This window comes from Cibotium barometz, chromosome 45, assembly GCF_041138505.1.
Source record: "Cibotium barometz isolate CiBa-2024 chromosome 45, ASM4113850v1, whole genome shotgun sequence".
Lineage (NCBI taxonomy): Eukaryota > Viridiplantae > Streptophyta > Polypodiopsida > Cyatheales > Cibotiaceae > Cibotium > Cibotium barometz.
This window is the reverse complement of record NC_141090.1, coordinates 36,825,279-36,897,367: the sequence shown is the minus strand read 5'-3', so window position 1 is coordinate 36,897,367 and position 72,089 is coordinate 36,825,279. Positions and strand designations below refer to the sequence as shown.

At 45.4% G+C, this 72,089-nt stretch overlaps 1 protein-coding gene and 1 pseudogene across 1 annotated transcript; one reads left to right on the top strand and one right to left on the bottom strand.

Moving 5' to 3' along the window:
• The first annotated feature begins 17,513 nt into the window (after positions 1–17,513).
• LOC147612706 (rhomboid-like protein 20) lies at positions 17,514–59,878 on the top strand. Its single transcript, XM_086783281.1, has 8 exons — positions 17,514–17,717; positions 29,120–29,220; positions 29,347–29,487; positions 29,577–29,643; positions 36,755–36,906; positions 36,995–37,096; positions 59,023–59,151; positions 59,259–59,878. The coding sequence occupies exons 1-8, from the start codon at positions 17,693–17,695 to the stop codon at positions 59,430–59,432; spliced, it is 891 nt and encodes a 296-aa protein (XP_086639407.1). The 5' UTR covers positions 17,514–17,692; the 3' UTR covers positions 59,433–59,878.
• On the bottom strand, positions 31,010–36,005 carry LOC147612707 (uncharacterized; annotated as a pseudogene).
• Positions 59,879–72,089: the final 12,211 nt, after the last annotated feature.

Genomic DNA, 72,089 nt, shown 5'->3' with positions numbered 1-72,089 from the left:
ACTGATGGAGAACGATGGGGAAACCTATAAAGTGTATGAAAAATTATAGTGTAGACTATGAAAATGTTACTTAGCATGAATACAGAAATCAATGATAATGTTGACAATGTTGTTGAAGATGAAATCAAAAAGGTGATGTCAAAGATGAACTCAAAGATGCGATGTCAAAGATGATGACAACACTATCTATTCATGAAATACTATTTGTTGCTGTGTAGAAAACCCAAAATTGAACAAATATTATTGCTCCTGCTAATGATGTTGCTATGCAGAAAACCCAAAATCGAACAAAAATAGTTTGAATTGAAACTCCCACAGGATGTGTGTGGAAACCTTACAATATGCAAACAAGCCTTGAAATGTGCCCAAACGCTCTAGAATAAACAAAAAATTTGTTAACATAGCTTATGTCACACTATATGGTATACCTTCTCCACCTACTAAGAGGATAGCTCAATCTGAGATAATCAAAAGAGCAACTTGAGGAGAAGATGACAAGGGGGTGAGAGCCAAGAGAACTTGCTTTGATACCAATTATTGGAGTGAAAATCAATGTAGCGACACACACATAGATGTGGCTGTGTCTACAATATGCTCCATGGGGTTCTCTTTGTCCTGATTACATCAAAAGATGAAGTGATGAGATGCTATCTCGAGGATTCAACGACCATATCTTTGATATCTTTCAACTTCTCCCACTGAGGTTATAGGTGTTGGAGTATTCTTTGTACAATGCCTCCTCTCAGGTTCTTGAGATGTTGGGTCGCTTCATGAGATCTCCTCAGTGAGAGGATCTTGTGCAAATAGCTTTACATCTCCCAACTCTCGTATCTAAATTCCTCAATGGGAAGGGATCCATGGCCAAATTTTGGCACCTAGTCACAAATGGCAGCCTCAATGGTTCTATAATATATACATAGGTTCTACATGTCAATAGACACATAGGCACTATTCTTTCATGGACTTATGTTGTTCCTGGCCTCCAGGTATATTTTTGGATTGGGGGACCATGGTAAGGGTCAGCCTGGTGCATGGTACCACCCATCGCCTTTCCTCAAATCAATAGGGACCTTCTGTGGCCTCGTCTTTAACCACATCACCCAATAATCCACATTGCCTCTATCCCAAGTGTTGAACAACTCCAAATTCCTCAAGCGCAACATAGGCCACCTAGTCCCATTGCAACTATATGCAACTCCACAGCCATGTTTCAAACAATGTAATAATCTTGACTCCCCAAGAAAAGGGATGTCAAGTAAATGTCAAAAAAAGCAAGGAAGGGCCACCAAATGGAGTCTTTTTGTAAGAGGCCAATTGTTAACCTGATATTGCTAATAGATTGAAGGAGAGGTTTGAGGACATTCCATGCTGCCATAGGGATTTGACCATAGGGGAGACCACTGCTTTGATTGGGTATTTATTAAACAAGACAACATGTAAATCTCTCCACTAGGGGTGATCCTGGAGAGAAAATTTAGTTATATCCCTGAGAAGGAGTATGGACCAGCTCCTTATTATCCATTTTGAGTCAAGCCTATCAACCATATTTGTGATATTAATTATACCCAACCCTCCCTTGTCTTTGGAGAGCACACATATTTCCCATTTAACCTTGGGGGTTTTTCATTTGAAAGGGTCTCCTCCTAAAGGAATTTTCTACAAAGGGCATTCAGCTCATTAATGGCTTTGTTGGAAGGCCTCCAACATGAAAGAAAGAAGGCAGTGGCTAGGATCATAAAGTGGTTAAGGACCATCACTCTGCCTGCCCCATAGATAGTTGGCAATTTCTCCATTTTTCTTTTATCCAAGCCAACATTTGATGTATGGTAGCCCCAAGCCCACATTTACTAAATTTCTCCATTTAATAAATTTGTCCATTTATTAAATTTGTCCATTTATTAAATTTCTCCATTTATTAAATTTGTCTTCCAATTTTTCTTTTATCCAAGCCAACATTTGATGTATAGTAGCCCCAAAACCCATAGGAATCCCCAACTATCTAAAAATATTCCATTAGACAATTTCCTTACAACCCTATTGGATCAACCAATCTGGACGAGGGGAGATAAGGGTTTTAATACATGTTTTGGTTTTGTTGATTTTAAAACCTAAGGCCATGCAAAAGGTGTCCAAGCACTCCCATAATTGTTTTATAGACCTGTCATCGTTCCTAATGAGACCATTTGTGTCATCAGCAAATTGTTGATGAAGACAAAGTTGGCCCTGGCCATTAAGTAGAGAGATCCCTTGTATCTTGCCTAATTGCATCTTATCATGTATCTGCTAGCCCAGACCGTCTAGAGCTATGGCAAAAAGTAGAGGAGCAGGATGACATCCTTGCCTGATGGATCTATTTAGCACACCGTTCACACATACTCTTGCCCTAGCATTGCCAAACAGGGTTGCCACCAGAAAATGTATAAATTTTTGCCCTAGGCCCATATTTTTGAGTGACATCAATATAAAATCCTATTCCAATTTGTCATAAACTTTGTCAAAGACAGTTTTAAAGAAAAAATAATCTTGCATAGATTTTTCTACATATTCTATTTCTTCCCATAAAGCAATAATAGCAACCTAATATGAATCTTCCCTTTTCAAACCCTTTCTATTCCTTCTTGATCCAACTATTAAGGCAAGAGCTTTGGCAAATATTTTATATGTAGAGAAGAGCATGGTAATAGGCCTCTAGTTGGTTAGTTGGTCCTTATCCCCTTTTTTGTGGATCAGCTTGATCACTCCTTCATTTATAACTTTAGGCAATGCCCCATAATGGCATGCTTCTTGCCAGACCTTCAGCAGAAGAACCACCAAGACTGCCTTGAACTTTTTAAAGGATTCAACCGGAAGACCACCAACCCCGGGCTTTTTCTAATTTTGAGGTTGTCAATGGCTTCCACTAACTCTAAAAGGTTGAGATCAGTTTCCAATTGCCATGCTAGCATGGAGGGGCCACCTTGGTTCTAGTTACAGCGATCCTTTTCATGCACTCAACTCTTTAAGCAAGACAGGAGGGTAGGGGGGTAAATATTATAGCAAACTGATGGTGCACAACATCCATATTCTCCAACTAAGAAGTAGTCGGAGATCCATCAACCTTTTTGAGCAAAGGGATAACATCCTTAGCCTGCTTTTTCTTGAGCAAACCAAACATCTCTTTGGAAGGTCTATCAATTTTCCATACCCACCAATCTCTAAAAAATAGCTTTAAATGGCTACACTTGATGTCCTCCTCCCTCCTTAGATTGTCCTTTAACTTGATTATTTAAGCATGGGTAGAGCTATCCCCTGAATTCACTCTACTTTCTAGCTCCTCGAGTCTTTGGTATTTACTATTTCTCCTCTTTTGCCTGATTTGAGTCACCTGCTTCTTGTGAAGCACTTAGAAGGATTGGGTCTCCTTTGCTGCTAGAGACCATTGTCTTGTAGGGTAGCCTCTTTCTGAGAAGTGAGAGGACCAGATTCTTTGAATTTCCCTTTGCACAGAGGAGGGCAACTCGAAAAGTTGCAGGTCTGTGTGAAACCTGAGACTTTAACCTTGTGATCTTCTTTCTCTCAAGGGAAGTTAACAAGGGGTAGTGATCTGACATTGCTACTGATGTGAGAACTGAGCTTTTGGTTTTCAAGAAGCTATTACAAATTGAACTATACACATAACATCTATCCGATCTTATTTTCCTTGACTCCTTTCCTTGTCTCTATTGTTAGAGTAGGTGAAGTTTTTTGAGGTATCAAGATTAAATAAATCATGGAATCCAACTAAGCCCTCCCAACTCCTTCTTTCTCTATCCTGCAGGGTCATCCCCAGGCCTTGAAATCTGTCGGAGGCATGTTCCACCATGCTGAAATCTGTCGGAGGCATGTTCCACCATGCTGAAATCACTAGTTATTATTAGAGGCCCTTGAAGACCTTGAAGGGATTCCCATAAAACGAGTCTAGAAGAGGCTAGGCTTGAGGCATATAATGAGACTAAAGTCATAGGATCCTCACCTCCCAAGGGAACTATGACCCATTTGTTGCACTAGCTGCACACCACTTAGGTAATGTTAGGGACTATATCTTCTTTGATCCCTAAAGCATATTCAGCTCTACTGCTGCTTGGGTGTTGAGAAAAAAACCAAGTATGTGCCTTAAGCCTTTTCAGCAGCTCATTTTCACCTCTTGGAGACATATCACCTCAGGAGAAAGACTAAGATCTTTAAGGCATGATTTGATAATTGCAGCTCTATTAGGGTCTATCAGCCCTTTCACATTATAAGATAATCTTTATTTAGTAATCTTCTTCTTCCCTTTGCCCTTCTTCTTTTTCCCTAGACTCCATGTCTTTTGGTCCTTAGGGAAAGATTCTTCCTCAGCTTGAGAAGACCATACCTTAGATGGAGTACCATCATTTACGTGGGGGGGGGGAGGGGGGGGACTCCTTGATAGTTTCCTCTTTTTGGAGAGCTATTTTATCTACTTTTTCTTCCAAAGGGTCTTGAGAGTGAGGAACATAATCCTCACAGTTTGAGCTCCCAGAATTGTATCTCGAGGATAACTCATATAAGGAGTATTCTGCTTCAGTGGTTCCTAGGCATCCACCAAGTGCAGTAAACATGTTAAGGGATTTAGGGTTTAGCTTTAGGGTAGAGCTTAGGGTTGTTCCTTTCCTTTCTGCTGACCACTACCTTGAACCCATCCTTTTGAAGAGTCACATGATTAGAAGCCAGGCCGACTGGGCTAATTTGGGGGGAAACTTCATAAGACAATCTTTTACAAAATGTCCTTGTGTACCACAATGGAAACAAGCATTAGGCAGATTCTTATATAAGGTGTCTTGACATATTTCTTGACCATAAGATGTCTTGACATATTTCTTGACCACTCGGTTGATGTTTATACACTTGGGTAGGTCCTTATTCAGAACCATTTCAACAAAGATCTAAGGGTGCCATCTAGGGTTAAACTCCAAGGAGGGTCTTTGCCCCAGCACTTTGCCTAGAGGTGCCACTAGTCTCTTAATGAGAGGATACAAGGAGAAGGGGATGTTTGGGAGTTCAACCCATACTAGGAAGAGGTTAGGTTTGGAGCTCATTGGAGAGAAGGAGGGGTACCACACTTAAACAGACACAAAGGGGGGTTTTTGATCATCCATTGTCCAGCCCCTAACGTATTCAACACGATCTACTCATCTTTGAAAAGAGAGATAAAGAAGTTGTTGGGAGATATTGGGTGATACTCACCTCAAACACCCTAGAATTCTAGTACTCCTCTCCCTGATCCATGCCTTGAGGAATTCAATAGGAGGTCTGGGACCAAATACTTTCTCTATCAATGCTCTACCCTGGTAGTCTAATTCTATCTCCTTAACTAGTTCTTCAGGGAGGGGTACAAAGATAGAATTCCCTAAATGTTATTTTCTAATAGGGATTTCTATAGAGGATGAGCCCTTGCTACCTTTGCTCCTAGCTTGGTTGACTGCCTCTTGCTCTTCCTCTTTCTAGACCTTGTCCCTTGCTACACCTGTAGCACCTTCATTACACATGTGATGAGCTTGTGAAGAGGGACCATCATTGTTGGACCACTAGGTATGAAGCACTTGTTGGACCAGTGCTTCATACCAGTCCCCTATCAAAAGGGGGTGTCCCAACTCCCATGCAGATCTTTGCGTATCTTCTTCACCTCGGCCACCACTGGGGACCTCCATTCTTCCCCATCATTTCTGCCCAAACTGGGGAGAAATTTATCATGTCCATTAATTTGCTACAAAGTAACGCCCCCAAAAGTGTCCATCTTTTTCTTTTTCTTCCTAACCAGTGCTTTCCCATATTGGGCAAGGATGTTAACCCCCACCTGCTCTCCCTAGCTAATTCCCTACTCTTGTTATAACCGAGTTGGCGATGACTGTCTTCTACACTGTCAATTGTTGCCTACTCTCTCTCTCTCTCTCTCTCTCTCTCTCTCTCTCTCTCTCTCTCTCTCTCTCTCTCTCTCCATCCTCCAAAAGATCCTATCAACAGCCAAGGTTAGCTGACAAGAACTCCACTTTATTATTAACACAACCTCACCCTGGTCAGTGTTTTTGCCACATGAAGAAGACTCATCTCTTAGCATCATAGGCTGTGAGATTAGGACATACTCTCATGTCTTGCAATGAATATATGGACCGCCATCTACCCATGCAAATTGTTCCATGGCAATCCTTGTGCTTATTCTTCTAATCATAGGGTGCGAACTGCTTCTACCGACTACCTCGTGTTTAAGGTTCCACGTGCCACTTCCATAACCAATGGAGGCCTAGCATGAAGCATCTTTACATCACCTATCACTTTCCATGCCACCTTAACACACTGCCTACAATCAAGGCTTCCCACCACTTTGTTAAAATATAGGAAATCCAAGTATTATAAGTGTAGTGGATTTAATCTTTTTAGCATAAGGTAGAGCAGAGTGTCTAGCACAATGACACATGGTAGGACACATGGCTCACATGCAAGAGCCTCATGTTTGTATATAAGTGTGATTTCTCTTATTGTATGGTGTGAGAGACCACTTGGGTGAGAGTTATCTAGTTTGTTTGGGTGCCACACATTGTGTCTACTCTCTCTCTCTCTCTCTCTCTCTCTCTCTCTCTCTCTCTCTCTCTCTCTCTCTCTCTCTCTCTCTCTCTCTCTCTCTCTCTCTCTCCATTGTTTGGTTCATAACTTTAATTTGTGTGTGTGTGCGTGCGTGGGTGTATGAAAGAGCTTAACAACAAGCTTTATCTCTTACCCAATAGTGGTCTCAACAACCTTACTAGAGCCTTGAGTTTTTGAAGGCTTTCACTTAATCTCTTTCAAGGAGGGAAGAGATAAGGGAACTTGGAACAGTAAAGAGAGAAAACTTGGTTTCAGCAAGGAGAAGCTGAAAAAGAGAGTTTGGAAGCCATTGAGGGAAAGCTCAAAGAATAGCAACCACCTCACTAAGACACAAGAAGACCAGCAAACCTGGGAAGCTCATGAGAAATTGATAATGAGATAAGCGGTAATTCAACAGAGAAGGAAGGTAATTAAGCAGATAAGGAAGGCACCTTATAACAGTGTTAAAAACTCTAGGGAGAGGCGACAATGATAGACGGCCACGCAACAAGAGGTTCAGAGAGACATGGACTCTTTTGAAGAGAGAGAAGCAAAATTTAATTGCTAGTTAAATAAAGAGCTAGATGCTCTCATACTAGCCATCTTTGGGGAGAACATCTGTACAAAGCAGGCGGGGCTTCAAAGGTGGGTGGGTGGGAGACATTGCATATGGATGGAAGAGGCAGCAGCATTGATGGAAGGGGCAACACAACAGCCTCATCATATCGTATAGAGAGAGAGGAGAGGAATCAGTAGCCCTCAACATCTTCAAGCTCATTAAGAAACCAGGAATAGGGAGGGGAGAAATAGTCACTGTGGTGTAAAGAAACCCGTGTAATCCCCCATTCACATGGATGCCCCAAATCCCTTATAAAGACTCATAAATTACAACCATACACATCCTCAAACACAAGTATACACATCCTCAAACACAAGTATAATGCATGCTATACTGCAAATGTACTCACATGGTCTACCCGATTTCAATTCATTAAATGCACATACATGCAGTTATATATGCACACACATACATGCAAATACGTGCAGTTATATATGCACACACATACAGATATAAATTCACATGGATTTGTTTGAGCGAGAAATGTTTGATCATGATACGTTAGATGTTTTTTATGATACTTATGATGCACAAAAGAATAGGATATTAGCCTCTTGCTCCTACCTTATGATGCACAAAAGAATAGGATACTTATGATGCACAAAAGAATAGGATATTAGCCTCTTGCTCCTACCTTTCTTGTGAATTCCCAAGCCACATTACCTATAGTGTGGTGTTTGGTTGTTAAGTCAAAATGGGGGATGTAAGTCACATAGTCCCACAATTTATCTTTATTTTACTTAAGCTCTTGTAGTTGGAGAATTAGCTAGTCCCCCAACCCTACTAGCTAAAACCTTTAGATGAAGATTGGGCAAAGATGGTCCAAGGCCTTTGTGGTGGTTGTAGTAGATCCTTGTACCAATCTCAAGCTATACCTACTAGACACATAAGGAAAGCCCTTTTCATGGTCTCCCTCCTTTATACCAGTGTGCGGATGTCATCGAAATGGTCCTCCATGACCATTGCACAAAGTGGTACACTTTAGGTACTTCACCCATTATCTATGTACTTCTCCATGTGCTTGGTGATGGTAAGGGCCTATCGAGCCATAAATTCTTATTCTTCCAAATTTGTACCCACTCCTAGCTCTTGTTATGCTAAAAAATCAACATTTAAGTGGGATCCTCCAAACAGACCTACACAAAGTTGATTTAGTGAATTCTCTAACAATGTGTTAGCCCTTTATTTCATGCATTTTTTGGTACATTTTTATGGTCTTAATCGACACATTTCTATCATTTTGGTTGTTGGAAATATTTATTTAATGAGCTTTCATTGTAAATCATATGTAAATTGCCATGGAGAATATAGCAAGTCCGCACATTTAAAGCCTTGTCCAATGTGTGTGTTTTTAACTTTTGAAAGGTCAGAGGACACTTTTTGAAGTTCTTTAGTTGCAAAAATTAAAGGTCTTTAGACCTTAGGCTAAAGATGTGCTCATTTTTTTAAATATCAAGAAAAGAAAAGGAGGTGGTTGAGGAAGTTTTGCAGGACTCCTTTCTCATGAAAAGGGAGTTGTGTCTTCTTTCTTTTTCACTCTCATTTTGACATAACACTTTCTCTTCTCTCTTTGTGCTTTCTTGTTCTTGTATCAATGGAAGAAGAGGATGAGAGTGAGGAGATGGTGATGATGATGATATCTCTTTGTGCCATAGTTCTTGTATCAATGGAAGAAGAGGATGAGAGTGAGAATGGTGATGATATCTCTTGTGTGCCATAGTTCTTTTGAAGTGAGGATGGGTTGTTTTCTTGGGAAGAGAGCTTGTTTTACAAGTTTCACGATGAGGGGCTAAGCCCTAAGCATATACTTTGCTGTCTTAGTACCCTGGTTTTATTTTTATGGTGAGAGATGGGTAAGAACTAGTCATTTTGGTTTTGTTGTCGAGATAAGGCTAGCCATAGGATCTGCAAAGAAAGGGGAGAAGGGCTTGTCTAAAGGCTTGTAAGAATGAGGATGAAGGAGAAGAAGTGCTGCTATGAAAGATCTTCATGGACCTGTCTAAAGTGCAAGGAGAAGAAAGGAGTGCATATAATCAAGATCAATTTCAGGAAGAGGTTCTAGCTAGAATTTGGTTTAAAGTGGTAAGATAATCATGAAATAAAGGGAGGCACTTGTGATCAAAGAAAATATTTACTGTTCTCACAAATGAAAGAAAGAAATCTGTAGTGGAGTCTGTTACTTTAGCCATGGAGTTGTTTTACTTGTTATTGGAAGAGGTGGTGGGAATGAATTTGGGGGCCTTGAAAGAGGAAAGAAATGGAGCATGTGGCGACTATGATGCAGCCCAATCCTGCTGCTATGAACAAGAGAATAAGATGAAGATGATGCTGATGGCGGACTTCTCATGGTGACGATGGCCTAGCAAAAGTCTTCTCCTAGCGATGGCGCTGAGCAGACTGGCGGCCACTTCTATGTTTTGCTCGAGCAGTAGCAAAGGGCAATGTTCCCTCTATTGAGAGAGAAGGTTATAAGTATAAAAAATAAAATAAACTTACTTTGCTTATTACAAAAGTTATAGGTATACCAACCAGCGCGTAGTTGAGTTGGTAGAACGGTTGGGTTCCAACGAGAAGACTCGGGTCGATGCCATCAGGGCTATGCGATGTGGGTATATGTGTGTGTTCGAATATATATCAATCTCCCTCACACAAAATTTATAAGTATAATTTAAAAAAAACTTACTTTGCTAATGTTAAAGGGTCCCCTTTAAGCCCTTTTTCCCATGCTCTCTTACTCGAGAAGTCTACCCACATCACTCAGGAACCCATAGCCTGGATTTCTATTATGCATAAATAAAACTCCCTTTCCTTTCAAAAATAAAAAAACAACACATATAATCATGTGTCAGGTGGAGTTCTTCATGCCTAATTTTTCTTGAGGGTGTACTTCATTGTCAAATCCTTATGGGGTTCTATCCATGGTTCTTCCATGGACTTATAAAGCTTCATATGGTAGGTTCCATTTGCTTTATTATGTCAAGGCTTGCAAGATGTTTTCAAAGGCATTGTGAGTGAGGTTTTTGCTTTATCTTCTTTGAAGTAGAGGTGAGGAGTTAGAAGTTAGAGGTCAAAGAGGAGAAGTGTGAAGTGGAGTAGGGAGTTTGTGTGAGGAGTCTGAGAAGTGAATTAAAGTGAAATGTAGAATTTCAAAGGTAAAACTTTGTTCTTTTTTTACCACAAGGACATTTGCAAGTTAAGCGGAGGAGGAATGTTAGCCTCCTATTTCATGCATTTTTTGAGCACATTTTTATAGTCTTCATAGATAAATTTTTAGCATTTTGGCTAATTTGGCATGGAAAATATAGCGAGTTTGCATATTTAAAGCCATGTCCAATGTGTGTGTGTGTGTGTGTGTGTGTGTTGACACTTTTTGAAGTTCTTTAGTTACAAAAATGAAAGATCTTTGGACCTTAGGCAAAGGATGTACTCATTTTTTATAATACAAGAAAAGGAAAAGAAGTGGTTGTGCATGACTCCTTTCTCATGGAAAGGGAGTTGTGTCTTCTTTCTTTTCTCTCTTGGTTTGGGTATAACTCTTGCTCTTTTCTATATGATTTCTTGTCTTTGCAATCATGGAGGATGAGGGAGAGAGTGAGGATGATGATAGCGATGAAATTCTTTGTGTGCCATAGTTTTTATGAGTGTGTGGGCTGGTTTTCTTAGTTATGAGAGAGCACTTTGTAGGTTTTGTGGCTAAGCAAGATTACTTGCAGCCTCTCTTGCCCGATTTTGGTGGTCAATTAAGAGATTGGAAGGTAGTTATAATGAGTCATGGTTGGCCTTAAAGCTATATTCATCTTGTGAGGTGCTTATTGATGGATCTAGATTAACTTTTATACCTTCTAAATCTTTAAGAGTCACACCACACCTTACCTTTATGGATCATAATCAAGGGTTGTTTCCCCTTGATAGCTAAATCTCTCCTTATTATGTGGTAAATTTGGCACACGAGCAACCTTAGTTGTGCAATGGTGTGTAGTCCACTATAACAAAACCAAAATTTTGTTAACTCCATTGCTTGAAGCACACAAATGCCTTTCATGGTGTTTGTGGTCAACTAGACATAGGGGCGGCTACTTTGTTGGACTTGGGCAAGGACTACGATGTTTCATTGGATTTTCTAATTCCTTTCTCTCCTATAACTATACTTAGTAAAGCTTCCATGAGATTTAAGGGAGATGCTAACACCAAGAATATACTTAGCCCTACTTCTATGAGCTCCTTCTAATTCCCATACCTACCCTAACTATCATCCTCTAGTCTTTGGCACAAGTCTTAAATTCTAAGGAGAATCCTAAATCCAAATTTCATAGACTCACTAGCCTCTTGGCTTAACTAGTGTGAACTAATAATGTAGAAGATATGAATGTACACACAAATGCAAAAGTGAGTGTGAAATTGAGTGCAAGTGCAAGTGTGAATGAAGACAAGTGCAAGTGTGAATGAAGACAAGTGCGAGTCGAGATGAGCAAAGACAAGTACAAGTCAAGATGAGTTTGAGCATGAGGACAAGGCAAATGTAGGGTGAGCATCGTGAATTCACTCAAGTTTATGGAGAACAAGGCAAGCCCACTCCATTTTCCTCGCTCCTTCTCCCTTTAGGGCAATGCTTCCTTGTGTCCAAGATTCATAAGAAACAAAGCATTGAGGAAACTCTCTCTCCCAATGGACTCTTAAACATTTAGTCCATGTCCACTCTCCTTCTTCACACCTTCTTCTTCTTCTCTCATATGGCCACTCATCTCTCGAGCTTTATTCACTTCCCAACCTATATTTGCTTCAACCTATTATGAGATTTCAGCCCTCTCAAAGAGTTCACCTACTCAAGAGAGGCACATGGGAGCCTCCCACACTCCACTAGCCTCTACTTTGACTGGTAGTACCATTTCTCTCAAGCATAAATAACACACATAAGAGTACCCTAGAAGCTCCCAAATACAAGAACACATGAGAGGACAAAGAAGTACAAAGAAGCGATATAAATAACACACACGAGAGTAAAGAAGTGGTACATAAGTGGTACATAAGAGTAACCTGGATGTACCAAGAACACATGAGAGTACAAAGAAGTGGTGCAAATAACACACATGAGAGTATAAAGAAGCACAAAATGCAATACTATTGCTCCAATAGCCTCCAATATCCTCTAAGATCCACTTGATCCTGCATAATGCCTCATAAAAGGCTAAGTATGCATCCTTGTACTTGGCCTCTATCAAAGAGAGTCAATCCAATATCCTCTAAGATCCACTTTGATCCTGCATAATGCCTCATAAGAGGCTAAGTATGCATCCTTGTACGTGGCCTCTATCAAAGAGAGTCAATCCAATATCCTCTAAGATCCACTTGATCCTGCATAATGCCTCATAAGAGGCTAAGTATGCATCCTTGTACGTGGCCTCTATCAAAGAGAGTCAATCGAAGAAATAAATTTTGAACTAACTATGAAGCAATAACCTATCACTAAGTATCTCGTGTTCGAATCATTAGCCCAATTTGAGTCATAAAATTCACAAACTATGAAGCAATAACCTATCACTAAAGTATCTAGTGTCTGAATCACCCGCCCAATTTGAATCACAAAACTCACAAACTATGAAGAAATAACCGATCACTAAGTATCTAGTGTCTGAATCACCAGCCCAATTTGAGTCACAAAATTTACACAAAAGAGTTATTTTTATAGTGTAGGTGATGCTATAAGCTACTATCCCATGGACATAGCACATCACCACATCCCTACCTTCATGGTTCTCTCATGTGGCTGGCTAGAGGGCCTACTTAAGACACCAATACCATATTATTTCCTTCTAATGGTTCTCTCATGTGGCTTGCTTGAGGACCTACTTAAGACACCAATACCATATTCGTACCTTCTAATGGTTCTCCTGTGTGGCTGGCTAGAGGACCTACTTAAGACACCAATAGCAAAGCTAGTGTCTAGCTTGGTGTTACACAAGAAAATGAGACTCCTCATAAGTCTCTTATATAATGTCCATAGGTGTCACAATTGCTTTGCCCACAGCCATGCCAAATACCATATTCGTACCTTCTAATGGTTCTCCTGTGTGGCTGGCTAGAGGACCTACTTAAGACACCAATAGCAAAGCTAGTGTCTAGCTTGGTGTTACACAAGAAAATGAGACTCCTCATAAGTCTCTTATATAATGTCCATAGGTGTCACAATTGCTTTGCCCACAGCCATGCCAAATGCCTTCATCTTATTCCACTTCATGTGGGACTGCTTGTTGCCACACAAAGGAAGGCACGAAGGAAGGGGAGTACTCCCCACCGACTAGTGGTGGTGTAGTTGCTTAGATTTGTTTTCCATGTTTGCTAGGTAAAGATGGGGAAGTCTCTTTCTTACTTTTTCAAGACTTCTCCTTACATTAGACTTCTTTGCTCACTTACACTTTCTTGGCTTGAAGGTCAAGAATTGATAGGCTTTTGACTCCATATTATTATTTAAAAAGTGTATTTTTGGCTCTTTGGGTCCTTTTTTTGTTTGACTGAAGGTACATGCATGTACCAGTCATAGCCAAAGACTTTGAAATGAGCAACACAAGGCTCCTTACCCAAATTGTCCTCTCGTGGAGTCATGACATCTACTATCTTTATTGCACTTTAATCGAGAAATATAAACTACGAAGTTTATTTCTTCAGCCCCTTTTTTTGGAAGACCCTTCACTTTGAGCATACTACAAGCCATCTCCATAATTATTTGATTATCGTGCTTTTAGCAACTCCATTTTTCTATGGAGTATGAGTTTTAAGCTATTGCTAACTCCCATGCTCCTTGTAGAAAGCATCAAATTCCTTTGATGTTAAGCCACCTCCCCGATCTGTCCTTAACTTGTTCACTTTCATGCCTAATTGCATTCTTTAAATTTTTCAAAAGATTGTGATTTTTCCTTAATAAAATAAACCTAAACCTTTGGATTATAGTCATTGATCAAAGACAAGAAGTAGAAAGAACCTCCCAAATCCATTGTTTGCATCTTCCCACCACAAAGATATACATGTATGAGCTGTAGACAAAATGTAGACTTAGTATTAAACTCATGGGGGAAGGGCAAGCTTATCGATGTTGCTCACCCATCATACAAGCTTCAAATATTTTTGGTACTTGAGCAAGATTCAACACTATTCCCTTCTTGTACATCTACAAAAGAGATTGATTAAGATGGTTAAAGTGCTCAAACCACAACCTACTAGCTTCCACATTGACTTGGGATATACGAGTGCCAGGGTCTCGTATAGGTTGTTTCTTCTAATACTCTATACCATAAACCCATCTTAACATTCCAAGATGATCGCCTCTTCTTTGATCGGTGATTACAAAAATAGTAGAGCTTTTCATGCTGAGATGTGGGACATAAGAACATCTCATAGATTCTTAGTAGAAATTTTGTACCTATGCCCTTAACATGGCATTTTTTCCACCTTGAATGTCATCTCGCATATGGCAAAGGGGGGGATACTAGCCCTTATGGGTGGTTAAATGATGAGATTCCCCACTAGTGAATTATCTAAGTATCATCATGTGGACGCATGAGTTGCTTCTACCTATATCTCTTCTATGGCAACATGAAGAGCTCAAATTATGTACTAGAGGCAATGTTGACAAAATTATTGCTCTTTTGAGTGTCATTTTTAGCATTGGCCTACGTTTCCCTGGACACTTTAGGTACATGCCCCTTCTTATTGCAATAGTAGCATTTCATAATTTAAAAGAGGGTGTCAAGTCTTTACCTTTTCCTTTTGTGTCGACGATAGAGAAGGTGTAATTTTTGTCATTGTATTCTTAGCTCCTCCTCTAGAAAAATGAAGCTAAATTTCTCAAAAGGGAGAGGTGTGGGTCGAACTTATGTGTATAGGGATGTTACAAAGCTACAAAGTTGTCATACTAAGGGGGTAGCATCCTAACACACCTTTGAGCTAAATTCCTTAAAATTGAGAGGTGTGGGTTGTCGAACTCTTTTGTTCACATAAGTTTTTTAAGTTGTTGTACTTGGGAGGCAACACCCTACTACACCTTTGAGCCAGTCTTCAGTAGTGATAAACATGTCGATTGTTTTGCCACTTGGTATTGAATGTTCTTGATCCTTGTGCAAAAACTACTATGCTATCTCCCCTTCTGCAAGAACTACTACAGTGTCTCCCCTTCTCCTAGCTTCTAAGCTTGAAACTTATTCTAGTTTTAGCTTTCTAGTTGGGTTGGATGTCTCGTTTATGCAAAAGCATCTAAACAAGAGATAGATGTAGTACCATGGTTAGCACGCTATACAAAATGGGTTGGTTGTGTCATAGTAGCTATACAAAAGCATCCAAACAAGAGATAGATGTTGTACCATGGTTAGCACGCTATACAAAATGTCATCAACGAAAGTGCATATAATGAAAGCCTATGCCTCTAAGCCGTTAGAAGAGAAAGTTTGGGTGGTATTGCAATAGCTTCTAGACTAGTTTTAGTTGGCCTTAGGTCAGCTTCTAAAACCATATTTAGCAGGTCACAAGAACCAAGTTTTAATCTCATCTTCACCTTTCAAAGGTTTGTAGTTGGTGTCATATATCTTTGCATCTTAGCCATTGTTAGTGATGGACGGCGATGGGCGGCTAGATGCTTATGAGAGACTCATCTAGGCCCGTCTAGTTAACATTGGATTGTTAGAGATTGTCTGCCAATAGACAAGACCATACATATATGCGATCATAGTCGATGCTACCATCTACAATGTAGACTTGGACCATGAAGGACTACTAGAAATTGCAAAATAGTTTTTTGCCTCCCACAGCCATCTGAACTCATCTTGAGCCTTGTTTGGGCTTGGCAATGTCAAGACAGGGCGTCTAAGAGTATAACTTAATGTCTACTACCTACCTTGATGACTCATTTTTTTCGCTACCTTTCTATAGCCTATCTGGAAGTGTGTCATACCGACCAATACCATTCAACCGCCACCAAAGCCATAATTTGACGTCTAGGCCTATGTGCCAAATTGCTCAACCAACATGGCTTCTCCTCATAATGGAGGCCTTATTAAACATGAGCTAATTGAACCCATATAAAAGAGAGCAAGGATGGACATTGATATCTAACATAGTTGTTATTTGTAAGGCATCCCCATTAAAGGACTTCTTTTCTAGTGATTTGACCATTGAAAGATATCTAGAAAGTCAAGAATCAAAATTTGCAAATGCCTTTTTATAGTGTGATACAAGAGTTTTAGGATTTTTATAAGATTTGACCATTGGAGGATATTAACAAAGTCAGGAATCAAAATTTACAAATACCTTTTGATAGTGTGATACAGGAGTTTTAGGATTTTGATAAGATTTGACCATTGGAGGATATCTAGAAATTCAGAAATCAAATTTGCAAATGCGTTTTGATAGTGCGATACAAGAGTTTTAGGATTTTGATAAGATTTAGGCAATGTATATATCCCTACGAACGATAATGTCAACGTATGTTTTCTTGCCAATAATGTCTTAAACGTGGATGCATTTTCCTCAATTCTACGTAAAGAATTATAATCCTTAGTTCTGCCATTATTGATGGGTATGTGCTCTCTTCCATGCTTTTAATCAACCCTTTGATGCAATCCTCGTTCGTACAGATTGCAGGGTTTGTAAGAAGGTGGTGATGATTATCAAACCAAGTGATCCTCCACCTAATTCATGGAGACGTGTTGATCAACCACTTGGCCAAAACTCTCCTTTTTTATGGACTCCTCTTCTTCGACAATCGTGGCGCCAACAATTGTACTATTGGGGCGGCTTGCACCAAGATAGGAATCTTGTGGCCATACTAGAGCATGAATTTGGAGTTATGTGACACCATGAGATCTTGGTAGTAACTCAAGGTTTGAAGAATAGAAAGAATTAGGGGATGGTTTGTTCTCAAGATCATTGCCCCTTGGAAAATAGGGAGCTTCGTTTCACTGATGACGTGATTTCCTAAAAAAATGGCCGACTTAACCCATTCTTTGATGACATTAAATCAAGCAAATCATTGTCCCTTGTTGGGAAGTTAGCAAATGGCTTTTTGATAGGTCATACGGATTTCGAGGTTTTTGATGTGTATGGATCTCCTTAAACTTCCCTAGAAGAAGACATGTCAATTAAACAATGGAGATTTACAAACCACTGGGTTCACAAGGGCTCATGGAATTACGTAACAAGGGTTTGATCTCCACAGCCGGGCACCTTAGACAGTACTCAGAAGTTGTTGTCCGGGCACGCCACAAGCCTAGTCGGTAAGTAAAATTGCTTACCTTTTAAGGCGCTTCTGATCCTACTACATATACTGCCCATGTGAATTTCCAGCGTTGTGGGCGGTGAGAGAACAACACAGAAAGGAAAGGACGCAAGAGAGATCCATTTCTAGGGCTTCTTGTTGCTGCTGTCTGCAACCTTATCGCCCACAGGCGATGATCAGAAGGGTCAAGTTATAATTAAACCCATTTAATCGCCATGAACGCTGGGCCGTCCGGATTCCGTAAGTCTCTGCAATTCTGTCAGTTATTTCCCCCCTTTTTCCCCCTTTTTTGTTGTGTGTGTGTGTGTGTGTGCCGGGGGGGGGGGGGGGGGGGAGTCGTGAAATGGTATAAGCATTTGCAAACAAGGGCTTCCATGAAGTAGGTCTCCATCATGCTGAAATCCCTTGCATCTCTCCTCGGCTCCAAACTATTGGCATCGCCCTCAGATATGGCTGCAGGCATCTGTTTGCCTGCTGGATGATTCAGAAGAGCGCAATTGGACAAGAGAAATGCCATTGGGTTGGGTTAATACTAGAAACGAGCTACTAGAGAATGGATAATTAGGGAAAAGGTATTTTCATCCTGGAAAGCTGTGAGTAATGGGAGTGGAAAGGCTGATTAAAAGCCTTTCCCTTAGTCAAGGATGGGGCGAGCAGGAGGCGCACCCAATCAGGTAACTGCTTTTGATTCATTTATGCAAATGAATCAATGACACCCCAAGAGACGTACGCTGATGGTGACTCATAATGTCATGATTTCCCGGGATAACGTTGGTTAGATGTATAGTTGGTCATTCAATCCCCTTCTTCTTTGACCTTGTGAGTTCAAAGAAGAATGTTACCAAATGAGAGATTTTAGACGTGACAGTACCTGAAAGGAAACACATTGTAGGAATTTTTACGGAATTTTTACTGTTCTACACCAGTTCCTTCTATGAGGTGTCATTTTTTTATTGGCATCCATGGGTTCACAAAATTGGATGCTTGTTAAGCCCTTGTCAAAATTAAGGGTTGAGCTCTTGTCCAAGAGGAGGTAGCCTCAATGAAGGGTTGAGCCATCATCTGAGAAGAGGGTGCCCTCAACTGACAGGAAGGTGGTGGGTCTGAATGGGGACACCTTTCTGATTTGTCTTTGAGGGCCTTTACACATAGGAATACAATGGCCTTCACACAGAGAAAGACTATGGGCAAACTCCACCATGGACAAGAAAATTGTGTTACATGCATGCGGAAGCGCGCTTGATTTTTCCCTAATTAAATGCTGATTAGGGGTGTTCATGAACATTAATCAAAGAACTCCTCCATGGACAAGAAAATTGTGCTACATGCATATAGAAGCGTGCTTGATAACTAAATACTGATTAGGGATGCTCATGAACGTTAATCAAAGACATAATCCCACAAGCTGCAAATACACGAAAACCGGAGAGAAATTTACCTAATCTACTTTATATTGCAAAAGATGATACAATGCTTCACGTCATTACATCTGGAATTGAGCAGATACCAAGAGTTGGCAAAGTGCCTATGACAGAATGTCTACTAGTTGGGATATTTTTAGAGGTAAAGATTATGGAAGGACCCATCTCTTAGATTGGGACATGTGGCAAGAAAGTGGACCAAAGTGAGACAAGTGGCCTGACACTTGTTAGAAAAAGGATCGAAGTGAGACAAGTGGCCTCACACTTGTCACTTCAGCTATTGTGTGGCTCTCCACTTGTCATCGTAACCTTCTCTTGCCATTTTAGCTCATGGGAGGCCAAAATCTATAAATTGGAGCCCTCTCTCTTCATTTATGGAGGCTCTCTTGCTGCACACTAGCCTCTACCACTGTTGAAGGCTTCCCTAATGATGGCTACTCTCTTTCTCTCTCTCTTGAAGGCTGCCCATGAAGAATACCGGCTGTTGGGGACTGTTTTGGAGGCTTCCATCGCGAAGAAATACTGAAGGCAAGGGTATTTAATCATTTATTATGATTTCTAGCCATTGTACTTGTTGTACCAGCATTTGTACTTGTTGTACTTGTTGTACCAGCCCTTGTACTAACTGTACCAGCTTTTATACTTGTTGTACCACCCATTGTACCGGTTGTACCAGCTTCTGTACTTACTGTACTTGCTGTACCAGCCACTGCACTTGTTGTACCAGCCACTGTACATGTTGTACCAGCATTTGTACTTGCTGTACTCGTTGTACCAGCCACTGTACCGACTGTACCAGCCACCATACATGCTGTATCAGCCACGGTACCGGCTGTACTAGCCACGGTACCGGCTGTACCAGCTGAATGGAGAGTTGTACTTGCTGTACCAACTCTATTGCATGAAGACCCGTGGTTTTTGGGGAAGAATCGGTATATGGATTATATTGTTGGCTCGGCATTTCTACAGCCTATGTTCCGGGCTGGTAGCCTTGTGTTGGACTGTGTTATGGCATTTGTATAGGGATAATCCGGCATGTCCCGTGGGGAGAGTAAGGCCCTCAAAGCTTGTACATGATATTATTCTCCTTGGGTAATAAAATACTCCAAGGGGGGGGTCGGCCCATTCCGGCCTCTATGCGGTGTCACACGTGCAAGCTCCATTTTCAGCATTTGTGGACGTTTTGTCCAGCTTTATGTTTTATGCAAAGTGATGATGGATATGTGTTAAGACTGTGGCCATGTTTAATGTTTTATGGTATCAACAAGTGTGTCAAAGGCCCTAGTCCCTCGGGCGAGTTACATTGGTATCAGAGCATAGGCTTTCTTGGAAGTGGAGGCTTCCTTCTATCAATAAGGAAGAGAAAAGATCTCAAGTGGGGACCACACTTACCATCATTGCTGTTAAGCATGGCCAGCCGCTTCATAGCTTATGAAGCAAGAGCATGAGCAATAGACAGCTTGTTGATCTAAGGATTTATGAATTCATAGAATTTTATTGTGGAAGTGTGGAGTTGGCTTTATGTGCACACATTTAGCACTCTTTCCATATGGATATTTTGGATTATATTATCAAGCTTACAGGCAAGCTTTACGGAGATATCTCTCAGGATATCTTAAGGATATGGTGACGAGATATTTCTTTTGGCTTCATGAGACCAACCTGGCAAAGAAAAGCTAAGTATACTTTGAGTTTGCAAAGTTAGTGCTTTTGCTATGAAGTGTTTTTGATGTACACTAACCCTTGTATAGCCATGCAAGGAGAAAAGTGTTGTTGTTTGCCTTGAGATGGTTTCAGGGAAACATTGTTTATGGCTCCCTTTAGTGGGATGAATTCTTTTCATGGCTTCCTTTATTGGGATGGAATATATCTATGGAGATTTCTTTCTTGGACGAGATTTATATATTGGGCTTAACAGGCAATTTCTATGGACGAATCTGTCCGAGTTTATAGAGAAGAAATCTTTGGATATCTCATGGATATGATGCTTTTATGGACAAAGTCCACCTCTACTCCAAGGTGTGTGGTTAGCACAGAGTGGATGAGGCCTATCTGGAGGCTTTTCAGTTGCAGTCAACTGATTAGAAGCCGGGGGGAATGTCACAAACCCCTATATTCTAGGGACATGCGGATGCGTGTCAGGCCTAGAAACATGCGGATGCATGTATGTATTATACCTGGGCATGTGTATGGATCATATGAGTGGATGCATATGAGTCCAAGGACATGGCAGGACATTTGTGGACTTTCGGGCGGTGCCCGTGTGGATTCCGGCCATGCACACATGGTGTGTTATGATGGCAGGCGGAATATTTTCAAGTACAAGAATGATGATAGGTGGTAAGTGCGTCCACACTCAATTTATAGCTTACTTCATTTACTTGGGACATGGATTATGATATCTGGACTTATGGGACTCTTTTGTCTCGTCCATTTACTTGGGACATGGATTATGATATCCGGACTTATGGGACTGATTTGTCTCGCCCATTTACTTGGGACATGATTATGATATCTCGACTTATGGGATTGTTTTTGTCTCGCCCATTTATCTTGGGACATGATATTGATATTGGTATTATGGAGACTTATTTAGTCTCGCCCATTTCTTTGGGACATGGATTCTTCAGTTATATTGGATTTTTGAGACTGTCTCGTCTCGCCCAATCGATGGCACATGATTATATCTTGAATATATGCCTTGAAGCTTAAAGTTGCGGACAACTTTTAAGAAGATGGGGAGGATGTCACCAGCCTGGACATTTCCCAGTCTGGAAGGGATCTGGTGGACTCCAGGATGCTTAAATATTTGGAAAGTACAAGTTTTGGGAATGGGGGATTATCCTAGAATACAAAGGACCACACTCCTAAAATTTAGGAGAGTTACTATTTTTGGCCCGACTCCGATGGAAATTCTGTTCGCGTCATTACATCTGGAATTGAGCAGATACCAAGAGTTGGCAAAGTGCCTATGACAGAATGTCTACCAGTTGGGATATTTTTAGAAAGTGCCTATGACAGAATGTCTACCAGTTGGGATATTTTTAGAGGTAAAGATTATGGAAGGACCCATCTCTTAGATTAGGACATGTGGCAAGAAAGTGGACCAAAGTGAGACAAGTGGCCTGACACTTGTTAGAAAAAGGATCGAAGTGAGACAAGTGGCCTCACACTTGTCACTTCAGCTATTGTGTGGCTCTCCACTTGTCATCGTAACCTTCTCTTGCCATTTTAGCTCATGGGAGGTCCAAATCTATAAATTGGAGCACACTAGCCTCTACCACCGTTGAAGGCTTCCCTAATGATGGCTACTCTCTTTCTCTCTCTCTTGAAGGCTGCCCATGAAGAATACCGGCTGTTGGGGACTGTTTTGGAGGCTTCCATCGCGAAGAAATACTGAAGGCAAGGGTATTTAATCATTTATTATGATTTCTAGCCATTGTACTTGTTGCACCAGCATTTGTACTTGCTGTATTTGTTGTACCAGCCCTTGTACTAGCTGTACCAGCTTCTGTACTTGTTGTACCACCCATTGTATCGGCTGTACCAGCTTTTGTACTTGCTGTACTAGCCACCGTACTGGCTGTACCAGCCACTGCACTTGTTGTACCAGCCATTGTACCTGCTGTACCAGCCATCGTACTTGTACCAGCCACCGTACTGGCTGTACCAGCCACCGTACCTGCTGTACCAAATGAATGGAGAGTTGTACTTGCTGTACCAACTCTATTGCATGAAGACCCGTGGTTTTTGGGGAAGAATCAGTACCCAAACGGAGGTATATGGATTATATTGTTGGCTCGGTATTTCTACAGCCTATGTTCCGGGCTGGTAGCCTTGTGTTGGGCTGTGTTATGGCATTTGTATAGGGATAATCCGGCATCTCCCGTGGGGAGAGTAAGGCCCTCAAAGCTTGTACATGATATTATTCTCCTTGGGTAATAAAATACTCCAAGGGGGGGTCGGCCCATTCCGGCCTCTATGCGGTGTCACACGTGCAAGCTCCATTTTTAGCATTTGTGGACGTTTTGTCCAGCTTTATGTTTTATGCAAAGTGATGATGGATATGTGTTAAGGCTGTGGCCATGTTTAATGTTTTAATATGCATTGATGGTATCAACAAGTGTGTCAAAGGCCCTAGTCCCTCGGGCGAGTTACAGCTGAAGTGCTCTAGATGCTGAATATTCAATCGTTGATGCTCCTTAGGCTGAAGGCTCCAATGCTTGATGCTTGATTGCTGAATTATGATATGAATGAATGAGAGGATGATATGCTGGGCTATTTATATGGACATGGGTTGTTGGCTGGCTACAGGGTTGGCCGATTGCACTTGTCAAATATATAAATGATGTAAAAAATGCCCAATAAATGTTGAAAAATATGGGAATAATATTGGATAAATACTGATGACTGCTAGATGATATCTGAAGGCTTTTCTAGTGGTCTAGATGGCCTACATGCATATGGAATGAATACAATGCGTAAATGCACACATGTTCTGATGCAAACTCTAAGGCTTCTACTGACTCTACATGCATGAATGCATCTCTTCAAGTGGGTTAAGGGACTTGGATTGATTGACTGACTGTCTAAGGCTGAGAATGACCTACGTAGCTCGTGCTTGACTTATCTTGGATTGAGGGTTACGATGGGGTCACGACGTACGACAATTATCATCCTAAAAGGTACTAATACTATACAATGTTGCAGTGATGATGATGAGCCATCTTGTCACCATGTACTACAGTGCAGAGTGCATGTGACATTTCCTCCTGCTTAGCTTGGCGGCAGATTCATGACTTCCAAGTAGTCCGTCAACAACTGGGGGTACTCTTGAAAGAACTCCTTGTCTAGCCAAACGGCTTCATGGGTACCTTGATCTCGGAACTTCGTATAGAACTGACGTATTCGTCGACCGGAACCATGCTTCCAATGATGAAGAAGGATCTGCTCAGGCTCGATGACTTCTGCTTTGTCTACCACGTCTGGCTGCTGTTCATTTAAAATATCAACAACTTTTGGTCCAACATATGGTTTTAACCAAGAAACATGGAAAATATCATGCATCGTCCCACTGTTAGGTAACTTCAACTTCATGGAGACACGAGAGCGGGAGCGTCGTTTGAGACGTAGCCTTGCTTCGCTCCAGCGCCTTCAGGAGCAGCAGCCTACATGTGAGTGGGTGGCGTCCCAGTTGAGCCAGGCACGCCAGGAGGTTAGAGAGGCAGAGGAGCAGAGACATGAGTTCTACTATCATCGCCAGGCCTCTCAGTGGACGCAGCTTGGCGATAGAGTGACTGGGGAGTTCTTTGAGATTATTGGACCCTGCCATGCTCGAGCAGGAGTACGCCAGCTAAGGAGGCAGGATGGATCGGTAGCCACTGAAGACGTTAATATATCTTTCTTTCTCTGTCTCTCTCTGTCTCTCTCTCTCTCGCGCTGTGTGCTGGTCTCCATGGCGTGACGCCTTTGCTCCTTCGTTGCTCGCGCTGCGCGCTGGTGGTCTCCCTGCTCTCGCGCTGTTCGCCGCTGCCCTGCTTACACTGCGCACCTGTGCTAGCAGCACTGCTGTGCTGACCTGCTCGGGCTGTACACAGGCGGACTTCCACTCACTGCGTGTTCCGCCCTGCGCCCCTGCTTCCGTGTTGTACACAGGCCCCCTTCGACTGCGTGGCCCTTGCTCCCCCTTTTCCCATCTGCCCTTGCTCAGGCCCCCAAGGCAGCAACTAGGGGAAATAACACAACAAACCTACAGGAGCTGGAGGCATACATCAAGATAGTGGAGGACAACACCAAGAAATTACTCAGAGGGTCCTGAACCAACATGAAAAACAGTTGGAAGACCTCCGCAAGGAGATACAAGGAAAGAACAACAGGATTGAAGAACTGACAGCCCAAGTGAACCACCAGGAAGAGGTGATTCAGATGTTGAAAGAGACCCAGCTGCAACAAACAGGAATGCCAGAAGCTGCCCCAAGTTGCGGAGGACCCAACTGCAACAAAGAGGAATGCCAGAAGCTGCCCCAATGATAGGGGAACTCCGGGCAGAAATGGAAGCCCTAAAGGCTACGGTCAAGGACCACACAGTGGAGGAAGGGGAACTGAATATTCAGGAGGGTTTAAGGACTGACTTGGAGCAGTTGAAAGCTGCGAGTGATAAGCTGTGGGAAGAACTGCAGACCACGAAGAAAGATGGGGTGGAGGTGGTGAAGAAGCACAAACCCCCGCAGAGCATCATACATGAGACTCTCGAGGAGGAGAAGCGCAGGAAGGATAGGGCCCTCCATGTGCGAGTACGGGGGCTACAGGCGGGGGCTTCCCCAAAGGAGGATGCCATGACACTTTGCCAGATGCGAGGAGTGGACGGGATCGCCCCCCCCTTTGCAGACACATGGAGGGCAGGAAAGGATATGACACGAGAGCGACCCCTCATCATTAGATTCCTTGATGCCACCAGTAGACAGGCCTTCTTAGACAGGCGGCTGCCCTCAAGGGCACACAGGTGTACATGGGAGATGATCTCACTCCAGCACAGGTGGCACACTGGTGTGAGGCGATGGTGACTGTTCATGAGGCCCGCAGAGCAGGCAAGTGGGCTATCTATAGGGATGGTAGTCATTATCACTGAGCGCCGTCTCAAATAGGTCTATGAGACCAAACACTTGGGGTTGGCAGTATGGAACTGCAATGGCATGCGGAGGCTTGAGCGAGATTCTCACAGGCAGGGATGTCATTTTTTTTACAGAGACTCATCAGAGCGAGCCCTGAGAGGGGCTTACCATACATAGCCGCGTATGAGTGGGAGTCAGCTTTTCGAGGCGAGACCCGCACATCAGGAGGAGTACGTGGCTCGGGGGGGTAGCTGTCCTTTTTAGATCCCATCTCCGACAGATTCTCAGCATCGTCCGGAAGGACGAGGATGCACGATATCTTTGGGTGCGGCTACAGCTTAGCAGTGACAGAGTCATCCACATTGTTGTGTGTTATTTTGCACCATGCCACTGCCCTTACGCTGCACAGCATGGCTAGTCACCGTACTTACCATTATATGAGGATATCATGGAGTTCTCACAGTTGGGGGAAGTCGTCCTACTCGGGGATTTCAACGCCAGGACGGGAAGTCAGCAGGTTCTACTACTCGATCCAGACGACCCTATTAGACTACATGAGCTGGACATCACTGACTCAGGGCAGCAGCGATCATCATAGGACCGTGAGGAGGTCACAGTGTCCTGGAGATATTTCTTAGAGTTGGGAGCTGCACATGGTCTCGTTATCTATAACGGGATGTCCCGATGGCCCTCCTCCGGCGCCCTCACCTCCTTCCCTTGCTCAGGAGGTACTAGCACTGTGGACTACCTTATGGGATCTCTGGCTTTGGTACACCTTATCCCCGACTTCTCCATTCCGCCACCCCCTTTTGAAGCTGACCATGCCTACCTCTCTTTCACTCTTACGTGCACACCACTCGTCCCTCCACCACCTCCCCCCATCTCACATTACACTCAGGTCCTCTTTGATCACGAGCTTGACCTTGTTTACTCCAACCACATCTACCGCCAACTCCAGGATGTGGAACCTACTGTCCCCCTATCCACCCTCACAACACAACTCACCACCATATTCCACACATCCGCCACAGCTTCTTTCATATGCATGCGGCGGTCTACCGCCAAGCCACCTTGCGGTTCCATGCCCCAGAACTGTTGGTATGATGACGGGCCACACGCTCCTGTCTTAAGCAAAAGGTACAGATTGGGCAAATCATGAAGCGCCAAGCAGAACAGATTTCTCAACGGCTCACCCGACGCAAGAAACGGGAGTTCTATGCTCAGAAAGAGGATGAGTTATACCGACTTTTCTTAGGGCCGAACTGCAAAGAGGCATGGAGGAAACTCCGAGAACATCGCCCTCCCACACCTATCACCTGCCTAGACACATGGCACTCCTATGCACGCTCCCTCTATCATATCCCCCATCAGCCATCCCTACCCCTACCCCCACCACTAGACCCCCGCCCCACCACCTCCACCTTCTTCACAAAGGGCATGGTCCTCAAGGCCATTCGTAGACTACGCAATGGGCGAGCCCAAGATCATGAGGGACTCACTGCCGAGTACATCTCGCATGCCCATGATACCCTAGCGCCCCTACTAGCTTACATGTTCAATAGAGCCCTTTGTGAAGGATTTCCACCCTCTTGGTCCACCAACACCATCACCCCCATCCTCAAAGCCGGAGATCCACTTGATCCTAATAACTATAGGACGATCATGATTGGCCACACATTGGCCAAGCTCTATTTATCAGTGCTAGAGGCGGAGCTCAGTTCATTTGCAGAGAGCCAGGGATGCAGAGCCTCAGGACAGGTTGGCTTTCGGAGGAGCTACTCTACCCTTGACGACATCTTCACCCTCCGTGCCATTATTGAGGAGGGTAGAGCACGACACCAGAGGATTTACTGTTGCTTTGTGGATTTCCGCAAAGCTTTTGATACTATACCCCGAGCCCGCCTCTTACACCGTCTACAAGAGATCGGAGTCCCATCTGACATGGTTTGGAGCATCATCGCCCTCTATGAGTCCGTCACCGGACGAGTGAGAGCCCCAGGAGGTACATCACAGGAGATTTCTAGCACCATTGGGGTGAAACGGGCTGCCCTCTATCACCCACTTTTTTCAGCCTCTAATTGACGAGATCTCGAGCTTCATTGATGGATTAGGCGGGGCTGGTCCCACACTGGCAGGCATATTGATCCCCATACTGGTCCCACACTGGTAGGCATCACTCACATGGATCCCCACAGGTACCCGAGGCTTGCCCTGGAGTCCTCCAAAGAGCTAGCACTTGAGGGGCACTCTGGAGTATGGTATGCATTGGTTTCCACTTGGTTCTCAGTATACAGGCTCTGCATGGACCTCCTACCCCCCCTTCAGTATAGTTTGGACTCCCCTTTTTTCCGGCTGTCTCACGAGGACACCAACCGGGTTATCCGGTCAGATCTTCTTAGCCTCTACACACATTGCACATGGATCACACCCCCGGAGCTCCCCACGAAGATGCACTTTTACAGAGACCACTTCCTCACACTCACTAAGGATGGATTCATCTAGCAGCCGGGCTACTTGTGTGTTCACATGTCCCATGCCATGTGGATTGCGATTGGCCAGATACGGGTTTCTTCCCACCGCCTCAGAGTGGAGACAGGTAGAGCTGAGCGCATCTTTAGATCCGGGAAGCTTGTACGGACACCCAGAGAGGAGAGGAACTGCTGACTATGCCACACAGAGGTTGAGATGGAGGAGCATTACATCTGCCGCTGCCCAGTATACTATGAGATCCGCGGGAGGTTTCACTGTCTATTTCGTAAGGGATTCGGTCCACTCTCCAGGATCATTGACTTCCAGGACCAGCGTTGCCTGGGCCTCTTCCTGCTTGAGCTCCGCAGACACAGGGACACCTTCTTGAGACACAAGCCCAACCACCCCGCACCCTCCCTCGGCAGCCAACCATCACCAGTTTCTTCCGGACCCAAGAGGTGGAGGAAACCGACATAGTGGATCTTGTGGACCCTCCACGAGCTACTCTGGACCTACCTCGCCCGAGAGGAGTTACCTCGGACCGAGCCTCTGCATCCAGCATGCCCGACGCCCTCGACCCCCCCCCCCCCCCTTGTCGGCCACGATCACCTCATCAGCTCCAGATCCAGGACATGCTCCACCTGCTACCTTTCCACGTGACATAGCTGAGGGAGACCTCTCGGCCATACTCGTCAACCCCATGCTTGACATTTTGGAGAGTGGTATACCATCTACTCGGAGCTGATGTTGCTCCCATGTTTTTATGTTCTTAGTTTTCCATGACGAGTTTCCATGGACAGTTTTGTATCACCCCAGTGAGATAGCTATATTTATGTTTTCATTCTGTTTTATTTTCCATTCCATGATGAGATATGCCATGGACATTATTGTACCACTTTGGTCTCATAGGCCCATTGGGTCTTTAGTAGACGCTTAATATATCTTTCTTTCTTTCTTTCTCTCTCTCTCTCTCTCTCTCTCTCTCTCTTTCTTAACAATGCATGCTTGCCGCTGGACCAACTAACACGGGACAAGTTTCATGTTTTTTTGAATGCTCCTTTTCATCCATCTATGTAGTTGTGGTTTGTTGTTTTTGAGACACCTTCTTTGCTCATCTCACATATCCATATGGTGGTGGCAGACAATGCCCCTGTGTCAAAGGTGGTGGTGATAGCATGTGGCATCGCCTCGGTATTGGTGGGCACACAAGGAGGGGCCAAGGCTTGCAGCCTTTCTTACCAGGTCATATTTTTTAAATAAAAATATTTCTCTCTTTTTTTGGCAGAGCACTTTTTGCACTTGATAATTGGCCATAACGTGCCATTGCTTGAAACTGAACTTTTTTTTTTTTTGGGGGAAAAAAATCAGGCTATAGTAAAACGATTCCAGTTTTGGCGGGTTCTGACATCAACGTGCATTTTCTCATCAACACCTGAACTAATATTCGGCCTTTATCTTATGTACTTTTTTCGAGTTTTTGAGAGACAAATTGGCTCCAACAAGTATACGGTAGTCCGTCATAAAGTTCTCTTCTCTATAGAGGGTATGCCATTGATTCTTATCAACCATATATTTGAATTGGTTCTTCTTCTTTTTAGGTGTTTTTACTCTTCTCTACTATGGTGACCACGATTCTCAATTTAGCGGCTATCTTGATAGTGAAAGGTACGTATAAGGGCTTACTCTTCTAACTAATTTGGTTGTGCTGAATTTCAACCTTGCTACATCCAAATGTTGTTGCCAAGTTTCTCTGGAGACATGTATGTATGAGAGAGAGAGAGAGAGAGAGAGAGAGAGAGAGAGAGAGAGAGAGAGAAAGATATATTAACGTCTACGAGAGGCCAAAGTCGGCCTATGAGACAAAAAATAATACAACTGTGTTCTTCCGGTCATCGGAAGAAAAGAAACAAAAGAAAAAGTGTGCATGTGTCTGGATACAACTGTGAATCATCATGGATCGGTGGAGCCCATATACAAACAATATAAGGGGGGTGGGGATGTGGATGGAGTGCTAAGGCAAGCATCTCTATATGCTGAAGGGGTAGTACAAGCATGCTATGCAGATCTATGTCTAACTCCATCCAGTGCCATAAGAGGGATATAAGATATCATACATCGCCGATGCTGAGGCTGTGAATGGCATGAACATGTACCCTGAGTCTGAATGAAAGCGAGCTAGCCTCTCCTGTGTCTCCATCTGGTGTCTCATTCGGATAGCTGCTATCTCTCGGTGACGGAGTCGGGGTGCTCTATGTCCAGTCTGTCTAGGTCTCCTCCTGGCTCTCAATTCCTCTGCTCTCTGTGCGGTCACCCCACGTGGTACATCAGCTGGCACTGGCATAGCTCTCTGGAAGAAATCTGTGAGCTGGGACTGTCTCCCACCCCTAGTGGGAGCGGGTGTCTGGAGGAGTCTCTCTCTCGAACTATGAAGCTCTAGTAGTAGTCTGCCAAGCTGTCGTTGGTCCGAGGCCTCCATCAACTGATGTAGTGAAGAGTGCTCCTCAAACAATCCTGCATATCTATCTCTGACCCCCTGGTGGGCTCTACATCTACATACAAAGTGATCCTCAGTCTCCACCTCCTTGCGGCACAATCTGCATATCCGCTCAGCTCTGGGAACCCGTGCCGCTCTCCCAGCCTCTATCTCTAGCTGATGTGATGAGACTCGTAGCTGTCCAATAGCAACGCGAGAGCTGTGTGGCATGTATACATCCATGTACTGCGGTCGATGTATAAAACCATCCCCTGAGATGCTCATAAAGTGGTCTCTGTAATACAGCATCTTCGGTGGTAGTGGGCTCTCTGGTGCTGTCTATGTCTCCTGTATGTAGTGCTGCCATATGTCCTGTCTCATCACTCTGTTCCTCTCATTAGAGAGAGGGAGGGAGGGAGGGGGGGGGTGGGGGGATTTTATTAACGTCTTCCAAAAGACCGAACTTGGCCTATGAGACAAATCAGGTACCTGTGTGGGGTATCTTCTATCATCCCAACAAAATGAAAAAGTACTGAACTAAAAAGCTGAAACTGGGTGTGCAATAAGTACAATGAGTGGGGGGAGGGGATGGAGCTCTACTACTAGGAGAATGCAAAGCTATATGCATGGAGTATACAATCATGATATGCAACCTAGCTAGCTCCATCCTGTACCATATTGGGGGTATAAAATGGTATACATCAATGAAGGGGGTGTCCACAGCTCCCTGAAGAACATGCTTGGGTCTGCTCTGAAGCGAGCCAGTCGCTCCGCACCCTCTTTGTGAAACTGAGCTCTGATCTCTGTCATCTCTCTCTGGTATAGGCGTGGTGTCCGAAAGCCAGGTGTCCTCTCTCCTGTGGGCTCTGAGTGTCTTTGCTCTCTGGAGAGTAATTCCCTGCTGTGTAGGGGCTGGGAGTGGGGTGGATCTCTGAAAAAATGTAGTAATCTGTGTCTGTCGTCCCCCCTCTGGAGCTGTTTGAGCCTGTAATGATGTCTCTCTGTGACGTTGTATGTCTAGAATGAATCTCCCCAGTATGCGCTGGTCTGCTGCCTCAAAGAGCTGGTGTAGGGAATGTGGCTCTCTGAATAAAATGGGATCTCTCTCTTTGATGGCTGTATATGCTCTGCATCTGCATACATAATGCTCCTCACTCTCCACCTCCTCTCTGCACAATCTGCATACCCTCTCCTCTCGGGGGATCCGTGCTGCTCTGCCAGTCTCGATCTCCAATCGATGTGATGAGACTCTAAGCTGACCAATAGCTACTCGGGAGCCATGTGGTAAAAAGCCCTCTATGTATCTAGGCCTCTCTATAAATCCATCATCAGTGATACTCATGAAGTGATACAGCATCTTTGGTGGAAGAGGCTGTGTAGGCGATATCCATGTCTCTCGTGTATAGAGCTGCCATAGGTCCTGTCTCAATACTCTGTTCCTCTCACTATGAGAGACGGATATGTGGTGCATCCCTGTCATACTGGAATGGTGGTAGATGATCCATGTCTAGGCCATGCTGTGAGAACCAATGTGTGACCTGTGCATACCATGATCCTCTGTCTCTTGCCTCAGCCAGCTGTCTTGATGCCTCAAAAGCTCTGTATGACAATCTGTCCTATGGCATCTCTCTGAATCTGTCTAGGAGGCATATAGTCTGGAATATGGCCTCTACCATCATAGGAGGCGCAGCAAACTCTGCTCGGATAATGTCATGAGGTACCGACGGTTTGCTGCGTATCATGCGTGCCATCATGAGGGCCTGTGGTCTCTCTATCTGTTTCCACCAATGGGTAGCAAGGCCTGGCGTCCATACCGCTGCTCCATACATCAGTGCCGGTGTGACTAATGTGTCAAATAGCCACCCCTTCGTCCGGGCTCCTAAAAATGCGCCTGGTGGCATTGTCTCTCTAGCATAGCCAATGCTACGTATCCCCGTGTCAATCTAGCTCTAGTTGCTGAACCCATGGTGAAGCGCGTGGCTGCTGCACAGAAGGTAACCCCTAGGTACACGTATGATGTCACCACCTCCACCTGGCGTCCTGCGAGAGTGAATGTCAGCTGACTCCTGCCGTGTCTCGATGTATGAGAGACCATAACCTTGGTGTTCCCAAGGTTCACAGTAAGACCCCTCTGTGTGCAGAAATCATCGAGTGCATGTAGATGCTGCTGTAGACCTCCTGGAGACTCAGACACTAATACAATATCATCAGCATAAAGCATAATATGTACTGAGGTACTTGCTAGATCAACTCCATCTCCACCTCCTCGTGTAATGAAGTCAGCCACCTCATCAATGTATAACCCAAATAGCGTGGGGAAAGTGGGCATCCTTGCTTCACACCAATGGTGCTAGCAATAGTCTTGGACATACCTCCTGGGCATCTGACTCGCCCAAAAACCTGCTCATATAATGCATAGATGCCCCATGTCATATCTGCTGGTATGCCAAGAGACTGCAGGCGCTGAAAGAGCCTCTCTCATGGTACTGTGTCAAATGCCTTGCGGAAATCCACAAAGCAGCAATAGAGCTTTCTCTTCCTCACTATGGCGTGATCAATCATACATCTCAAAGTGAATACATGGTCAGTGGTAGAGAAAGCTCTCCTGAAGCCTGCCTGCCCTGATGAGCGTAAACCTGCTCGCTCAGCATATAAGCTAAGCTCTTGCTCCAACACTGCACCATAGAGTTTACACGTGGCCAACCATAACCGTCCTGTAGTTGCTCGGATCGAGCATATCCCTGTTTTGTGGATTGGCACAATGGTGTGCATCGTCCACTCCGCAGGCAAACCCTCTGCTAGTGCCCTGTTAAACAGGTGTGCAAGAAAAGGAGCCAAAGAATCTACTGCATATATGAGATGCTCATCCTGTAGGCCCATATGGTCGGCGGCTCGTCCATGCTGTAGGCGGCGAATAGCTTCCTTTACCATCGAGTGGGTGAAGAAGCTAGCTGTGGTAGGTCGAGGCTCCTGTGGCTGAGGTATAGATGGCTGCTGTGGGGCGTGGTATAGGCCCTCTGCATATGTGTGCCATGTGTGTGGGTCTGCAATGGGTGTCGGTGTTCGGGGCTCTCTGAAGTGCCGCCATGAGATAGGGCTATCTCTACTCATGAAGAAATGGAAGATCTCTAGCTCCTGTATCTCTGCGAAGGCCCGCCTTTTGCGGCGAGTAAGTCTCATCTCTCTCCTCAACTCCTGCCCTGTGATGGCTCCCAAGGCTCTCTGTATGCGGAGTCGTGAGTATAGGGCTCTGCACTCGTCATCATACCATCTGTTCTGGGGCATAGTCCCAGATCTCGCAGGCTCTCCTGAGTGGACATGATGTGGGAAGCTCTGTAATGCAGCCGTGTGTAGGAGTGATGCCAGCTGGGCTGTAATGGTATCCATAGGTGCCAGGGCCCAGGGGATCCATGAGTAGGATCCCATCCTCTTCTCTGCCAGTGTGTATGTCTGTCATGTCATGTGTGAAGTAGATGGTAGTGTGTGGCGTCAGTATGTGGGGGCTGGTGATACTGGTGATCCGGCTAGTGAAAATGCCAAGTATGTATGATCTGCCTCAATAGGACGAGGTGGGATGGAGAATGAGGTGACAAGCTGTGATGCCTCCAAAGACCCCATAATGTAGTCTACCACCGTGCCTTCGGTCCGTGTATGACCCCCATGTGGGAAGCATGTCAGCCCTCCTGATCCCGGCCACTGTAGCATCCTGTTATAAATAACGAGATGTTGCCTGGCTCCCAACTCTAGTAAGTGGTCCCCATAATGTCCTCTGTCTGGTCGAGTGTCCTCTGATGCCCGACTAGCCCCTATCTCCTCTGGATCCACAGGGTGGAGGATCTCCATGTCATCATAGTCATACACCTCACACTGTCTGCTCTGTGTGTGGGCATTGAAGTCACCTGTAAGAAATACCTCCCCTAGTGTAGAATAATGCATAATCTCCTCTGACAGACAAGTGTATGGCGAGGCTCCTGTCTCCTCCTCCTGTGGCATGTCCTCTGTAATGACATAGGAGGATCCTGATGGAGGAAAGTAACATAGGGATATGTATATAACCCTGTCCTGTGAGAGCTGTAAGCTGATCCACATGTATATGGCCTCTGGATCCTGTGCTACCACTCTCAGTCTCCCGTGTAGCTCTCGTCTGAATAGAACTGCTACCCCCCCCCCCGACCCTCTCGAGGTACCCTGGCGTGTGGTCCTCTTGTATGCTGACTCCCACTGGAATCCCTCTACTCGAGGTAGCCCTCTCTTTGGGCTTTGATGTGTCTCTGTCAGAAGTATGATGTCTCTCCTCACCATAACATGCTCCAGTCGTCTAGGCTGCACCCATAGTGAACCATTAGAGTTCCATACTGCCATGTGTATCTCTGTCAGTGGCTTGGTCTGTGTCCCATAGGCCCCAAACCGCTAATCCATGGGCCAGCCATCAATGATGAGGTGACCATCTCGATAGAAGGCCTTCTTGCCTTCTCTCCTCGCGTGTAAGACTCGTGGCATGCAAGCTCTCCTATGCTCTAGCTGCATCCTCGTGAGATCATCATCCAAGAAAATAGGAGCTCCCTCTAAGCCTCGTAGTATGACCCTCTTCCTCATGAAGATGGTGCGTGCCTCCACATCCCGAAACTGTATGATGAGAGCTCTCTTCTTTGTCATGTCTTTCCCGGCCCTCCAAGCTTCGAGGAAGGGGAGGGGGGGGGGGTCCGTCATGTGAGTATCCAAGTCGTGTGCATAGTGTCCGCCCATCCCCCTCGGGGGTAGAGTCGGCTACCTCGGGAGTCCTAGTGACTCTCACATTGAGTCTACGAGCATGTTGCATCCGCTCCTCCTCAATGGTGGTGTTGACGATTTGGAGCCCTTCTTTTTGGGCATCCTCTTTCACTTCCTTTTTGATGTTCCTCTTCACCGCTTCTACCCAACCCTCCCTTGTTGCCTCCATCTTACCTTCTAGGCTCTTGGTGATTGCCTTGGTGAGTTCCTCTTTGATGGTCTCTTTGTCAACTTCCACAATCTCCCCCTCCTCCCGTGGTGGTCGGTCCCGTAGAGAGATCACCTCTGCTTTGAGGATGTCGATTTCCTCCTTCATAGTGTCCTGTTCCTTCTTCCATCCCTCTTTCTCCTCTTTCCATGCTTCTTTCTCCTTCTTCCCTCCTTCTTCCCTCCTTCCTTCTCTTTCTCCCTCTCCTTCTCCCAAGTCTCCTTCTCCCTTTTCAAAGCTTCCTTCTCTTTTTGTAAAGCTTCGATCTCCTTCTCGACTTTGGAAAGTCGGTTGATGATGTTGATGATGGCGGAGTCCGCCGTCTTCTTGTTTTCTCTGTTGGAGATGTTCAGCTTATCCTCCATTTTGACTATCTCCTCTTTGCTTGCACCCTTGGCCATGTCGATGTACCTCGGAGAGATAGAACCCTAACACTTATGTTGCTGCCTTTGAGGCCTGAGCAAGGGTGGGTGAGGCAAAGGGTGGCGAACATAACCTGGATTGGGATGGGGCTTCACATGGCGGCAGCAGCAGCAGCACAGGCGGCGACCAAAATGAAGCGACAGGGAGGGGATGCGCAGGCGACGGGGAGAGAGATGCGAAGGCGACGGGAGAGAGAGAGAGAGAGAGAGAGGTGGGCAGCGGGGAGAGAGAGAGGTGGGAGGGGATGCGCAGGTGGGAGAGGGAGAGAGAGAGAGAGAGAGAGAGAGAGAGAGAGAGGGCAGGGGGGCTGGTGGGAGAGAGGGCAGGAGGGGAGGCTGGCGCAGAAGGGGTTGCTGGCGGGAGGGGGGGCAGAGGGGGCTGGCGCAGAGGGGGGCGAGGGGCTGGCGGGATGGGGGCGGAGGGGGCTGGTGGGAGGCAAGCGCAGAGGGGGCAGGCAGGAGGCAGGCGCAGAGGAGGGCAGGCGCAGAGAGAGAGAGAGAGAGAGAGAGAGAGAGAGAGAGAGAGAGAGAGAGAGTGCACGTGTGTGTTCTCTTTAGTGCTAGTATTGGTTGTGGCAGAACCTGCCCTTCACCTTTGGAGAAGTGTGAGAAATTCAGTTCGATGGTTTATTTATGAAGATTTGTCTACTAAGGCGAAAAATTTTCATGCATGAACCGGCACCTATTCTTGGCTGCTAATCACGTGAGTGGAGCTACCATAGCACGTAGTCTATGTTATGCATGTTGGAGTTAATTATTTGAAGCCTTGTGAGTAGACACTCTCGATCGTACTTTGGTTTTTGTAAGTTAGAGAAATAACCTGAACTTTCCATTGGTAAATGCATGTATGTATGTTTGTATTGGTGTCAAGCAATCTAGGCTAACTTGTGATTCGTGGCTCAGATACATCTCCATTGGGATTGTCACCTGGACCTTATGGGCTCGTGTTTGCATCCTTTGTTCAGTTCTATTTTGATATTCCCACCTCCACTCGCTTTCAATTGTTTGGAGCTCGCTTTTCAGACAAGTCCTTTGTCTATCTTGCTGGCCTACAGGTGCACCTGAGTGCTTTCTGTCGTAAAGATCATTTGTCTGGTTTGGTCTTATCAGGAGGTCATCTAATATGCATGAGTGCTTCTCCAGCTTCTACTTTCAGCATGGAAACGATCCTTTATACCTGGTATATGTGGCTTGCTGGCTGGTGTGGCTTATCGCATGAATGTACTAGGGATCCGACGAGTCAAAGTAAGTTTCTATTTGTTTGTTATCTTTCTTTAAATTGTAATGGGTGGTTTGAAATCACAATGAAGGCGGTAGGTAGAGTGTAACACATGTAACACAGTGCAGACTGAGCCTTGGGATTTGATCAGCCATCAACCAGCAGTAAAGCTAGATTAAGTTAGGCAGGGGCAGGTAGGAGTTAATGAGTGGCTGCTCAAACTTCATATAGGATGGCGTGGCAAGTTGGCAGCCTTCTGACTCATTGCCTGCAGAGGCTTTTATCTTGCCCCCATTGCAGCAGCAAGCACCATGTCTATGGCAATCATTGTTGGCAAACTCAGCTTTTTTTTTTTCCCAACTGGCCTTAGGCCCAAGATCCTCTTGTAGTTACCGATTTTGCACCGCCCGTGGGGCGCTTAATTATCCGCCCGTAGGTGATGCCGCCGAGGAAGCACCAAGGGGGGTTTTGAACCCAAGACCTCTTGGTCCTAGGCAAACACCTTCGCCACTTGAGCTATCACCTCATTGGCGGCAAACTCTATTGGAGGTGGCAATTCTCGTAGCTACTCTCGGGTTATCGCATGACTAGAAGTTGTTGTGGATTATCCCATATGCAAGAGCATGGGAAGTTGAAGAGCCATATATATATAGGGTGTGGTGGCACCTTGTCATAGACATCTCCTCCGGCCGGGTTTTTGGGGGGGAGCAACGGCTAGGAGATGGGAGCCCAGCCACCGACGTTGCTCAGTGCCCTAGGGTGGTGTGTGTGCTGCTGCTGCATGATTTGACATGGTATCACAGCCCGACCTGTGTGGTCCTGGGCGGTCCTAACCTCTGTTTATCGAATTGAAGGAGGGTGTTGGAGGGGGCAATTCTCGTAGCTACTCTCAGGTTATCGCATGACTAGAAGTTGTGGTGGATTAAGAGCATGGGAAGTCGAAGAGCCATATATAGGGTGTGGTGGCACCTTGTCATAGACATCTTCTCCAGCCGGGTTTTTGGGGGGGAGCAACGGCTAGGAGATGGGAGTCTAGCCACCGACGTTGCTCAGTGCCCTAGGGTGGTGTGCGTGCTGATGCTGTTGCATGACTTTGACAAACTCATCTATTCAACCAACAAGTCATGGACAATCACCCCTATTGCAAGTAATGAAAACAAGTTGCCCATGCTGCACACCTCTTCTCATGCAGCATCAGCGGATACAAAGCATTTGAGTTGCACCTTGACCTAGAGATGTCTTCAAAGAAGAGATTGCAGAAAAAAAGTCCACTCTTAGTGTTTCTAACGTAGTTCTACACTCACATCGGCAAGACTGTCTGAAGAAACGGGAACAGTCCAAGAAGAGTAGTCAAAGAAGATCAAAGAGCTTAGAGACCTTAAAACATTTGAATTTTCTTCCATTGTTCTAGTCCCAACCAAGCTGGAAGAAGTGGGTGATGGACCAGAAGAATGACATTCTTAGGGATTTTTGGTGTTAGTAGTGACGTTTGTAGTGAACATGGTTCTATCCACCCTGGATTGATTGTTGATGTTTGTGATATACTTTTTTTTATATGGGAAAAAGATCCTTCTATTAGTTAACAAAAACCAGCCACGAAGGGCTAAATACAACCACGAAGGGCTAGATACAAACTCGCCTCCATTTATGGGGCGAGAATCAAAGAATCAAGAGGTGGAGAAAGATGCACGTCTCCTCCGACTGGCCGTTCTATGAGGAGAAGGCTATCTCATACAGGGGGAGGGAGAGGGAATAACCACACAGGTGGTCTGTAGTGCCAAGTGGGCTCACCATCTCTATCTATGAGAAAAGGGCGAGGCTGCCAGAGCCTCGAGAAGGCTTCCCGCCGCTTCCGCATGTGTTCAGAGCCACCTTGCAACTTCCCCCATCGGCCGCGGAGGGTATGAATTATGTCGAGCCATATGCTCTTGATGGACTCCGCAAGCGGAGTCTAGGTGCCTTAGATGGCTTCGCTGCATCAAGCTCTCCAAATGTGCCAGGCTGCAATGCTGCTACAAATCTCCCATCTCTCGGAGTCCAATGGTCAGGAGATGGGGCTAAGACTGGTACTACCAAAATGTGAAGGTGAGAGATCTGAAGGGCTCGCCCCCCCATCTTCCTCCTCATAAGCCATGACAACCTCAGCCTTAGTGGCCCAAGTGATGGTGCCCCATGAAATGATACGGGTTGAGGTCCCGTCCATCGTGAAAATGCGAAGAATCCGTTGCCAAACCTGTTGAGCCTTCGGGCAATCCCGAAGACAATGTCGCTAAGACTCCTGACAGTGGCCGCACCTCGGACAAGTTGTTGGTCGAACGCCAATGGCCAACCACGTGCCAACTGCCAAACTCTTGTGTGCAAGCAACCAAAGAAAGAGGGTGATCTTTCGGGGCCGAAAACTGTCCCAGAGCCTGTTCCAAAAATCTAAGAGAAATCGTTGTGAGAGGCCGTGTGACTGCCAATGTACTGCTGCTGCTAGGGTGCCCTCAACCTCAGGCATCTAAATCCTGCAGCCTAGCTACGCGGTGTATGCGAAGAATGGGGTATCCAGAGTCTCCTCCCGATCAGCTGGATCACGCCAAGTCCACTTCCCCGGGTCCCATTGGAGGCGCATGAGAGGCCGGCTCTCCCAAATCCATAACTGCCAGAGTCTCTCCTTGGCCACCTTGGCTGGTTGGGGGTCTATGTGCCACTCATGTGCCTGAAATCCAATCACCCACACCCTTTGTAAGGTGTAGCGGTTGAAATCATTCAGAGGGGGCTCTGATCTCTCTAATTTGCCATGGGGTGACGGGTCCAATCGAAAAAGAGAGCAAAGCACAGCTCTCATCCGTGCCATGAACTGCCAAGAGAATATAATGCCTAGTAAACATGCCGAGCCATTGTGGGGGTGCAGGTTAGGGATAGGGGCCAGCCACTCCTGAGGAATAGCAGAGTCGATGTCAAAGCTCAGTTTGTCCCTACCTCGGATCCCAGCCAGGCCTCTCTCCTGAGCCTCCGGGGGAAGCTGTCTGAATGCAAGCCAATCTCCAAGGGATCTGGCAGGTCCTATGTTCAATGCTCCCCAGGATACATGTGGCCGGACCCCCAGCATGTGGCCAGTGGGTAAACAGATCGGGGAGCTCCAGATTAGGGGTTGCCGAAGACGGTTCTCCGAGGCTACCGGAGTTGACTGTTGGAGGACCGGCTAAAGGTGATCCCAAACTTGAAGTAGGCTGGCGGCAAATCTGTCCTCAAAAGATGGGCTAAAGCCGTAGACCCGCATCTTTGTGAAGATCCATTTGGTGCTCTGCGGCCGAGGGTCCCCTAGGCTCGGAGTACGGGTTGAGATCCGGACCAAGAGAAAGTCCTTCTAAGGCTCACCACTTGGGAGAAGTCCTCTAACAATCAACTTGCCTAGTAGGGCACGGTTTTGTATGGCGGAGTCAATGATGCCTAGGCCCCCTCGGTGTTGTGGTTGAATGATCACTCTCCAGGCCACCTTGGCCCGGGCAAGCCTCCCATCGCTGTCGGCCCACAGAAAGTTGTAGATCAACCGTTGTACCTGACCAATGCAGGCTCAGGAGAAGGCCCAACAAGAAGTAATGTACCACATGGTGGCAAGAAGGACCTGGTTCGCCACCACCACTCGGCTGGCTAAAGAAAGCCTCGCAGAACTCCAGTACAAAAGCTTCTTCCGAATGCTCATAAGAAGAGGGGCTAGCTACTGCTTTGGGGAGATATCTATGCCCACCTTGCATCCAAGATAGCGGACTGAAGTGCCCCTTGGGATCCACTGGAAAGCCTCAATTGGACGCCAAGTCGGGGCCGGTGGAGAGCCTATCCAAAAACCACATGACTTGTGCTAGTTGATCTGCGCTCTTGATGCGTGACAAAAGATCTCTATCAACTCTATGAATCGTTGGAGATTTCCCACATCTCAGGATAAGCACGTTGCTGTGTCATCTTCAAACTCTGAGTCCAGGAGCTCCTCCTGAGTACGGATGTGAAGACGCAATCCCTCGAGCCCCTGGCCCCGTTTCCTGAGCTGAGAGAAAATTGCTCATGGCCTCGGCAACAAATAGGAAGAGGTATGGTGCTAGTGGACAACCTTGCCGGACCGAGTGAGAAAGGGGGAATCTGTCACCTCGGGCTCCTTGAATGAGAACATGACTGTGAGAGGCCGAGTAGAGGCTTGAAACACCATGGATCCACTCCGTTGGGAACCCCATCCGGTACATCATGCCCTCCAGAAAGCCCCAGTCAACTCTATCATAAGCTTTCTCAAAATCCATAAGGAGCACAATGAGGTCCTGCTGCCGCATCCTAGCTGAAGCTGTCACCTCCCAGAAAGTGAAGACGTCGTCCAAAATGCTCTGATCGTCGTGAACAAAACCTGTTTGAGTGTCATGGATCAAGACGCGGAGGAAAGGCTGGAGTCTCAGGTGGATGGTCTTTTGGCAAAATCTTGTAGGCGGTCCCAAGGAGGGTGATAGGTCTCCACTGTCGAATCTCCAATCTGTCCCCACCCTCCTTAGGAATCAAGTGAACCAGACTCTCTGAGAGCCTCTTTGGCATGCCTGAAGTCATAATCTCATTGAAGGCTGCCCGGAGGCCGCCTTCCTTGAGATCCCAGTGGCGAAGGTCTTTGTGATACCTTTTTTTTTTCCTCTGAGAAAAAGATTCTTCTATTAGTTAACAAATAACCAGCCACGAAGGGCTAAATACAACCATGAAAGGCTAGATACAAACTCGCCTCCATGTATGGGGCGGGGATCAAAGAATCAAAAGGTGGAGAAAGATGCACTTCTCCTCCGACTGGCCGCTCTATGAGGAGAAGGCTATCTCATGGGGGGGTGGAAATAACCACACAGGTGGTGTGTAATGCCAAGTGGGATCACCTCCTCTATCTTTGAGAGAAGGGCCAGGCCGCCAGAGCCTCAAGAAAGCTTCCCGCAGCTTCCACATGCGGTCAGAGCCACCCTGCAACCTCCCCCATTGACCGCGGAGGGTATGAATGATGTCGAGCCAAATGCTCCTGATGGACTCCGCAAGCGGAGTGTGGGTACCCTCGATGGCTTCACTGCATCGAGCTCTCCATATGTGCCAGGTTGCAATGCTACAATAGATCTCCCATCTTTGGCACCAGCCCGGAGTTTAGGGTGATTCAGTCGATGGGGTTGGGACTGGTATTGCCGAAATGCGAAGGTGAGAGACCTGAAGGGCTAGCCCCAACCTCTATGGCCCAAGCGACAGTGCCCCAAGAAATGATACGGGTCGAGGTCCTGACCATCGTGAAGATGCAGAAATCCACTGCCAAACCTGCTAAGCCTTCGGGCAATCCCAAAGACAATGTCGTTTTGAGACTCCAAAAGGGTGCCTGCACCTCGGACAAGCTGTTGGTCGATCGCCGATGGCCAACCACGTGCCAACTGCCAAGCTCGTGTGTGATCTTTTGGGGCCAAAAACTGTCCCAGAGCCTATTCCAAAAATCTAAGAGAAATCGTTGTGAGAGGTTGTGTGACTACCAATGTACTGCTGCTGCTAGGGTGCCCTCAACCTCGGGCATTTGAATCTTGTGGCCTAGCCGCGCAGTGTATGCGAAGAACGGGGTATCCTGAGTCTCCTCCCACTCAGTTGGATTACGTCAACTCCATTCCCCCGGGTCCCACTAGAGGCGCGTGAGGGGTCGGCTCTCCCAAATCCATAACTGCAAGAGTCTCTCCTTGGCCACCTTGGCCGGCGAGGGGTCTATGTGCCACTCATGTGCCTGAAATCCAATCACCCGCACCCTTTGTAAGGTGTAGCCACTGAAATCATCCAGAGGAGGCTTTGATCTCTCTAATCTGCCATGGGGACCAATAGAAAAAGTGAGCAAAGCACAGCTCTCATCGCGCCATGGACTGCCAAGAGAATATCATGCCTAGTAAACACGCTGAGCCATTGCGGGGGGGGGGGGGGGGTCGGGTTTGGGATAGGGGTCAGCCACTCCTAGGAAATAGCAGAGTCGATGTCAAGGCTGAGTCTGTCTCTGGTGCTTTGCGGCTAGGGGCCCCCGAGGCTTGGAGTACGGGCTGAAATCTGGGCCAAGAGGAAGTCTTCCAAGGCTCACCATTTGGAAGAAGTCCTCTAACAACCAATTTTCCCAACAGGGCGTGGCTCTGCATGGCGGGGTCAATGATGCCTAGACCCCCTTTGCATCGCGGTTGAATGATCACTCTCCAGGCCACCTTGGCCCGGGCAGGCCACCCATCACTACCAGCCCACAAGAAGTTCCGGATCAACTGCTGCGCCTGACCGATGCATGCTCACATGGTGGCAAGGAGGAGTTGGTTTGCCACCACCACTCGGCCTGCTAAGGAGAGCCTCGTAGAATTCCAGTACAAAAGCTTCTTCCGAATGCTCATAAGAAGAGGGGTGAGCTACTGCTCCGGGGAGATATTGATGCCCACCTAGTATCCTAGATAGCTGATTGGAGTGTCCCTCGAGATCCACTGGAAAGCCTTAACTAGGGGCCAAGTTGGGGCGGGTGGAGAGCCTACCGAAAAACTGAATGAGTGCACAAAGCAGAAGCAAACAAGCACTAGAGTGTGCTGAGAGAGAGTGCAAGAGAGAGAGAGATATGAAGCAACTATGCTGAATATACTGAAGTGATACAGTCCCAAGCAAGAGACATGAACAGTCTCATAAGTGAGGGAAGCAAAAGGAAGACTAGACTATGGGAAAAGAGGGAGGCAAGCCCACCTATTTATAGGTAAGTAGGGCTGGCCGACTGGGCATGAAGTACCCGGCCTGGGAAAAATGCCAAAAAAATATACAAAAATAGGGTGGCCAGCCCACAACCAAGGGCCATGAAAAGGGATCGAAAGGGGACTCCAATGATGAGCAGAATCTGGGGATGAATGTGCTACCTCCCCCTCTTAGCACCAGATGCTAAATATACACCGAGAAGCCGAAGATGAGGAGCCAAGGAAGCCTGAGAAACCGGCTTGGTGAGCATATTTGCTGCATTCTCCATTGAAGGACAATACTCCAAACGCAAATCTCTAGCAAGAACCTGTTCACGAACATAGTGATACCGTATCTCAATGTGTTTCGTACGAGCATGAAACGCAGGGTTCTTGGTGATGGCGATGCAGCTCTGATTGTCACACCAAAGAAGAGTAGATCTGGTAGGAGGAAAGACAAGCTCCCCCAATAATCTCCGCAACCAAATCGTCTCACATGCAGCATAACAAACTGCACGATACTCCGCCATAGTAGGCTCTATAGAGGAAAGCACCATAGTAGGCTCTTTTTGCTGCTCCATGAAATGGCTCCAAACCCAAGCGAAAAAACACAACCGGTGGTCGAACGCCGGGTATCTGGATCTCCAGCCCAATCTGAATCAGACCATCCAAGAAGAGTGCATCCCTGGCCATAGAAGATGCCAAAGTCCAGAGTACCACGCAAGTACCAAAGAACTCTGAGAGCACACCGCCAATGTTGCTGATGGGGTTTGGATGTGAAAGTTCTCAATAAGGTGACTGCGAAACAAACATCCAATTGGGAGTAGGTCAACCAAACCAAACAACCAACGAGAACCTGATACTGCCCCTGATCAATCCCTGGAGAAGCATCAAGAAGAGAAAGCTTCTCACTATATCCATAGGAGAAGATACTGATCTGCATCTAGTCATCTGAAATCTGTCAAGTATCTCCCGTGTGTACTTCTGGTGAGAGAAGAAAATGCCCTTAGGGGTCTGCTAAATCTCAAAGCCAAGAAAATAATGCAAAAGGGAAAGATCTGTCATCTCAAGCTCTGTCTCCAAAGCATCCATGACTAAACGGATCCTCACAGAATAAGAACCTGTAAAGATGAGGTCATCAACATAGACCACAATGATAACAATCAACCCCCTCTCAAGGAGGATATAAAGGTTCGAATATGCATGAGAACGGGGCAGGCTGAGCTTCTGAAACAACTCATCAATCCGTTGGTACCAAGCCCGCGGAGCTTGCTTTAGACCATATAAAGCTTTCTTTAGCTAGTACACCTGATCTTGTTTGCCTGAAACCACAAATCGCGGTGGCTGATCAACATACACCTCCTGTGTAAGCTCTCCATTCAGGAAAGCTAACTTGACGTCCATCTGGAATACGGGCCATCTATGATGTCCTGCAAGAGCAAGAATGGTGCGAATGGTAGTCATCCGGGCCGTCGGAGCGAAGGTCTCATCGAAGTCAACTCCAGGGTGCTGAGCATAACCATTGGCGCCTTGTGCTTGTCCAAGCTGCCATCAGCTCGGAACTTTGATTTGAAGATCCAATGCACACCAATCACCTTACGATGTAGTGTCCTAGGCACCAAAGTCCAAGTGCCATTCCATTCAATAGCATCCAGCTCTGCCTGCATAGCACGACGCCAAGGCTCATGTGAAAGAGCCTCATCCACAGAAGTGGGATCAGAAGGACCATGAATAATAGAGGACATAAGAGCATAGTTAACAAACATGTTGCCCTCATGAATTTGTTTCCCTGGAACTTCGGAAGATCGCCTGAGAGAACCAGGTGGAGGAGTAGAAGGGAGCTCACGTAACCCAGAATCACGAACTGTTTGAAAATACTATCCAGGCACAGATCTGCTCGAACTTGCTTGAGGAGGAGCAGAGTCATCATCATCTGACTGAGAATCCACGACTGGAGGTGTAACAGAAGTAGAGGGCGGAGGAGGCGGAGGAGGAGGCGACGGCGGAGAAGGAGAAGCTCACCACTCCCCTCTGAAGATGTAGGAGTCTCGTCGAACACCACATCACGGCTCACAATAACTTTGCTGGCCTGCTGATCATATAGACGATATGCCTTGGACACAGTACTGTATCTTAGAAAAGTCATGCATTGAGACTTGGAGTCCAACATGGAGCGATGCTCCTTACGCACATGTACATTTGCCGAACAACCAAATACCCAAAAATGAACAATAGAGGGCTTCTCACCGTGGAAAGTCTCATATGGAGTTTTATCTGGAAGAGCAACAGTAGGAGACCTATTCAGAATGTAGACAGCAGTAGAAGCCGCCTTAGCCCAGAAACGTCGAGGTAATGAAGAATGCTCAAGCATAGCACGGGCCATCTCCATAATGGTCCTATTCTTCCTCTCTACAACTCCATTATGTGATGGAGTATATGCTGTAGTAAGTTGTATCCGAATGCCATGAGCTTTGCAATATTGCTGAAACTCCTGGGATGTAAACTCACCCCCTCTGTCGGTCCTGAGAGCCTTGACCGAAGAACCCGTCTCTTTTTTCACCTCAACCCTCCAATCACAAAAGTGCTGAAAAGCCTCATCCTTGGACTTCAAAAAGAAGACCCAAGTATATCTGGAGAAGTCATCCACCATCACGAGCATGTACAACGCCTTACTCAAAGATGCGGTACTCATAGGACCACATAAGTTTGCATGAACAAGAGCAAGTGATATCGAAGATCTGTGCGTCGCCTCCTTCCGAAAGGCGGCTCGGTGTTGCTTCCCTTGTAAACAAGAGGAAAAAACAGAAGATGGAGCCTTGATGGTCGGTAAACCCTCCACCAACCCATCCTTCGAAGCTCACTGTAGAAGCTGATAGCTCAAATGGCCAAAGTGAGCATGTCAAAGAGCTGAAGAAGAACCAGAAGAAAGCAAAGCGGTCAACTTGTACAAACCACTATCTTGGACTCCCTGAGCCAAGATGCTACCAGTCTCCTTATCACAAATGGTAATCTCATAACGAGAGAAGATCACCTCCGCACCTTGAGCTGCAAGAGCACTCACTGACAAAAGGTTAAATGCCAAATCTGGAATGTACAGTACATCAGAGAAGTACCTCTTGTCCTCGGAGGAGCGGAAGATGGGGATGGTGCCATGTCCATGCAATGGCATGGAAGAAGAATCACCCAAAGTGATCTTGCCTGTCCTGGCAGTGTAGTCCTCGAATCAATCTCGATGGGGTGTCATGTGAGCAGTAGCACCGCTATCCACAATCCACGACCGCAACTGAGAAGTCACAAGAGCAAGTACACAACGAGTACCTGCTAATAGAAGAATACCATCACCCTTCTTGGTCTGAGACACTGCTGTAGAGGAAGAGTTCTTTGCTTCTTCATCCCGCTTCTTCTTGTGACATTGGGGCGATTTATGACCCTTCTTGCCACAATAATGACACTCAATGTCCTTGTTTTTAGAAGATCAGTTTTTGTCTGTCTTTATCCTTGTCGTTATCCTTGGAGTTCTTGTCAGAACCCCCTTTCCCTTTCTTCTGTTGATTCTTCCCTTTATCTCGTGCAGCCAAAGCTCCATCAGAACCACCAGAGGTGCCAGTCGGCTCCTCAAAGCGAGACTCAATCTGCATAATGGAGGGGAGAACTTCCTCCCAAGTAACTGGAACAGGACGAGGAGAAGAAACAAGAGACTGAAAATAAGCATCAAACCTGTCTGGAAGCTTGGAGAGAAGTAGAATAGCCATATCCTCTGTAGAGATATCCTTGCCACAAACAGCAAGCTCGTCCTGGAGGTCTTTCATCTTCGAGATGAAAGCAGATAAAGATGGAAAGGCAGAAACTGACAAGTTCATAAGCTGCTTTCCGAAAGCCAAAATCCATCCCGGAGACTTAAATCTCGTAAAGATCTGCAAATGCCTTCCTAACTTCATGTGCAACGTCTGCTGTACGCACATGAGAGAGAATAGAATCTTGACACTTCAACAGAAAACACGACGATCGTTTGCTTGCCGAATATCAATCTGTGCGTGCCTGAGAGTCACACCACCGGAAGCAAGGGTGGGAGGGGTGGCATTGGCAGGTGTAACAAGCCAATCCGAGAGATCCTCGCCACGCAAGGCTGATTTCACCTTCACCTTCCACAAAGTGTAGTTGGAGCCATCCAATTTTGCAGACTCAGAGAACATATGAAGTGTAGTCAGGGCAGCCATCACAAGAGCTTGGGCTCAATCTCAGAAGGAAAAATGCACAATCTCGCAAGGAGTGTCCACCACAAGTACCAGAAGCCACCAATCCTCAACTCAGAACACCAACAACTGCAAGAACCACTTGTAGAGAAGAAAATGCAGCAAAACAGATGCTGCAGCCCTGAAAAAGGAGCAGCCGAACAGGTGAGAAGGGGGTTCTCAGAGATCAAACCGGTGAAGGAAGACCTGAATCTGCAGTGGAGAGGCGCTGGAAGAAGCCAGCCAACCAGCAGCAGATCTGAGAAGAAAACGCAGATGTGAAGGTGCTGAAAACTGAGGTAGATCTGGGGCAGAAAGGTTAACGCTGACTAGAGCAGCATATTAACACTGAACCGGGAGCAATGATACCATGAATGAGTGCACAAAGCGGAAGCAAACAAGCACTAGAGTGTGCTGAGAGAGAGTGCAAGAGAGAGAGAGAGAGAGAGAGAGAGAGAGAGAGAGAGAGATGAAGCAACTATGCTGAATATACTGAAGTGATACAGTCCCAAGCAAGAGACACGAACAGTCTCATAAGTGAGGGAAGCAAAAGGAAGACTAGACTATGGGAAAAGAGGGAGGCAAGCCCACCTATTTATAGGTAAGTAGGGCTGGCCGACTGGACACCTGAAATTGGCCGATTGGACATGAAGAAGCTGGCCGATTGGGCATGAGGAAGCTGGCCGATTGGAAAAATGCCAAAAAAATATACAGAAATAGGGTGGCCAGCCTACAACCAAGGGCCATGAAAAGGGACCAAAAGGGGACTCCAATGATGAGCAGAATCTGGGGATGAATGTGCTAACAAAAACCACACGACTTGTGCCAGTTGATCTGCGCTTCTGATGCGCGGCAAAAGATCTCATCGCCTTTGCGAATATCTGGAGATTCCCCACATCTTTGGATAGGTATGTTGCTGTGTCATTTGCAAACTTTGAATCTAGTAGCTCCTCTTGAGTATGGATGGGGAGACGCAAGCTCCTGGAGCCTTGTCTCCTGAGCTGAGAGAAAACTGCTCATGGCCTTGGCGACAAAAAGGAAATTTAAGGTGCTAGTGGAAAGCCCTGCTGGACCGAGTGAGAAAGGGGGAATTCGTCACCTCGGGCTCCCTAAATGAGAACCTGACTGTGAGAGGTTGAGTAAAGTCCCAAAACACCACGAATCCACTCCACTGGGAACCCCATCTGGTACATCATGCCCTCTAGAAAGCTCCCGTCAACTCTATCATAAGCTTTCTCAATGTCTAGGAGGAGCACAATGAGATCCCGCTGCGGCATCTTGGTCGAAGTTGCCACCTCCCAGAAAGTGAAGATGATGTCTTGAATGCTTCGATTCTTAACAAAACCTGTGTGAGTGTCATGGATCAAGTCAGGGAGGAGAGGCTAAAGTCTCCGGCTGATGGCCTTGGCGAAAATCTTGTAAGCAGTCCCAAGGAGTGTGATGGGTCTCCACTGCTGGATCTCCAATCTGTCACCACCCTCCTTAGGAATCAAGTGAATCAAACCCTTTGAAAGCCTCTATGGCATGGCCCCTGTGACCATGATCTCATTGAAGGTTGCTCGAAGGACGCCTTACATGAGATCCGAGTGGCGAAGAAAGAAAGAAACTAGAAGCCCGTCCGCCCTCGGGCATTTGTCCCTAGGGAGAGTCGTCAATGCCTCCGCCAGCTCCTTTGCTGTGAAGGGAGTCAATAAGAAGATCCGGAGAGCGGGGGGAACCACCTCTCTCGTGTGCCGTCAGACCCTCTCACGTGTGTCCACCACCTTTGGGGATGATGGGGTGCCCGTGAAGAGAGATCGAAAAAAATCAGTGGCAATGGCTCTCTTGTGGGGGGGGGGGGTAGAAACAAGAGCTCCATCCTGGCCATGCAACCTGCAAATACCATCTCTCTATCTATGGGAGCCTCCAATCTCAAAGAAGTCCTCTACGAGTATCTCTCTAGCCTGGATCCAGAAGGAAGCTATGGCATGGTATCTGTACTCCACCCTCCTATCCTCGATGGATCTGATCTCTGTACGGGCAGCAGCAAGCCAACTCTCTATCCATGGGCTATCGGGGAAACTCTCTTGAAGACAATGTAGAGAAGAAAAACCCCTCCGCAGGCTCCTCTCCTGCTAACAAAATCCCTCCAATCTGCTATGTGCTCCCTCTTGGAAAAATCTGCTGATCTCACCAAGGCCCACATCCAAGGTGCACGCGGTAGAACCTGAGATAAAATCCAATCCCACCCATATCTGCTCTATCTCGTTGCATATCTCGGAGTCTTGTATGAGGATGTCCGGAATCCTAGTGCTCACATGTGTGTCTTTCCTTCAGGGGTCCTCTAAGGACAAAATAACCGGAGCATGATCAAAGAAAGTGGTACCTGCCAAGATGCCAATCATGCCCCCGCGACTGCACCAAGATCTTGGCAGAGCCCTTGCCGGGGAAGCGGTGATGGTCATCTTACCCGCCCCGAGAATCAATGAATCAAACGGCGAACAGAGCTCGCCGTGGCTGCCTCCGCTCTGGGTCAAGCATTGTCGGAGGGCGGTAGGAGTGCTCAAGATAGGTGGAGGGAAGGGGGAGTGCGGGCTTAGAGGAAGAGGACCGGGGGGGGGGGGGTGGGGGGGGCTGCTGCGGGAAGAGTTGGAGGCGAGGAGGTGGAGAAGAGGGAGAGAGGAGTGGCTGGGAGTGATCCATCAGAGAGGGAGGGTATAGGGAAGGGCTCGTCGGGGGTTCAGTTGGGCTAGCTGGCCTCACTAGACCCTAAGAACCGAAGGAGGCGTCTCGGCGGGGTAAAGGCCGCCAAACTGAAGGGGCCGGAGGTGGGACCCTCACAGTGACTGGAGGGGGCCCATCGCCGGTGGGTGGGTGCTGCGATAAATGCTCAAAACGGTTCTCTGGCGGAACTGAATCCTCATGAACTCTGCCAGCCTGGCACGCGCGGCGGCAGCACTTAGCTTTGGTAGTCGGCTGGCGGCCTTGGCGTGGGCCAACAGTCTACCACACTCCGGTAGCAGAGTCGTCCGCGGTTGGGCCTTGGTGCTCGGCTGCCTGAGAGCTTGCCTCTCTCTCTACCCCCTGGTGATGATTTGAGCTTGGGGGGGGGGGTCAGGGGGGACCATCAGGGGGGTTCTCTTGGACTAGCGCCGAGGGCAAGCTCTGGTGAGGTGTCCCATCTGCGTGCAAATGAAGCATTGGCCGGGAAGGCCTGAGTACTCCACTCACTGTAGGATGGGGTCTCCCTGAAGGCTAGGAAGGGATATGACGTGAGGCACTGTCTCCGGTGAGGCAATACAGATGCAAAGCGATGGAATCCCGGCCGCCCATGCGAGGGATGAAGCGGCAGTGTGGGTGATTCCATCACTCTCCCAATGGCTCCACCAATCACCTAGAGAAGAGGAAGGTATTCAGAAAGCTTGAAACGCTAGCCATTGGGTCGGATGCGGGTCGAAGCCGTGCTGCCACCTCGCAAAGAAGGCCTGGGCGGTACGCAATGCTGGGGGGTGGCAGCAGTGTGAATGGGAGAGAGTTAGGGTTAGAGTTCATGTGTGGGAGACATACACAGAGAAGCAAGGGAGAGAGAGAGAGAGTTGTGGGGATAAGTCAACTCATCAAGATGTGAGTGTGTGACTCCCCTATCACACATGTATATTGCACTAGTACACAGTGTGCACTTAGTACATTAAAAGTACTAAGTGTACTATGTACTATAACTTATGGGCTTGTACACACTATAAGGGTGGGCATAGTGCCTTTACCCCAACAACCTCCCACTTAAAGGCAAAGTGCCCTTAAGTAAAGGAAAAGAAAAAATCAGCATGTACATGATAATATACAAGGCCATATCAAGGCTGAAACTGGCCTCATCCAATGCCCATCAAGTGTCTGCAATGAGCAAACCGCTCCGGAGGCAAACTCTTTGTCAACAGATCAGCCGGGTTGTCATCCGTATGAATCTTAACAAGCTGAATTTGCTTGTTCTCTATCACCTCTCTGATGAAGTGATACTTCACATCCACATGCTTCGTCTTTGCATGAAAGACAGGGTTCTTTGCCAACTGGATGGCACTCTGACTGTCACAATGCAACAATGGAATATCCCCTGTATAGCCCAAATCAACCACTAACCGAGATAGCCATAATGCCTCCTTGCAAGCCTCTGTGGCTGCAATATACTCGGCCTCTGTAGTAGATAAGGCAGTGCACTTCTGCATCCTGGATATCCATGACACAGCACCTCCTGTGAATGTAAACACATAACCGGTAGTAGACTTCCGGTTATCTGGATGACCGGCATAATCCGAATCCGTGTAACCATGCACTAATACATCCTGTTTGCCAAAACAAATGCACATATCCTGTGTGCCCTTCAGGTATCTCATGACACCTTTCACTGCTTCCCAATGCTTCTTGCCAGGGTTGGCCATGTATCTAGAAACCACTCCCACTGCAAATGCAATGTCCGGCCTAGTAGCAACCATGGCATACATGAGACTGCCACTATCTGATTGTGGGCTGTCCATAGCACTGAGTTTCACATATGGAGGCAAAGGAGTAATAGTCTTCTTCCCCCCGTCCATATTGAACCTCTGCAAGACTTTGCCAATGTATTCCTTCTGAGACAAATACAACACATGCTGATTTCTGTCCCGAAGTATCCGCATACCCAAAATGTGATTTGCATCACCCAAATCCTTCATATCAAAGGTTTGATGCAGCCTCTTCTTCAAGGTATCCATCTCCTTACGAGATTTCCCGGCAATCAACATATCATCAACATACAAGATGAGGATCAATAGATTGCCATCCAAAGCTTTCTTGGTGTATAAGCAATGATCAATGTCACTTCTCCTGAAATCCTGGGATTTCATGAATGTATCAAATTTATGATACCATTCTCTTGGTGCCTGTTTGAGCCCATAAAGACTCTTTTTCAGCTTGCATACAAGCTTCTCCTTTCCACTCACTGCATAACCCTCTGGCTGTTGCATATATATCTCCTCATGGAGATCACCGTGAAGAAAAGCAGTCTTCACATCCATCTGAATCAAGTCCAGATCATCATGTGCAACCAAAGCTAACACAGCTCTAAGTGTGGTCATTTTGACCACTGGAGAGAAGATCTCCTCAAAGTCCACACCATATTCCTGCTTGAAGCCCTTAGCCACTAACCTGGCTTTGTATCTTGGCTTTGCATCTGGTGCAACTTTGAGCCTGTAAACCCATTTGCATGGCAAAACCTTCTTGCCTGCAGGCAAAATCACCAACTTCCATGTTCCATTTTTGTGCAAAGAATATCATTTCTGACTTCATGGCACGCTCCCAAAGAGCCTTGTCTGCCCTCTGTAAAGCCTCCTTATAACATGAGGGCTCCCCACAGTCAGTGAGCATCAAGTAGTCAACCCCTGGAACAAACCTGTCAGGGGCTCTGGAGGGTCTAGTGGACCTCCGTACCCAATGACCATCATTTGCAAGTTGCTGTCCAGCCTGCATATCACCTATTGGTGGCTCCTGTTCCATGCCATAAGGTTGAAATATCATGCCCGGTATCTCCTCTAACTGTGGTATATCCATAGGGATATCTTCTGCCATCTCTGGCTGTCCATTTGGACCATTTTCAGCACCATTTAAGGGCTGGTTTTGCTGCTGTAATGGCTGATTTACAGCCCTTGGTTGTTGTCCATGATGTCCATCATCATCATCAAAGATGACTCTGCTAGGCTCCTGTTGCCTTGCAGGCTCCTTATACATGCATGTTTCATCAAAAATGACATCATTGCTGCGTATAATCTTTCTATTCACGGGATCCCAAAGTCTATACCCCATTTCACCTCTGTCACCATATCCTAGGAATATGCATTTGTGAGACTTAGGATCAAGTTTGGTGCGCATTTCCCTGCGTATGTGCACGTACGCAACACAACCAAACACTCTCAAGTGCTTGTATGACGGAGGCTTCCCTGTCCATACTTCTTCTGGCACTTTCCCACCAAGCCTCGTGTTAGGTGACCTGTTTATAAGGTGAACGGCTGTCATAACAGCTTCAGCCCAAAAACCATGAGGTAACGCAGCATGTGACAACATAGAACGGACCTTCTCCTGAATGGTCCTGTTCATCCTCTCTGCTGTCCCGTTTTGTGGAGGATCATAAGGAGTAGAGAGCTCCCTCTTGATGCCTTTAGCATCACAAAAGTCCTGAAACTGTTTGGACATATACTCTCCACCATTGTCGGAACGCAAAGCCTTCAGTGTTTTGCCAGTTTGATTCTCAACAAGAGCAACAAACTTCTGAAACACTGAGAATGTATCACTCTTCAAACGAAGAGGATAAACCCACACCTTGCGTGTGGCATCATCAATAAAAGACACAAAGTATTTTGCCCCTCCCAAAGAAAGCTGAGGCATCTCACATACATCTGTATGCACAAGCTCTAACTGAGCATCTTTCTGTCCAAGAGCTTTCTTGTGGGGGCACTGCAGTTGCCTGCCATATATACAATGCTCACAAAACTGAAAACTTGAAAACTTTAGAGAAGGCAAGTAACCCAAACGAGACAATTGCTCCATTCCTTTGACACTCATGTGTCCCAACTGGCTATGCCACATAGAGATTTCCGGCAGCTCGGTTGCATTTACATTAGCATGGTGACAAACACCTGCATGCATGAAGTAAAGAGTGTCCACCTTAGAGCCTCTGGCAACAACCAGTGAGCCCTTACTAATTTTCCACTTTCCACTACCAAATGTGGTAACATAATCAGCATTATCAAGCTGTCCAGTAGGAAGCAGATTCTTCTTGATCTCAGGCACATGCCTGACATCATGGAGCATAAGCTGTGAGCCATCTGAAAACACAAGCCTCACATCACCTCTGCCAAGAATCTTGCATGCATGGTTATCACCCAAATAAACTACTCCTTCATTGCCAGCAATATACTTGACAAACAAGTCTCTGCAACCTGTGACATGAAAGGAGGCACCTGAATCAATGATCCATGAGTGCATACCATGACCACCTGTAAGAAGTGAATGGGCATCAAGTGAAGACGTGAATAGGACCTCATCCTCATTTGGCTTTACATCTTTGGCTTCATCTTTGTCTTTGTCTTTGCCTTTTCCCTTTTCCTTTTGATCATTTTTCCATTTGTAGCATTGCTTTTTGATGTGTCCCTTCTTGCCACAATAATGGCATTCCAAGTCCTTTTTGGAACGAGACTTGCTCCTTCCCCGTTCTTGGCTTTTACCCCTTTGCTGGGATTTCCCACGTGCATTCATTGCATTGGACTTTCCAACATAGTTGTTCTTCCTGTTCATCTCTTCTTGAAGAGAGCACCCTCAACATCTGCATATGACAGCATAGCATTTGAATTGCTAGTGGCTGTCCTGAATGTGTCCCAACTCTCTGGCAAAGTGCATAAGAGAAAGGTGGCTTTGAACTCATCGTCCATTGCCAACTTTTGATTGATGACCTGGCTGACAACACCATTAAACTCATTTAGATGGGCTGCCATAGATGCCCCTTCCTTCATCTGAAGACCTATGAGTTTCTTCAACCAATACACTTTGCTTGAGGCACTTTGCTGGGCATACAAGTCCTGCAATCTCTGCCACATTCCCCAAGCTGTCTTCTCTTCACGAATGCTGAAAAGTAATGAGTCTGACACAGACAACATGATAGTAGATCTTGCCAGCTCATCCATATCTTCCCACTCTTCAGCAGTAAGAGAAGCGGGCATTACACCCCTTTCTTTGATAGGCTTGTGCTGCTTTTTCTGGAGCAACACATTATAGCACTGGGTTTGCCAAATATCATAGTTATGTGAGCCTTCAAGCTTCTTGATGTGAAGCAATGAAGAGCTCTCACCTGTGTGGTTGCCATAGCAATATGCAACCTGTCAATGCCTGACTCCTTGCAAAATGTGCAAACACTGCACCAAAAGCACACAAAGTGCTCACAGTTATTCTCCCAAGCTTTATCTCCCACTGCGGAAGCACAAATGCAACTTTTCTCCCACTTAATGTGATGAAATCACCAAAATCTGGTTGCTGCAGATTTAGGACAGCACCTTAAATGTGCTCTATTGCCCTTCCAAAGTACTGTACAGCAGTACTAAGTGCTCACCAATGATGTACCAAACCTGTACCGGCAAGTACAGTAGCTGAAATTGAACCTTTTGCTCACTCAAATCAATGTGCAGCCATGCCAAAACTTGTACAAAGCTGTACCAAAACTGTACCAGCAGGTACAGTAGCAATAAATGCTCTCCTGGCTGTCCAAATGAGTGAAAATCAGACTTTTACAGTCCCGTACACTGCATACAACAGTCCCGAAGAGAAATTGGGCAAAAGCCCCTTGACTGCAAGCTGATTTCTGAGGATTCAAGGCATAAAGGTCTTGCCTGCTGCTTTGCCAAGCTCAACAAGCATAAAATCTTGAAAAGCCCCTTGATTTAAGATCAATTGCTGATCATACATGGTACATTGACGCACATGAAGGCATCCAGAGTCTTCACGGTGCTTTCCCGTGGCCACATATACATCCAATACATGAAAGCCCCTTGATTTACAGGCACATTGAGTGCTTGTCGGGCATCAACACATTATCCACAGCATCAAATGCGATTTCCTGCATGCAAATCAATCCAAATCGGCACAAAAGCCCCTTGATTTGCACTGCAATTTGCTGCAATTTTGCCCGAATGTGCGATTTCTCACATCATACAGCATGTATGAGTACTTAATTGCACAATTACATCAAAAGCCCCAAATTTCGACATCCAATTTCCTGCAAATTGATCTTGATTGTGACCAATGTCACCCAATTTTGCCAATTTTGCTCAAAAATTGAGCAATTCGGCACCTGTACCTGCTCAATTGATTGAATTGATAAGAAATTCCCAAAATTGAAGGCAAATACCTCTTAATTTTTGAATTTCTCTGAGATTTGCAGGCTGAATTTCTGATGCTGGTGCTGCTTTTGCAGAAATGGGCAATTGAAGGAGCTGCTGTGCAGGTTCTTGGAGGTGATCCTTGCTGCAGATTTGATGGCTGCTCCAATCAAGCTGATGCGCCTGCTGCTGCATTTGTACGGATGGCTGGGCAGCAGCTGCTGCTACTGTAGGCGCCTAAGATGCAGGCGCTTGGAGGTAGGCGCACGAAAAGCAACGGGCAAAGCTGCCGTCTAGCGCTCAACGATAACACGTTTTGCTACGTGCGAATAGGTACGCCGCTGCACTCCTCCAGCTTCCACGCCATCGCTCCCAGCTTCTGCAGGTTACTACAGTGCTTACGCTCGCTACGTGTAAAGTTGGATACGCCGCTGCACTCCGTGTCCGCCTGGCTGCTGGCTACCTGCGTTGCAGCTTGGGCTTCGCTACGAGCTTGCCTTCACGATTACACGCCTGCGTATGGACACCCGCCACCTGCTCTTTCCGTCAGGCCTCTATTCGGCTGTGGTCATCGCTTCTACCATGTGCACCACGCCTCTGTAGCCTTCGCTTCACACACCTTGGCCTTTCCAGACTATACACAGACGAAAGGGAGTCTTGGGCTTTCTTTGCTCGATCAAACAGAGAGGACGGGCCTGCTCCAGCTTCAGCTTCAGCTACGCGTTTCTGAAGAAACTCAGCGTCAATCCCTAGCCGACCTGCAGGCTCTGATACCAGTTGAATGGGAGAGAGTTAGGGTTAGAGTTCATGTGTGGGAGACATACACAGAGAAGCAAGGGAGAGAGAGAGAGAGTTGTGGGGATAAGTCAACTCATCAAGATGTGAGTGTGTGACTCCCCTATCACACATGTATATTGCACTAGTACACAGTGTGCACTTAGTACATTAAAAGTACTAAGTGTACTATGTACTATAACTTATGGGCTTGTACACACTAAGGGTGGGCATAGTGCCTTTACCCCAACACAGTGTTCGAGGGAGCAGCTCGCAGCTCTTCCGGGAGTCCAAGACTACCCTCTTCTTGCTAAGCCTTTTCCGATCTTTGTGATACCTTAAGTCACCATCACCACCATTTAGGGGCAGAGTGATCATGGTTGTTTCCATGCAAGGGCTAGAGCTCATTTTGATGCTTAGGAGTGTGATTTTACCATCTCTAAACCAAGCAACTAGCGTGACTATAAAGCAAGGATTTTAGTAGACCCAAGGTTTGATAATAAATGTTAGGCTATTTGCAGGTCCTGAATGTGTGCAATCCTTTGCCGTACAGTACAAGGTGTCAGTATTAGCCCATGAAAGGTCCTTGTCTGCAATTTGGGCGTGAGTGAAGTTGGAGTGCCCATTATTCTGCCCGGGCCAAGTGAAAGATTTTTTCCCTGACCTTCTATGCAGCTTCCATTTGGTGGGCCTGTAGAACTTGATCTGGCAAGGTGTGAACATGCTGAGGAGCATTCAGAAAAAAGATGATGGGATGGAGTGACGGTTGGGGCCCCTTTGCATTGTCAAATTCTGTTTTGTGGGGCTGATGGGTCTTACTGCTGGTAGCACTTATTCAAAAGTAACATGGATGGCAATGCTGTGCTACTGATTTGGAGATGAGATAGTGTAGGTAATAAGCCCTGCACATGATGTATGGACCTTGTAAGAAATGGGTGCAACTTGATGAGGAGGAAGACTTCATCTCCCACTGCCACCATGTCCTTAGTGATTAAGTGGTTCTTGCTGAGCAGGCACAGGATCCTACACCAAACTTGCTGAGCAGGGCAGTCTCACTGGCAGTGGTGCTGAGACTCACTCGGGTCCTCACAGTGATGGCTGCCTGCAGGATGGCCCATGGTGGTTAGCCAAGACTTCGTTGCTGTTACTCATAACTGAATAATGAATGGGTTTTGAGGTGTGGGCACTCTATGATCCTATAAACCCTAGCTAGTTGACCATCACACTTCCCTTGATGATTTGTTCTGAAAGCTTGGGAGATGTGACATTGCTGTTGCCACATCTTACTAAATCATGTGTACTATCTTTATGGTTGCCTTGAGTTGACATTTCCTCTTTCTTGCTGAGCATGTTTGTTTTCTTGCAGTTTCCTGAAACATTGGCTTCAGCAGCTGGTCGTGTTTTTGCACCCTTGTTTCCAAGAGGAGCTTCTCCATCAAGCTCAAGGACAAGTGCCCGGAGAGCTCCAAATGCACAATATATTGGTGGATTGCAGGTTGGGTCAACTTTACAGGATAATGTCATATAGCTTTTATAGGTGCTGTTTCGTAATTGTTGTTTCTTGATGTTGAAAGCATTGTCTTTGCTTGATGTTGAAATCAGGGCCGTGTTCCTGCATCAGCCCCCTCTGCGCCCATCTTGCTCCCACCTTCTGAAGAGTCTGTTGCCATGTTAGTGTCCATGGGGTTTGACAGGAATCGAGCCTTGCAAGCACTTTCCCAGGCAAGGAATGATGTGACGATGGCCACAAACTTGCTACTTGAGGGTCAATCATGAGACGCCCAAAGAGCTGTATTACCAATGGTCTTTGTATTTTACGAGGCACTGAAGTGCGTTGTCTTTTCGATATTGTTTTGTAAGTGATTAGTGGTACGGGGTCATGCAGCCATACTTTGCAGCGTATGATGATAGTGTTTGTCACACATTTTAGAGTCTTTGGTGTTTGTCCGTGGAACAAACTTATGAACAACACGAGTTACCAGTACAATCCTTCTTCACTTTCTGGCATATGGGGGTGTTTCCAGACTGCATAGTAGACCAGCTGCCATCAAAACTTAGTAAGTTGGGGGTTGCTCGAATGTGTGCATACAGAGACAATTTGTGTCTATATGGGACTCTTGTGAAGAATTCTCAAATTGACTATATTATACAGCTTGGAAATTGTAACCACTTTGCATGGCATGGTGCCCATAATTTCTATCACAGAGGAAGTGCTCGTGAAATCTCTCTTTGCAACTAGAATATGGTTTGCCCCATGCTTGATGTTCTCCTTGTAAAGCAAGATTGCTTTGAGTGATTGCTTGGTGATCGTTTGTCAATCTTCACATATTGAGTCTATTCATGAACACAAACGTTGGGCTTCCACAGGTTATAGTTGGCTCTAGCTATAAAGATCGTCCGTGAATTCAGCTTTGAAAAGTGAAACACACTGCAGTTTCAGTCCTCCTTTCACCCGAATGGAATCCACTGCATTCCATTAGGGTGAAAGATACAATTGGCTGTAGCTATAAAAGATATTCTTGAATTGAGCTTAAAAAAGGGGAAACACACTGCAGTTTCAGTCCTGCTTTCACCTCACCCTAATGGAATCCACATGCATTCCATTAGGGTGAAAGATACAGTTGGTTGTAGCTATAAAAGATATTCCTGAATTGAGCTTAAAAAAGGGGAAACACACTGCTGTTTCAGTCTTGCTTATTAAGACACTAAGGTTATGTAAAAGGGGAGGAGAAGGGTGTGTGTGTGAATGGACTTATGGTCCACTAGCTCACCTATTTAAAGGTGAAGCTAGGAGGCATTTTGTATTGAGCAAGAAGCCTAGTTGTAAGCAAGATATTTTCTTGTATTTTGTGAGTCTCTCTCTTCCACATATCTTGTTCAACCACGTTTTTCTCAATATGGTATCAGAGCTTGGTTGTGTGGTGGAAGTTCTCCATTTTGAAGCTTTATCTTCTCAACCTCCATAGCTATTCTGTACCAGTCGTCAGTGGAGGACTGTAGAAGGCGTTTCAGCCTCTGATTTCTTTTGGAGATATCATCCCTAGTCCAAGGCGCATCAGCCCAGCTACTCACAGCCGTGACATTCGCGCTGTACAGTCCGGCATTGCGCTATTAGCAGGCAGGCGCATTTTTCATCAAGTCTGGATGTCGTACACACATACGTCGTCTGCGCTGCAGTGTAAGCTACATTAGCTTAGGGCTTTTGAAGTCCTAAGCCTTACGACTTTACAGCCAGAATCTTAGCTACAATGGACGCGTAAAACGCTCATGGGAGGCAAAAGACCAGGGTTGCAGTTTTTTTTTCTCCACGGAAGCTTGCTCAAGCTTGTGATATACTAATCTAGCAAAGGGGAGCTACTTAAGAGTGTTTCTAAACACTAAGTGTGTTCTTGAACACTAATGGTGAATCTAATCACCAACACAAGTATCATTAGATGTTAAAAATGTGCTCTTAAGCACTAATAGTGGTGCTAAACACTAATGGTGATCTTAATCACCCAACAAAGTGTTCTTTGACACTCATTAAGCTTTTCCCATTAGAATTAGAGGTTGGGCACAAATCCTAAGTGCTAAACCATAAGCTTCACCATTTTAATCTCTTTTTTTTATGCAACATCCTTGGCTTGATTAAGGGTTGTTGCACTCTCATAAGCCTTTCTCTTTCTACTTAAGCCAAAACATCAAAAAATTTTGGTTTTTTTTCTTCATAAATCAGTCCATTACTCTCTAGTAATCTCCTTCTATACCCAATGTCAAAGGACAATACCCAAATTAAGAAGTTCTCAGGAGAGGGCTTCCACACTTGGCAAGTCCTTGTCAAGTACAAGATGATGTCCAAAGATTTTTGGCCATTCATCTCCGGCACTAAGGTGATCGAATTAAGGCTGAAGATATTGAAGATGATGAGAGGGCACAAGCCATCATCATGCTTCATCTTGATGAGGCTCTCATTCACCATGTGGACCAGCTTTCGACTACAAAGGAGAAATGGGATGAGCTTGATAAGCTCTATGGAGCTTATGGTAAGAATTCCAAGATCTCACTTAAAATTGAATTTTTCAGCTTGGAGCTCAAAGAAGGAGATGGCATTGGAGCCTTTATCTTTCATTTGAAGGGCCTTATGGCTCAACTTGCATCAGTGAATGCGAGAATGGATGAAAATGATACAGTGGCTGTTTTGCTAGGTGTATCCCACCTTAGTCACCACCATGAAGAACATACCTAATCCTACCCTTGAAGGAGTCATACAATCTTGTCTTGATGAAGAAAAGAGGCCAAAGGGAGGAGCTCAAACTTCAAATGCGTCAACTCCAGTGAACATCGAACAAGCTTTGTCACATCAAGTAAGCAAAGTAAGGTGTACCCATTGCAAAAAGGTTGGCCATTTTGCAAATAATTGTTGGATCAAATATCCCAACAAGATGAAATGTAACAAGTGTCAACAAACGGGACATATCACTTCTAAATGTCCTAACAAAGAGTCAGAGGCTAACTTTGTATCAACCTCTAACTCCACTGAGATATTGTTTTAAATCTCAATGTAACCACACCTATATTCTTAACCTTGTACGCCTAATGTTATAAAGGCATCCTATGTCCAATACCACCTATTTCAATTTATTTTCATAGTTGGTATTGAGAGGGGGTATTAAGAGACTAAGGTTATGTAAAAGGAGAGGAGAAGGGTGTGTGTGTGTGGATGGACTTATGGTTCACTAGCTCACCTATTTAAAGGTGAAGCTAGGAGGCATTTTGTATTGAGCAAGAAGCCTAGTTGTATTTTGAGCAACTTAATAAGCAAGATATTTTCTTGTATCTTGTGAGTCTCTCTCCTCCACATATCTTGTTCAACCACGTTTTTTTCAACACTGCTTTCACCCTAATGGAATCCACATGCATTCCCAAAGAAATGGAGTTTAATGGCATCCTAGTATAATTTTGGAACATGGTACGGATCTCTTACCTTAGTCTTCGTCTTGCCTTCCTCTATGATTTCTGACCTGTTTGCCATAATCTCTTAGCTGGAAAAATTAAATATTGACCAATAATCACAGCTCTAGCAAAGAAAAAATAACACATTGAAGGTGCCTCACAGCAGTTACACAAACCCGTTCTTCATAGGTAAGACCTAGTCCTATCCCGCAAGGGGAGCGTGGTCTCCTAAAAATCAAATCACCCAAAGGGTACCATGTTAGAGCAGTGGAAGCATATGATTGCACATGCATAGGAAAGATGGCATGAGAAATATGCTATTTACCCTCATTCTTCACTCAATTTGGCCACCCTAACCTGGCTTGTCCAATTGGCCTTTATCCTCTCTAAAGACAATGTTCTTGAAATGACTAGAAACAATGTGATTGCACATTTTTGAAACACACCAAGAGGGGTGATGTGAACTTGCAAGTTGATATCATATACTAAATGTAACGAAACAGACACAAGGAAACTGCTCGAAAAAGTACTTGTAAGTCAGTTTAGTACTCTCCAAGTTCGAGAAAAAGTCATAAAAGTATCAAACATGAACCAGGGATACTAAGAGCTACAACGGATTGAGGTTGAGAAACCATCCAAATGGGATGAGCAAGATGATAGAAGAAATATGATCTATTTTATAACTTGCTTAGTCCCTTTAAAGGGCACCAAACCTAGCACCTCCCACCATTAAAAGCACACATTGTACTCAAAGAGCCCATCAGGACTAGTAAAATTAACAAACGTCTTGATTTCTTGGTTGCCATTTTATACCTTGAAATGCTTTTTAGAGTGTTGAAGCTAAAGCACAGGAAAAAAAAAATATAGAAAGATACATAACTACCAAAGAATAAAAATTACAAGCTTAAACCTCACTTGGTTGCTTGTGGAGTAAAAGGTTGATTCTAAAAAATGTTGGTGTAACACATAGTCATGCCTACCAAGACCAAAATGCTAGATGATTTGGAGGTCAAAAGAGGTGTTAAGTTGTAGTGGTACAACTAAGATTTGGGCTCATCAATAATCACAGCTTCTCAAAAATTTTTGTTTTGGCAAGATAATATGCACAATAATGGTAGACTAATCAATTGTGCTAAGATAATGTTTAAATGCTAGTGCCTTTAGAGAACGCACCATGTACAAAAAGAAAAAAAGCTCAGGGACAATAGCAACAGAGTATCCCTTGAAAACGTTGCAAAAGCAAATACCTCATCCAAACTAGCATAAGGTTATGTAACAAAACACAATAGCGGATCTTCATGATACATTGAATTATAGAAAGAAGTGGAGGGTAAACAATATTACTGTTTACAAATTTTGATTAAAAGATTGATGGTTGTCTGCCCATCTTGTGCTCTGGGTAAGGATCTTTGATGGCGATCTAGACAAACTCTAGATGGAGGATGTCTTGCTTGCAAGAGTGCTTGAACACAATGAAGTCCATGATAAACAAAGGCTATCAAACTATTCTATATATAGGGCCTAGGGTCGGCATGGGTGTAGGTCGGGCCATGTTGGCGGCCAACCCACATCTTTGTACAAAATGACCAAACGGCTACTTTCTTCTATAGAGGTTGAGTACAAAGCAGAATGCCTACAGTGATACTTCCTTCTATACAAGACAACATGCCTACATTGGTGCTTTCTTCTATAGAGGCATCACTAACACATCAGACAATACCTTAATAGGATTTTGTGACTCACATTGGGAACGAGATTATGATAGCAGAAGATTTGTTTCTAGTTATTATTTTCTTATTGGGTATGAAATTACATCCTAGATCAACAAAAGAAGAAGCAACATATAGTGGTACTTTCTTCTATAGAGTTTGAGTACAAGATAGTATGCTTTGCTTCATGTGAAGTAATCTGGTTGAGAAGGATTTCAGGAGACATGGGTGTTGCTAAAAGGGAGTGATAGCGTTGTTGTGCGACAATCAGATTTTCATGGCGATTACCAAAAACCTAGTATTGAAGCACATTAAGATACAATATCATTATGTGCGTGAGCTTATCATGGATAGAGACGTGGAGCTTGTCTACTGTCCAATGACAGATTTTTTATAAAGGCTCTAGGGAAAGATTTGCTGAAATGTTGTCTTCATCAACTCGACCGAAGAGATAGTTCATTAAGGGGAGGTGTTGGAAAAGAATTTTCTCAATGCTCCATCCTTGTGTTGTTACTGTTGTGGGGGTGGTGGCTGTGCTCTATTTTGTAAGGCCCCCTATATGAGGAGTAGTCGTTATGGTGAGGCACCTGCTGCTAAGAGTTCCTAGTTTAGACACTGGGTGGGTAAATGGTTAGGAGACGGCTTATATAAACTTGGCACTCTGCTAACTAGGATGCATGCTTGTGTGGGTTATGTAAGCACATTAGACAAGCAAACTTAGGACACTATTTTCGGGTTGCGAGGTCTCAAAGAGCCATGGAAACTGCATGACGTCCATACAGGACTTTGTTGTAGTATAATATGGTCCCAGCTGAATGATATGCCATTGAAGGCTACTTCTTTTGCTGATCCTAGATGTAATTTCATATGGTAACTATAGAAACAAATTTTCTGCAATCGCGTACCCAATCTGAGTCACAAAATCCTGTCAAGGTATTACCCAATGTGCTAGTGATGCCATACTCAATGGTACATTTGATGTACTTTAATACTTGCATCCCTGTCTTCTAGTGGTTCTCTCAAGGTTGATGACTAGCAACAAATAGCCTAATAACTGTAGCTACGGCAAAAAATGAGACATGTCTCTTTTGTTGTGTACTATCAAGGACAAGTGTTTCACAATATACCCAAGAGCAATCACAATTAACACAAGATGCAGGAGTCTCGTTCTCTATAGTAGCCCACTATAGAAGTGCCTTTACCATGGAACCAAGTTCCAGTTCTTCTTTGTTTGGATGAGGAATAGGGGACGTGGGGAAGGGTAAAGAGCCAATGTCAAGGAATACCTCATCACAAAGGGATCCACAAGGTCATTCATAGAACGTGTCCTCAGCCACCCCCTGTAGTGAGTCTACAGCCTCAAAGCTAGGCCAATGGGAGGATAAGTGCCATTAGAGACCGCATAGCCTAACCCTATAGGGTAAGAGATCTCATATCCTGAAAATAGAGGGTCTCGTGCAACCACCTTACATTCCATTGCCATGTGAATACACAAAAAATATGATTAGGATGGCATTCAAAATGGGAAGGGGGGTTGCGACCAACATAGTACCTAGAGGCTCAAACTTGGTCAAAACTAAGCCAATCCAAATCTCAAGGATGATGGCCAGATTTGATTGAACTAGAGATCCCATTCAATACCTAGAGAAGTTCGATCAAATTTGTGAGGTCACAGGATGGATTGATGATTCCAACAAGATCTACTGATTGGGACTTTATTTTAAAGGCAAATCGAGCTAGTGGTTTAGGTCTCGAAATCCATTTGAAAAGGCTAGCTCTACAAGGTCTTGAGACAGCCCCAGCCACCCACAGCACCTCAAGTAGGATATACCCACATTTATTCCCATAGAGGCATATTGTTTGGTGTGTAATTTTCTGCCGAAATCTTACAAGTACAAGGTGTCCAATGCTAAGGCATAAACAACCACAATATTGTGCTCATTGCCAACACTATGGGAACCATGACACATCTTATTATTGGTACCGAGGAGACTCGGTACCACAACCTATGCTTTCGGTGCCACAAAGAAACCACTAGTCCTGTTGCCCATATCAAATGCTTCTCAATTGGTGCATAATCTAGCACCCATTCACAGAACCCTGCACTATGAGGTATGCACATTGTAACCAATGCTGTACTTACCTCCAGTATTAATACCCCAAATAGTTCCTCCTAGAAATCACTAGTACAATAGTACTTGTTGGTGACTTTGCCAGCAGACTCAGAGAGTCTAGATCAAGAGCTATGAGTCATATGAACAATATGATTCATATAGATGTCCAGAACAACAACCCCCAACCTTTGACAAACCTCTCTGTTCGAAGCCATGGTGCAAAAAAGAGCAAGGGACCTCAACAATATGGCATGTAGGCCATCTCTTCAAAGTTCCATTATAAGGGCTTGCACCATGTTGCTAAGTGCCCTTATAGAACCATTCCACCTAGTGCCCCAACTCCATCCTGGAATCTAGTGTGCCAAACCCCCAGACCCCAATGTCATTCCATACCGAGCCACATTTACAAGTGTGGATTTGAACATGCCTTCAAGGACTATCCCAACAAAGTGACAAATCACCCCGATGGTGGCTAGAGCATCAACAACCACTTTCACAAGCCTTAACTTGTTAAGTGTACACGGAGGACTTATTCATACAGTCCCCCTTAATGCCATCACATGGCTCTAAACCAAATCAAAGGTAGTTACCAAGGTAACAAAGAAGTAGAAAGCTCAAGCTTTGACCCTGAAGCTAGCAATCCCAGAGCCATAGGCGTAAGCCCCAAAGGTTGGTAGCCCCTAAAAAGGGTAATGAACTAGACCCAGAGGTCCAAAAGAAGAAGACATTGAAGAGCTCGTGTGAAGACACAACGCACAATAAATTGTCAAGGGCAACAATTAGTTAAGGCGAAAAGCTCTGAAGCTAATGAACTAGACCTAGAGGTCCAAAAGAAGAAGACTTTAAAGAGCTCACGGGAAACGTAACGCACAATCAATTATCAAGAACAACAACACTGTGACCATCAAAAGTGTTTTGGACAATAGCTTCAAAGCTACCTCCCTCGCGGTGGTGGACACAACAAGCGATCTTCTATTCAAACATGCTCTCCTCAAAGAGAAGAGACTAAGAAAACCTTCCAAAGAAAATCAAGGAGTACCCCAATCTTGTGTTGGAGAAAGAGTAAATAAAGCAAGCCCAAGAGCTTTTGAGGACAAGAGTAAGCTAAACTAGAGCTAGTACTTGAGTAAGTGGTCGATTACAAATCACCTAAGATGATCCTTGAACCCATCCCATAGCTGATCATAGAACCAATAAGAGAACCTCAGAGCATGCCAAAGGCCTTGATCACTTGAGTAAGTGGTCGAGTAGTACAAATCACTAGCCCTACCTGAGCTGATGATCCTTGAACCCATCTCATAGCTGATCATATAACCAATAAGAGAACCTCAGAGCATGCCAAAAGGCCTTGACCAAAACTATAACCATTCTTAGGAGGCAACAAAAGAGTCAGTTTCGGAGCCTCTGCCTTTGGTAACCAATCCCACCAGATTTTGCATTGCTAGATGTAGTGAAGGAGGACTCAGTGGTGGGAGGTGAAAGTTGGTTCTCCATGGGTCATCATAGTCATCATAATATTTTTTCTGATGTGATAGATGACGACTTAATTTTGAACCATCAAAGGCACCACCTCCTAGGAATGGATCAATATACATTCCCGACATTTGATATTTGTAGAGCATGCAACGTAGAAACTCACAGTATGTCAATTATTGACATGCGTAGATATTATAACAAGATATGGGATGGTGAAGCTGAGGACCAAGAAATGAGCGCCTTCTTAGAGTCTCCCGTTTTCTAGGATTGGATTCACGTTCTTACAACCATGGACACTCTGCCACCGAATCTTGGGACAAGGTTTACACGATTGGATGGTGCCGAAATCACATCCTTGTTCGTGGTCGACCCATTTGAGACAGGACCAGTGGTGGAACCAGCTCACCTTTTCTTAAGTTAGAGTTCCCCCAAAAAGACCACCTAGCTACATGGCCTGCCTTGCTTGATACACCAGGGCTATTAACAACGTGTTGTCTTGGGAGACGAACTCGTTAGGCCACCCACCCCTTGCACCATTCACAATAACCATTACCGAGGTAACTAATTTCCAATCTATAACCATCGGTTGTACTGAAGCGGAGTTCTAATTGGATCTAAACCTGCATTATGCAAGTTTTATGCAATCCCATAGGTATATTAGAAGAGAGCATCATCTCAGTTGATCACGACCATTCATTTGCGAGGACGGTGATATGCTCGAGCCCCCCGTCGGAATGGTTACCGTATCCTTGGTGGATGAGGGCACTTTAAACCTATCAATATCCTAAGCCTCGTCCTCCACTTACAAACCGCCATCTTCAGTAACCTAACACTAAATAACCCTCTCACCTCGTCACATCACGACCACCCCCTCAAACCATTTTGGAGATCCTAAACCTCATCGAGGAAGATGAAGACCAAACCTCACAAACCTCAAGCTTAGCAACCTTTCAGGGAGGTCACCGAGAAATAATGGGTACCACAACAGGAGTACTATAGCCAAGGCAAGTATGACGCCTATGCATGGACATGGCAGCCACCATTTGTCCCAGAGCCTAACTATGGGTGAAGATCTACCAAGCGGGCACCCCAAGCAATAGACTTTTACCCAAACCCCAAGCCCCGTTGAATCCCCGTCAAGTTGCTAGGAGCTTGGGGCTTATACAAAGGGAACTTGCCATCATAACCCTAGAAGCCAAAAGGATCTAACCGATGACCTTAGTACCCAGTACCACCCCAAAAATCTATGTCTCAATGGATCATCCCGACCAAACTCCTAGAAACACAACAATTCTATGAGGGAAACTCCCACATTTGGGTGCCAAAATTGATGGAAACTGTGCCCCTAACACTCGCAACAAATGCACCCTTGAATGTCAATTCCAATTGGGTGTGGAGACCCAAGGTCCTACCTGTGACACTATCCCTAAAGTCTTAGTAGGAATGGAGAGCAGTGACTTCCACCTTGGATCGTGTGCAATACCACCTTCAAAAAAGTTAGAAGAGCTCGTGGACCCCAAGAAGCAAGTGGCAACACCTTGCCCATTTGCAATGGCCCTACCCCTCCTTGTTCCCATCGAAGAAGAGCTGACCATGGTGGAAAACCCTAAAGAGAATGGTGCACACACTTTTGTGGCACCATGGAGCAACCCCAAAGCTCAAAAAGATTACGATGACCCCACAACACCTCTATGCACCATGTTGTAACATCAAAGTGCCAACTATAAGGCCAAAGTTCAGACAAATGCACTAGCCAAACCGATCACCTGGTGGGTGGTGGTGCTTTGGTCGTGGATGGGTAAGCGACTCTCTGCCCTTACCCTTGCCCACCGTTGCGTTGAGCATACATATAGTAAGGTGTCGAACCGTAACTCACATGTACATATGTAACATACCCCCCCTCAAGTGTATAGTTACCATCTTCACGAAGAATGATATAAAACACAAAAACCCAAAAGCATATCAAGAATTGTAAACAAAAATCCTAAAAACATGCACATTTACACCCATACACACATTTTCATGCATGGAACTTGAGTTGAATCGGCGATCTCAAAAGTTTAATTGCCCAATTCTTGTTCTAAAGTTGGATCTACATGGGTAGGATTGTTATGATTTGAGGGGTTTGGCGATTTGTAAAGTCAAACCGAATTTGAAGGTTACGATTAAAGATGTGGATCAGTGAGGTCAAATCACAATTGAGAAGTAGGATCGAAAATTAAAGATGTGAAATCGGTGTGGTCGGATTGGGATTTTGAGAAGTAGAATCGATCAAAGAGGTTGAATCATCTAGAAAGTGGAATCATCTAGGAGTTAGATCGCCACACCGTGATTGAAGAATCGATGGTTTAAGATGTTTAATCATCTGGAAAGTGGAATCATCTACAATAGTCAGATCACCGTGGTCCATGGATCAATAATAAAATATGTTGAATCATCGTTAGGGAAGTGGGTTCGCATGATTGGGGTTTTTGGATCACAATTTTATTGGATCATGATTCAGCTCTACGAGTGGCATGCATGCTATTATGCTATTACTTGCTTGAATGCTATTATGTTATTAATTACTTGATGGATGTTTGTTTGGATAGGTGTGATTATAGGTTTCCCTCTTGCATTAGCTTCTTCTTTTCTCACCTTTTGTGATAGAGAACTATCGTGAAGGATGATCTCTTCTTGCCTCCATCTAGACATTGACCCCTTTGGCAAGGAGTATTCCAGTGTGACAACAAAGTGAGGACGTGATGTACGAGCTAGTACACCTGCATGGGAAGTTGCATTTTGCAGCTCTAAGGGAATGTCCAATGACACATGCTTCGGCAAGGCTAAGGTAAGCTCTTGACTTGACCAACTTCACATCAATCTCCATGGGTGTGTAACCAATAACTTGTACTTAGCTCCTATGCCAAATACATTCAAAGTTTCTCATGCATACTTTTGTTGAGAAATGAAGTTTCCATCTGACTCTTGCTTTACCTCAATCCCTAAATAGAAATTCATAAACCTAAGGTCTGTTATTTTAAACTTTGATTTCACCATCTCGTGTGCCTACTATCATAATGAGATCGTTCACATATAGGTCATCTTCTTAGACAAAATTCTTAGAGAAAATATACAAATTTACATTGGCGAGCTTTTAGAAAGACTAATACTTACAAAGAAAGCATCTATCCGATGGTACTATGCCCAAGAGACTTGTTTCAACCCATACAATGTCTTCCAGAGTTCGCACACTTTCTTTTCTAAACTCGGTTTCTCAATATTGGGTGGTTGTTTCCACATAAATATCCTCCTTGAGATCATCATTTAAAAATGGTGACTTCACATCCACTTACAATACCAACCACTTTTACCATGAGCGGCCAAGGCTAGTATTTTACAAATAGGGGTTAATCTAGATGTGGGGGCATATGTCTTGTCAAACCTCTTCAATGCACAAAACACTTTGCCACCCTAAGCCATGCCTTGTACTTTCTAATGTACCATTAGACTTGTACTTGGTCTTCTAAACCCACATAGTGCCAGTAACTTTCCGTTATTTGGTAGGACAATCTGTAAGACCTCACATGTGGTTTCTCATAATTGAGTCATACTCTAATTGCATGGCCCCCCTCCAATTTAGATTTTCTAATGCTTCCTCCAAGCTAGCTAACTCCTACACTTTCATTACCTTAGCCATCTGGGCCATATTGACAATGTGAGTGGAGGCCCCCATTCTACTACTCCTCTATTTTCTTGAAAGTGCATACAATTGTTAGATGGTGATTGCTGGTAAAGCTTTCTCATCCAAGAGTTTCTTCACCCATTTAGGATGTGCCCCCTTTTATGGTGTTGTATGCTTTTCGTCTTCATCATGTGATGAATCTACACCTTGTGGAGTTAGTACTATCATTGGTGGTTGTGTTTGTTGCTGGGCTACTTTGTTGAAGTATAATGTGAATGGAGCCTTCTTCTCCACATGATGAGCATTAGAGGAAGTGAATGGGGTCTTCTTGGGCCCTTTAATTTGCCCAAGCCTAATCAAGGTGATTAAGGAATAGCCAAATGGGGGGTTGCCATGTGGACTGAAATGTTGGGTTTGTAAGAGAGGTGTAAGAGTGGTCAAAGGGTGCACTTTTTCCCCCAAAAGGGGGGGAGGCAATTTTACAATTTTCGGACCTCCATAACTTCTACATACAAGCTCCGATTTGAGCGGAGATTAT

What these genes read in the sequence shown, in the direction of transcription:
- LOC147612706 (XM_086783281.1), top strand. Translation starts at nt 17,693, where the DNA reads ATGAACGCTGGGCCGTCCGGATTCC. An exon ending in TCTATCTTGCTGGCCTACAG is followed by an intron (nt 36,907 to 36,994) that starts GTGCACCTGAGT and finishes GTGCTTCTCCAG; the next exon opens with CTTCTACTTTCAGCATGGAA. An exon ending in TAGGGATCCGACGAGTCAAA is followed by an intron (nt 37,097 to 59,022) that starts GTAAGTTTCTAT and finishes GTTTTCTTGCAG; the next exon opens with TTTCCTGAAACATTGGCTTC.